Below are 72,089 nucleotides of genomic sequence, written 5' to 3'. Positions count from 1 at the left end.
CATTATGTTACTTGATAATAATATTGGTAGTTTCCTGACAATAACACCTTTTCAATCGTATACATAAAAATGGGCCACCCTGTATATAGCAGGGTTTCTTAAACTATAGGATGGGTTGTGAGTTACTATTGTTTTAATAGTAATTGGCCATGGTGGTTTCCAAAGTGGGTTGCAGTGGGTCACCACATGTTAACAACGCAATTGACATTACCCCAACAATTATCCTCAATTATACCCCGCCAATAATAGTCCACGATTCTCCAAGGACCAATCAGTCCACAGTTTTTCAAGGGGAAAACTCCATCAGCCATGATTCTCCTAGGGTACGGGTGTTGAACTACGGTCCTGGAGGGCCACAGTGACTGCAGGTTTTCATGCCAACCATCTTCTTCATTAGTGACCTGTTTCTGCTGCTAATTAACTTCTTTTGCTTTAATTATAATTAACTTGACTCAGGCCCCTTTGTTGTCTCGTTTTCCTTAATTAGCGGCCAAACAATAATGAGACACAAAACAAGCAGCCGCATGACCAGCTCACCTGTGTCCATCACACAATATCTGAAAATGAAGAAAGGTGAAGGTCTCAGTAAGGTTGATCAGCTCAGGTCACCAAAACATCTTGACGGTGTTCTTAGAAAAAACAGAAAATCAGCAGTTTTGGAAATGTCTGCTGTGGCAGAATGAGAGCAGCAACAAGCCATGGAATTAAATAACGGGTTTAATTAACAGCAAGAAATTGGTTGGAGTTTGAAGCCCCAATTTAGATGGTCATCTGTGGACTCGTTTCATGTCTCACTTCTGTTTGGCTGTCATTTAAGAAAAGAAAAAGAATCAATTCAAAGCACTGAATCCTTAAAAATAGGGCTATTAAAATGAAGGGAAAAAGAGTGTAATTAGCAGTGATTAGGAAAAGGGTTCGAATGAAAACCTGCTGCCACTGCGGCCCACCAGGATCGGACACCCCTGTCCTAGGGGGGACCCACCAACCCCACCCCCTGCCAATCTGCCAATTGTCCTGACATTCAACAAAGAATCATTCTTGAAGACACTAAAAAGGACAAGACTGGGTTGCGACAAAAAAAGTTTATAGAGGGTATGTTATGGAGCAGGGGTCGCCAAGTCCGGTCCAGGAGGACCACTGTGGTCTGCAGGTTGTCATTCTAACCCATTTCTTAATGAGTGTTCTGTTGTTGCTGCTAATTAACTTCTTTTGAACTAATTTGAATTGACTTGCTCTTGAAGACTCAGACCCCTTAATTATTTCTTTTTCCTTAATTAGCAGCCAAAGAATAATGAGATACAAAACGAGCCAAAACAACTGGTGTCCATCATACAATATCTGAAAAGAAAGAAAGAAAGGTGAAGGTCTCAGGAATGTTGGTCTGCTCAGGTCCCCAAAACATTTTAATAGGGCTCTTAGAAAGGGAACATCAGCAATTTCAGAAATGTCTGCTAATGCACCATGAGAGCAGCAGCAAGCCACGAAATTAAGGAATGGGTTTAATTAACGAGAAGAATTGGCACCTCATTAAGCAACTGGTTGGAGTGAAATTGGTTGGAGTTTGAGGCCCTGACTTCGTTGGTCTTCTGTTGGCTCACTCCACATTTCATTTCTGTTTGGAAAGAAATGAAGCAATTCAGAGGAATGATGAAGAAATTCAGGGGAACAAATCTTAAAAAACAAGTCAATTGAAATGAATTCACAAGAAGTTAATTAGCAGCACAAACAGGGCAATCATTAAAAAAAAGGGTTAGAATGAAAACCTACAGCCACAGTGGTCCTCCAGGACCGGACTTTGTGACCTCTGTTATGGAGTATTGTTTGCAATTTTTGTATGGTTTTTGAAGTGTGAGGGAAACTTACATAATATTAGTGAAAATTACAAAAGCGTATTTTGCTCAATTTCAATGATTGCATTTGCAGACTTGCAATATTTTTGTCAGTGTTTGAGATTCACATTTGTTTTTCATTGCATGCACGCAGTCTTTTTACATAGCTTTGGTTTACAGTCCCTAATTCACTAATTTAGTCATTTCCGTTTAACATTGTTGGAGTTTGTCTGGTTGGCAAGGAATTGCCCAGGGCAGAGGTGACACCAAATGGCAAAGATTAGAGGACTCGAGAAAGAGGTCAATCAGGAGCCTTTCAGATAGTTAATAGTCAAAACAGCAGATGGACATCTCCTCTGGATGAAGGCTTATGCAGTCATAACGTGATGTCTCTTCCCATCTTTCCTTTTCAGTAGGGAAATAACCTTTAAGTTTTTTCCTTTGCAGATGCACACTGATGCAGCGCTATGCTAATCTCCTCTAGATCCAGTTAAGACAAAATAATTACTAGAAGATAAATCTAAAAGAGAATTAATGTGAAGCAGCTCAGAGAGAAAGAATATGGTATTCTGAGAGAAGCCAGTAACACTACACAAAGAGTAGGGAAGCCTGAACTTTATTAAGTGAGACATGGCCAAGAGGGCAAAGAGGAAAAACACTGCAGCTCTTTCAGGCCTATGGGTGGTGGCACTGAGAGATGCCACTTAAGATAAATGGGACCCTGTCGGCAGACAGCAGGCAATGTGGAGAGCTGCCTTTCAGAACTTGTCTTTAGTACTAGTGTGTTGTATCGTGTTAGCCATTATGGATATAGTGAGAAGTCAAGCAAAATGATACCTTTTATTGGCTAACTAAAAATATTAAAATATGCAAAATTTTGAGGCCCCTTTTTCAGGCAACATGTAATCATAAGATAATCATAAGATGTTTACATCTTGCCTGAAGAAGGGGCCTGAGTTGCCTCGAAAGTTTGCATATTGTAATCTTTTTAGTTAGCCAATAAAAGGGGTCATTTTGCTTGACTTCTCAGAACTTGTCTTTGTAAAGACCACTCAGAGTTCAGGAGTGTAGTTCTCTCAGGGGCCACTAGATGCCACTGTATTCTAGTGGCTCCAGAGCTGTACAAGACATCTGAGAACCTAGAAAAGATCCTAGGGGTCGACCAGAAAGCAGCAATGGCAATAGTTTTAGAATGCTGTCTCCCTAACACTGACAGCAATGGCAATAATTTTAGGATGCCATCTCCCAAATACTGACAGCAACTTCTGGAATATGAGCTGGGAAATGGCACACCAGTGGTAGAAAGAAGAGTGAAAGTAAAAAAAGGGAATGTGTTGTTTATAATTTAAGTCTGAGTGGAAGCAGGGATGTTATCTTACCAGACATTCTAGTATACTAAGGCCCAGAGGAACATCAGATTCTATTTTTCTGTTCTTAGTTTTTTCTTTTCTTTCAATGCTTTGTATTTCCCTACAATCACACCTATCTAATGTACATCTCTTGGAAACTAAACACCGCTTTTTTGATAAATTCTTCATCTTTGATCTTTATATCCTTATTCCGGAAATGGAGATATGCCAAAGGGCACACTCCTGTCACAACATCTTGCACTCTGTTAAAATCTGGTGTCACCTTGGCACAGGGGTTAGCACTGATTCCTTGCTGCTCTACGGTCCCGGAGTGTAATGTCAGTAGATCAGGGGCCTGAATGCCAGTAGATCTGCTGTCTTAATGACAGAAGATCAACAGTTTGAATGTCAGAAATTCAGCTATATGAATAGAGCTTTACGGATTCTCCTTCTGATTTGTGTCTTCTAAGGATACTTCAATACCATTCCACATCTCAAAAAGATGTGCTGGCTAGGTTCACTGGAGATTACTAAGTGAATGTGGGTGTGAATGAGTGTCCCACAATGAGCTGGGGTCTCCTCCACAGTTAGTCCCTGCTTTGTGACGGATGCTGCTGGGATAAGCTTCTGTGCCCTATACCCCTAATCTGGTGCTCAGGAAATGTATGCAGAACACATTCACTTGGACAATGGATGAAAAGTTCCAGCTTTCAGTTAAGTTTAGCAAAAAGATCTGCAACTAATCAATAAATGATCAGTAAAGATGCAAGGAAGTGTTCTTTCAAGTTTGTTAAGAAATTAATATAATCATTAAAAACTGTTACCAATTATATGAATTGTAATGTAATGGCATTTTTAACTATTTGAATGTATATGAACTAGCAGTCTACGGAATCAATGGAGGCTCTGATCGGGGCTCTCGAGAGTCTGAGTGTCTGGGCTTGCAAGTGTCCTGATAAAAACCAACATCCAGGCCTTTAATGACCTCTTAGGCACAGCTATCAGCAGTGTGTCTGTTTGCGGAGAGAGTGTCGACCTCGTCGAGAGGTTTACTTACCTTGGCAGCAACATTCACGTCTCTGGTGACTCTTCCTATGACGTCAGTAGACGGATTGGGAGAGCATGGGGGGTCATGAGGTCGCTGGAACAGGGGTTTGTGGTGCTCCCAATATCTATACAAAAGGACGAAGGTCCAAGTCTTTAGAGTCCTGGTGCTTCCTGTCTTGTGAGACATGGACGCTATCAGACCTGAGATGAAGACTCCTTTGGTACTGTGTCTCTTTGGAGAAGCCTTGAGTACCGCTGGTTTGACTTTGTGTCGAATGAGGGGTTGCTCATGGAGTCCTGAATGAGGCACATTACCTGAATTGTGAGGAAGCTTCATTTCCAGCACTACGGCCATGTGGTGTGATTCCCAGAGGGCAATCTGGCTAGCAGGATACTCATTGTTGAGGACCTGGATGGCTGAACCAGGCCCAGGGGAAGCCCAAGTAAAATCTGGCAGTGGCAGTTAGAGGGTCATTTTCCGGAGGGTGGGACTGGACTGTGTGTCTGCCTGGGGGGTTCCCGAGCTATTTCATCGTGTGGTGGGTGTGGAAACGCACTGTACCAGTGCATGCTCCCCAACCTGACCTGACCTGAATCTGCTAAGCATTATGTAATGAATTATTAATGAGTGCTATTATAATGCATGTAAAGTCAAAAAACTGAAAATGTTCAAAATATACAAAAATATTATCATATACTGTATCATAATATAATAATACCAGTAACGGTGCAGTGCACGATAACATGCAGTGAATACACTTGACTTGAGCATTCCTAGTTCTCATCCTCTTTCTCTGTACGTTTAGCATTTGTTTGCTCAGAGGTTTTCCTTACAGGTGGTGCAGTGGTAGTGCTGCTGCTTTGCAGTAAGAAGACTGTGGAAGATTGTGGGTTTGCTTCCTGGTTCCTCCCTGTGTGGATAGTGCTGAGAAAAGCACTATATAAATGTAATGAATTATTATTATTACTATTTTGATGTGCTTGCTTCTTCCTGAGCAGCTCTTCTTTTCTTTACCATAGTAGCTCACTTCTTCTCTTCTTTTGTCTGCATCTTTTCGTGTTAAAACCGATTAAGTCAGTGTTTGTGTTGCAATTACTTAGTACGTTTTCTTTAATTTTTCACTTAATCTGGCACTTAACTCTTCAATCTGCCTCAAGAATAATTTAAGATATTAAGAGGCAGGGGAAGTGACGGCGAAAGTGGTAGGGAATGAGTTGATTCTACAATAAAATAAAATAAAAATAAAAAGAGGAATAACTTTGGAGGTCAATCATCACCCCAAAAGTGAATAGTAGACGTCACGTAGTACAGTAATCCCTCCTCCATAGCGGGGGTTGCATTCCAGAGCCACCCGCGAAATAAGAAAATCCGCGAAGTAGAAACCATATGTTTATATGGTTATTTTTATATATATATATATATATTTATATGCTTGGGTCACAGATTTGCACAGAAACACAGGAGGTTGTAGAGAGACAGGAACATTATTCAAACACTGCAAACAAACATTTGTCTCTTTTTCAAAAGTTTAAACTGTGCTCCATGACAAGACAGAGATGACAGTTCTGTCTCACAATTAAAAGAATGCAAACATATCTTCCTCTTCAAAGGAGTGCGTGTCAGGAGCACAGAATGTCAGATAGAGAGAGGAAAGCAAACAAATCAATAGGGCCGTTTGGCTTTTAAGTATGCGAAGCACCGTGGCACTAAGCTGTCGAAGGCGGCAGCCCACACCCCCTCCGTCAGGAGCAGACAAAGAGAGAGAGAGACAGAGTTTGTTTTTCAGTCAAAAATCAATACGTGCCCTTCGAGCTTTTAAGTATGCGAAGCACCGTGCAGCATGTCGTTTCAGGAAGCAGCTGCACAAAAGATAGCAATGTGAAGATAATCTTTCAGCATTTTTAGACGAGCGTCCGTATCGTCTAGGTGTGCGAACAGCCCCCCTGCTCAATCCCCATACGTCAGGATCAGAGAAAGTCAGCACAAGAGAGAGAGAAGAGTAAGCAATCTAGCTTCTCAGCCATCTGCTAATAGCGTCCCTTGTATGAAATCAACTGGGCAAACCAACTGAGGAAGCATGTACCAGAAATTAAAAGACCCATTGTCCGCAGAAATCCGCGAACCAGCAAAAAATCCGCGATATATATTTAAATATGCTTACATATAAAATCCGCGATGGAGTGAAGCCGCGAAAGGCGAAGCGCGATATAGCGAGGGATCACTGTATACAGTATGTGTAACAAATTTCAGGTCAATCGGTCAAGCGGTTTGCAAGCTACAGGCGATTTAAAATCCGGGACAGACAAACGGACAGTCACGGTAGCGTATTATATATGTACCAGTAACGGCATATTGCATGATAACGTGCAGTGAATACACCTGACTTGAGCATTCCTAGTTTTAATCCTCTTTCTCTGTACGTTGTGAAAACCAGCCCGACCACATACAGACAGACACCGTCTTAAGTCCACCACACACGATTTATTTACACTATTTACATGTAAAAGTCCCAAGTCCTGCACAGAACACAGTGCTTCCAGCACCAAACACCCCTCTTGCTGAGCCTTCCAATGCTCCTCTTCGGGCCGCCTTCTCTCCTCTCTCTCACGCCTTGTCTCCTTCCTCCCGACACCAGCTCCTGACTGTTGGAAGGCGGCCCCTTTTATGTTGCCCCGGATATGCTCCAGGGGCCCCTTGATGAACTTCCGCTGGCACTTCCTGGTGTGGCGGAAGTGCCGGCTGAGCAACCGGAAGCACTCCGGGTGACCCTGGAATACCTTCCGCCAGCACTTCCTGGTGTGGCAGAAGTGCTGGCTTCCAGGGCTTCAGCATCCAGAACCCACCACCTGGCGGTGGCCACAGGCCCCTATAGGGTTGAGCTTCCCAGCTCGGTTCCCGTGACCCCCCATAGCAACCAGGGTGGCTGTCCTCTCCTGACAGAGGCGCTATATAGGCGTCCCGCCTGTGACAACATTTATCATTCGTTTGCTCAGAGGTTGATGCACTTGCTTCTTCCTGAGCAGCTCTTTTTTTCTCCACCCTAGCCGCCCGCTTCTTCTCTTCTTTTGTTGGCATCTTTCACATTAAAATGGATTAAGTCAATGTTTGTGTTGCTATTACTTAGTACATTTTTATTCAAGAATGATTTAAGATATGAAGATGTAGAAGAAGTGATGGCAAAGGTGGTAGGGAAGGGAACGGATTTTCATTCTACAATAAAATAAAATAAAAATAAAAAGAGTAATAAAAATCATCAACCCGAAAGAGGATAGTAGACATCATGTAGTATATGTGTACCAAATTTCTGGTCAATCGGTCAAGTGGTTTGCGAGCTACAGGTGATTTAAAATCCTGGACAGACAAACGGACAACCAATGTAGCATATTACATATATACCAGTAACGGCATACTGCTAGATAACGTGCCGTGAATACACCTGACATGAAATTTCCTATTTTTCCTCCTCTTTCTCTGTACGTTTATCATTCGTTTGCTCAGAGGTTGATGCGCTTGCTGTTTCCTGAGCGGCTCTTCTTTTCTCCACCCTAGCCGCCCGCTTCTTCTCTTCTTTTGTTGGCATCTTTCACATTAAGACTGATTAAGTCAATGTTTGTGTTGCAATTACTTAGTACATTTTTATTCAAGAATGATTTAAGATATGAAGAGGCAGGGGAAGTGACGGCGAAGGTGGTAGGGATGAGAACGACGCCTGTACGTATGCGCCGCACGGCCACCCTGCTAGCCACTGCTGGGAGCTGATTCTACAATAAAATAAAATAAAAATAAAAAGAGGAGGTCAATTGTCACCCTGAAAGCTAATAGTAGATGTCACGTAGTATTTATGTACCAAATTTCAGGTTAATAGATTAAACGGTTTGTGAGCTACAGGGGATTTATAATCCTGGACAGACAAATGGACAGCCACGGTAGCGTATTATATAAAAAGATATATATATAGCGTGATATCCATCCATCCATTGTCCAACCCGCTGAATCCAAACACAGGGTCATGGGGGTCTGCTGGAGCCAATCCCAGCCAACACAGGGCACAAGGCAGGAACCAGTCCCGGGCAGGGTGCCAACCCACTGCAGGACACACACAAATACACCCACACTAGGGCCAATTTAGAATCACCAATCCACCTAACCTGCATGTCTTTGGACTGTGGGAGGAAACCCACGCAGACACGGGAGAACATGCAAACTCCACGCAGGGAGGACACGGGAAGTGAACCCAGGTCCCCAGGTCTCCCAACTACGAGGCAGCAGCGCTACCCACTGCGCCACCGTGCCGCCCATATAGCATGATATATGAATTATATATGCATATGTTATATGAATGTGATATATGATTATATGATATAATAAGAATATCATACTATCTATGAAGGCATTTAACAATCATAAAAATGATTAAACCTGACACTTTTCTGACTAATGTGAGATTTGCTGTTACTGTATGCTCTATAAAGCACTCATTGCTTTAATGTTCTGCTAGCTTTACTAACATTACTTTGTCTAACGTGCATTGCTGGAGACATTTTTAATTATGTAAAGCCCACACAATGAAAAACACCACAGACTAATCAATGAACAAAGCTTCTTTTCTACAGAAGGACAGCATGGCAGCACAGTGGTAGATTCACTGTCCTGTGCTTGGCCATTGTCCATGTACAAGTGACCCATTCTTACCTTCTCTTCTTGGCAGTGACAGTCCTATATTTTTGGGGCCCTGAAGCTGGAACTGTTATGGGGGCCCCTTCACAACCAGCAGTTAGGTCTAGGTAACCGACTGTTATCTTCTTCTATGGGATTTTTCTGCAACAGATCACCACAATTTTCTTTAAGCAGATCTACTACATCTCAGATTTGGACTAAAATTGCTGTACTGGATTATCTCCCATGTCAAAGTCCCTGGTGTGAATAAAAATGTCCCATGCCATAAAGTTTTCAGGTTATGAGGGGATGAAGATTAAAGTCGCTTCTGGGATGATAGGGCACTAACGCTTAATCTTCAATAGTTTTATAAGCAGATCAACCCCTACTTCTTGGAACTCCAGTTTTCATCCCAAACTTATGCAAATTAAGGCCGCCATGTCACATGCGATGAGTTTTCCAGCGATTTTCAGCCATAGCCTTCATTTAGAATCTTAGCGAGTCAGAGACAGTCGGTGGCACACTCGTGACATGCCCAGAGACTAACACCAACCCTTTAGTGTTTAGTCATAGTGGGGGGCTCTAAGTGCATGGCTGCTGACAATCAATGTCTGCTAATCCAGACGTACAATGCACAGAATGCTGCAATGAGCAAATAGGAAATACAGATGTCTGTGACTGTAAGGGTGCCTTGTGAAGGATTGACTGGCGGGAAACCTAAAATTATCCACTGTATGGCCCCCCATATCTCATTTTTAGAATAAACTCATCTCATTTTCTGAAACCACTTTTCCTGGTAAGGTTCAGAGTGGTAGTAAGCCAAGCAGGTCAGGCCCAACTGCCCTGTCTACATCTACAGATCCCAACTCTTGCTGAAGAATTCCCAGATATTCCCAAACCAGCCAAAAGATACGATCTCTTTAGCGTGTACTGTGTCTGCCAAAGTGTCACCGTCAAATAGGATGTGCCAAGAGCAGCTCTAGCAGGAGCCACCTGGTGGGACATCCTTACAAAATGCCTAAAACACCTTAATTGGCGTCTTTAATCAGCTCTACTTGGGTTCTCCAGAATTGCTGAGCTTCTTTGCCCTATCATGGAGTGTCCACCATGTGAAGAAACCTCTGTTATAGAAAATGAAGGAATGGTTTATACCAGGTGCAGTGCTCAACTTTCCTTCAGGACTGCACACAAATGAAATAAGAGTCAAAACCAGAAGGAGCTTTGTGCATTTCTAATCCTCATGTGTCTGCTTATTCTTTATTTCTACAGCACTTTGCACAGACTGCTTTATTTCTACTCACTTTAAATGAATGAAAACACCAATTTTCCAGAGCCAGGCATTTATGGAATTAGCTCACGGTCAAGCTCTGAAAGTTGCTCTGTGTCACAGATGGAGGGAGAAGAGCGATTTCAGACTGTACCCCCGGGGTATCAAAACCAACTCCTTACCCGCTGAGCCACACCACCTCTTTTGTTGGTAAAACAGTAAAACAAAAACAACAGAAAACCACTTCCAGTTGTTTAACTGCGTTAACTTCCTAAAGCCCTTTATTCTCACATTATATGCTTAGCTCTTGTTAGTTTAATGTAGCAGATAAATCTGAGGCTGTGGGAAATGGACACTGCAAGCAAGCAAACCACTGGGGTTGCAATATTGTCTTGGGTATTTCAGAAAGGGCATCACTTAAAACTCAACCTTTCTAAGCCAAACCTGGACTAGATAGATAGATAGATAGATAGATAGATAGATAGATAGATAGATAGATAGATAGATAGATAGATAGATAGATAGATAGATAGTGCGGTGGGTTTGCACCTTGCCCAGGATTGGTTCCTGCCTTGTGCCCCATGTTGGCTGGGATTGGCTCCAGCAGACCCCTGTGACCCTGTGTTCGGATTCAGCAGGTTGGAAAATGGATAGATAGATAGATAGATAGATAGATAGATAGATAGATAGATAGATATGAAAGGCACTATAGATAGATAGATAGATAGATAGATAGATAGATAGATAGATAGATAGATAGATAGATAGATAGATAGATAGATAGATAGATATGAAAGGCACGATAGATAGATAGATAGATAGATAGATAGATAGATAGATAGATAGATAGATAGATAGATAGATAGATATGAAAGGCACAATAGATAGATAGATAGATAGATAGATAGATAGATAGATAGATAGATAGATAGATAGATAGATAGATATATGAAAGGCACTATATAATAGATAGATAGATAGATAGATAGATAGATAGATAGATAGATAGATAGATAGATAGATAGATAGATAGATAGATAGATAGATAGACATGAAAGGCACTATATACTAGATAGATAGATAGATAGATAGATAGATAGATAGATAGATAGATAGATAGATAGATAGATAGATAGATAGATAGATAGAATGGCATTTTGAGCACTTTGAGTAGTGAGAAAAGCGGTATATAAATGTAAAAATTTATTATTTTTATTAATTATATGATATATAGATCTATCTGGCCTTGAGTGAGTATTTATTTTAGAAGCCACCTTCTCACAGGCTTCCTCAGATGATAAACCATAATTCTATTTCCTTTCTCTTTTTTTCCTTTACTCTTCTTCTTTCTTCCTTTTCTCCACCACACCTTCCCGGTGAGCATTGTCCTTCTCCTCCCCTGACTCCAACTGCTCTGTGTGAGATGGAGCAGCTGCTTTAATGTCGGAACCTGGCAGTACTTCCTATGCCAGAGCAAGTCATCCATGAACCTCTTCCAGTCCAAGTGGAACAGCCATAAAACAAAGGAGTCCTCTCCCAGTAGCACCCCCTTTGTGGCCCTCAGGAACCCAACAGGGCTGTCCTCCCCAACTATAGTTCCCATGAGCTCCTCCTGGAGTCCAAACCGGAGGCACTACAGAGGAGCAATGCCACCAAGTATACCAGGGAAATATTAGCTCATGAGTGGCAATCTCCCTATATTCATCCGGTGAGGTAGGGGAGCATGCACTGATACAGCGTGTTGCCAGACCCACCATAACACAAAACAGCTTGGGATCCCGGTTGGCTTACCATATGGAAGATCAAGAAAGAACCTTTATTTATTTAGATCTCCTTAACCGGCTCCATAAAGAAAATAACCATCAATAGATGGTAATAGATTTGTGAAATACCAATTGCTCACGATTTTAGAACTTGTTGCACATAAGGAAATATAGAAGGAACATTATTTAAAAGCTACCTTAGATAAAGGCATTATCAAAATCTACAATATTATAAAATGATAATGTCTGTGTGTGTCTCCCAGTCCCTGTGAGCTATCTGATTGGTCAGTTTGGCTTTGGTGATGCAATCAAAGGAGGAAGTGCAAGTGTGAGACACACAAGGATGAGTGAAGCTGCAGAAGCCACACTGAGAATCACCTTTGAAAGACAGAAAGTATAAAAGCAGATATGAGGCGAGCAAGGCACCTCGAAATGAAGAGTCTGAGAAGCAGGCTTTATGGGAATGCACTTGAGAAGGGGAGCACGGGGCAAGTGAGGTTCAGACATGTGAGGATACTGGGAAAAGGTACTGAAGGTACAGGTAGGGCATGAGATGTTAAATATTTTTACAATTATTCTGTGACCTCACTACTGTACAAGCAATGTGGGTAGTAAGTAAACAGAATAAAAGAGCACGTAGAATAGTGACCTCACAGCACTTGGAGCCAGGTATGACTTCAGTCTGCGTTAGCTTTTTATCTTAGTGAACTGTGCTTCTATCATGTGTGTAATGACATTCTTTACATCTTCTATAACTCTGATGGCCAGTGAGATTTTTTATTTGATGCTATGGTGTGCTGGGCTGGTAACATCACTTCAAGAGACACCCACCAAATTAACAAACTGATTAAAGCCAAAGTCACATCAGGTGACTTTTAGTCGTGGGATATGTCAGATTTGATGACCGCAGTTGGTGATCTCATTGCTGGACTGTGTCAATTTAAACAACTGAAAATTGCTGTCCATGTGACATTTATCAGCAGTAGTATTAGCATTGCACTTCTGTATGCAGCACAACAAACAATCACATATATGATTATTTTCTGTCTTGCATATTTCATGTTAAATGTTGAAAAATTAACTGAGCTGACCTGACATAACAAGGTGATTTTTATAATACAAAAAAAGTTTATTTCTACTCAAAATTTCACTAAATATTTAAATCATTTCCCTTCTAACCTTTCCAGTCTTCCATAAATTATAAACTTTATGAACATTCTGTCCAGAATTTTAAAAACTGTATAATTCTCGTCAATGGCTGACTGTGAAAGAGGATTTAGTCTAATGAATAATAATAATAATAATAATAAAAAAAAAATCTAGAAAGTGCTTAGATGCCAAGCATTTGGAAAACCTGAGAAAGATTAAAACCTTTTTCAACTCTGGGCAGACTGTTAATGTTCATACAGTTTATAACTTAAGGAATACAGACAAAGCAACAACAGCATAAACCGTTGCATATGGCACAATTTTGTTTGTATCCCATTTAAATCTGGATGGTTTGATTGATTTCATTTAATTAATTTTTTATTGTTTAAAAGGCGGGCCTTTTGATGAGCGACCATGCAAACTCCTGGAGCGGTCGCACGCATTTTCAGCTTATAGGAAACACTGCTTACAGCATTTGAGAGACAATTGTGGAGCACAGGCAGATGAAGAGACTTGCTCAGGGTCAGTAACGGAATATGAACCCACAACTTTGAAGCCTTAACCACTATGCCACATTGCCACCTACACTCATAAAAATAAAGGTACCCAAGTGGTTAACAGAATATGAACCCACAACTTTGAAGCCTTAACCACTATGCCACATTGCCACCTACACTCAGGCCTGGTCTTAGGTATTATGGGGCCCTAGGTGAAAGGGGGGGTCTAGGGGCCCCCTGGAAGCCATGTGAATTGCGTGAAAATTAGACCAAGGAGTCGATCCGGGGCCCCCCTGGACGCCAGGGCCCTAGGAGGTCGCCTACTTCGCCTATGCCTAAGGCCAGGCCTGATTGGGACAAATAATGCTGTAGTATATTTAAGTATATATGACAATTGCTCACTCGGACAATTTGTTTTGGGGGCCCCCAAGAAGCTAAGGGGGCCCTAAGCTATAGCTTGTGTAGCTTATACGTAAATCCTGCACTGCCTACACTCTTAAAAATAAAGGTACCCAAGTGGTTCTTCAGAGCGATGCCATATAGGAACCATTTTTTGGTTCCCAAAAGACCCATCCACATGAAGGTTCCAGAAATAACCCTTATTTTTTTAAATTTTTTGCAAAAGGCTCCATAAAGTCAATAACCATGAATAGATGTTAACACATTTATGAAATACCAAAGGGTCATGATTTTTAACCCTTTCTGCATACAATCACTTGGGCTAACTCCAGGTTTTCTTAATCTAGGTGTCCTGCTAGTTATCCTACCATACATTAAAGATTTCAGTTTTTTTCTGCATATTAGGAAGATTCTCAAAGTACAAATTTCATATGCAGAGTACCCTTCTCAGAATGGAATGGTGCTTTATCAAAGCAATGGGTTCTACAAGAAATCACACAAACCCATCAAGAGAAGTTAAGTCCACACTGTTGGAAAAGTGTTTTCAGTTTTTCTCCAATTTGACAGCAATCAACTTCAAAGTCTGGAGCACATGCCATCTTCCTCCTGTTAGCTGCTTGAACTTAATTAGAGTGTGCAGCTCACTCGTATAAACAGCGCAGACTATCAGAGTTATCAGGTAATAAGGCTGGCCTGTCAGCCCACTGGCTTTTTCTTACAAAAAATGAGAAGCTGTTTACCAGTTGGAGGCACTTGTTTTTCCTGCAGGCTTAAATTCTCACCCTCGTAAAGTTCTTTTGTGTTTCTAATTGGAGAGAGCGGGTCATATCACTCTTCGGGGTCTTACCAAAAAAAAAAAAATTCAAATGCCCCGGTATTAACCCACTATCTCCCGCTTCTTTAATTAAAATGAGGAAATCAACAGGTCGCTCATTCATGCCGTTTTAAGTGAGAGTAGGATGTGATGACATCAGCACAACAGCTGGAGGAAAAAAATATATATAATTAAATATCGGAGAAGCCATTAAGAGCGAAACGACTGCCGAACATTCTTGTTTTTTTTTTCAAAAGCAGCGCCCCAAATGTCACGATCGCTCGGGGTTTCATTTGTCGGAAGGAAGTCTCATTTCAATAAAACGTGAACTCCCCATCCACGCACGTCATTGAAAAAGGCCAGACTGCCGGACACTTTACAGCATTACGATTTTATATTTTTTCTCTTATTCTTTTAAAGTGAGCAATTTTTGCTCGACTTGAACAAAGTAAAACTAATAATAATAATAATACCGCCTCCGCTTTGACGGCGGTGAAGACGAGTCCTCATCTCACCTATGCAGCCGCTAACGCAGAAAACGACTTAGCGATTTAGTTGTCTCGATTGCAAAGATGAGAGACATTGTGTGTAAAAACAGTTTTGGAGCCTTCCGATCGAGCAAGAAATCCCTGCAAAAAAAAATTGTTAGAAAATGCGCATTCGAGAAACGTATGCTAGAAACGTTACTCCCGGGATCGTAGAACAGTAGCAGCGAAGAGCGTCTCGTCAGGCTTGTGAAGGTTCCTCATACGCGGTGACGTAAGGCGGAGGGGGATGGGGGTGAGGTGGGGGGGAGAGTGGAGGGGGGGAGTGGCTGCTATATAATAGTTAACGCTCAGAAGTTTAGCCTGTCTCCTCTGCTGTGGGGCAGCTTCTCAGAACTTCTCCGTCACGGCAACTGGGAATCCAACCTTTCACAGGACCAAAAATATCACCATACAGAAAAAAAAAAAAAAACAGCTGAACATCTTAGTCTGAAAACATTTTTTCACAATGGATGATCATCGCAGATATAACTGCCAAACTTACTGTCAGACCTGCTTAGAAACTGGGAATATCAGCAGCACCTTCAAGGTAACAAAATTAAAAAAAAAAAAAAAAAAAGGAAAATAAAAAGTACCTTGACTTCTTGTGTAATATAGCGCAGCAGGCTGTGTTGTTGCTCCGTTTCTGCATACGCCAAAGTGCAGCGAGTGCACTTGCATTCTGAGAGAATTTCACGCTCATTTTGCAAAGCATTTCAATTTGGGACGTATCTTTTTTTTTTTTTAACCTTTTGTAATTCTGCTTTTGTGCGATAAACATGCATTTTTTTTTTTTTACTTTTCTCAACGAAAATAATACTACCAGATGGTGTGAATTTTTTAAAATAGATTTGCATTATAGTTGTTTTGCAAAGAAAAATAAGGGTTTGTTCAGGAATCAAAAAAAGCTGGTGATTTTATAACTTCTAAACAGAAGAGGGCGACTGAATTGCATTACACACAATCTCCGATCTCCAAAGGAGCTATGTTTTTTTTTTTTTTTTTTTTTGGAAAAGTGACACGGGCCAAAGCAGCTGCTACACTGCAAAAAACGCGACCAAAACAAGCCAAAGCTGGCTCATCACGGATTGCTCTTAATAATAAAGTGTATTGCGTAGGCCGGCGAAATGACATGGTGACTTTTATTTGTCTGTTTCTCTACAGTACCGATATTGTGTTGTGATTAAACTGTTTGTTTGCTGTTGGTTTTTCTTTTTCTGACTTTCTTGTATTTGTTTTTATTATTATTATTATTATTATTCGAGCTGCTGCATTTCATTCAACATGAATCAAACTTTTGTGGCCACCGAACGTTTCAGGCAAAGGTTATTCTAGTTCAGGTTGCATTTGTCTGCTACTCACTAGAAGAAGAATCGTTCAACGTAAACTTGTGTGCGCTAAAAAAAATAAAGAAAACATGATCTGGCATTTTAGCAAATTAGTGTCGAATTAAAAAAGTGTTAATGTAACTCATAAAGTAATAGCGCGATATTTTTTTTGTGGGGGGACCAGCTAAACCAGTAATTTGATCCAATGCGATAAAAATGCAAATGCCAAGTAATTCTCACTTAAGGTAAACATCAGTGCAGGCTGCTTTAGGTAAAAGGTTGTTATTGCTTTGTTCCTGGGGGGGTTGGTCATTTAGAGGATTTTCCAAGCTGTTGTTGTTCAGCATTTCTTTTGGCTGCTTATTTTAAGGCTTTTCTTAATGGATCGCTTCGAGATAAACGCGTAGATGTTTTCAACCCCCCATATGGATGACATGGCTACGTTAACTAGTTACGGGGTGAGCTTTCTTTACCCAAAGGCTGTGGTGGAGTACTCTCGGTCTTTGGAGCTGTTTATAACAATAAATAGTGACATTTTGATGATATAAGACAACATGTCATTTCAGAAATGTAAGAGACCCTTCTGATTTTCTTTTATTCTTCTTATTTCTCGTTGGCATCTCCTCACTCTGTTAGTTTCGTCTCCAGTTCTACTAAGAGAGAGAGAGCGAGCGAGCGCGAGAGAGAGAGAGCGCCAGAGCGGGCGAGAGCGCGCACGGTTGTAAATAAGCTACAAGCGAGATTCAAACGACTTTATTTCTCTTTAGATCAGAAGGACGACCACATCAAGACAGCTGCTGTTTTTCACGATCGTCCTGACCTTCTACATTGTGGATGTGGCTGATTCCTTCGCTTCGGCTGAGACGTTATGCGGCGGCGAATTGGTGGACACGCTGCAGTTCGTGTGTGGTGACAGGGGATTTTATTTCAGTAAGTATTGTTTGAAACGTTCGTCCTATTGTACCAAAAAGAGTGAGAAAAAAAGTGAGCCCGGCACGGTAGCTTTTTTTCATTCAATGCAAGCGCCGATCGCGTTTAGTGTCTTAGTACGAAGTACGCTGGTCGATTTTGTTGTAGCTGAATGAGCAGTTAACTATTAGCTAGAAATTTCGGGGACTTAAGCATGGGATCGGGGGACAGATGGGATCCTGTGGTATGAAAAGTAGTGTGTTGTAAGTTTAGGGTGAACCGTGCTTTTTATTAGTATAAAAGACCGTCAGTATGTTTTGCTGGACAATCGGTTTGCGCGCTGGACGGCAGAATGGAGTAGCCGCGCAGGTTGCTTAAGGGTAGGTCACCGCTGGGCTGACACGGTGTGCTTTATTTTATTGCTTCTGCAGCTGTTACATTCTACGTTTAAATAAGTGGTATAAACTGAAAAAAAGAAGGGGAGGGCAAACAATATCGGGAGTGGGGGCCCGCAGTCAGTATCTCTGTATGCTGTCCTGTTTTCACATATTCAGTATAGTGCAGAGCTTGCTAAATCAGTTATTTGCTAAAGTAACTAAAAGTCGGGGGGGGGGGGGGGCTTTAAAGATATGTGTGTGTGTGTCTGCGCGTGTGTGTGTGTGCGGAGGGGGGTGGGTAGGGGTTGTTCAGCCCTGCATGCAGACGATATTTGGCATGCAGGTATGCAAATAAATCCTTGCGATCTGCAAACTTTGGCTAAAGATCCTCGACCCCTGCAATTGTGCTGAATGGGCACATTTTCTCACTCGGTCTCCCGTGAACATGAAAAGGACGCACAAAGCTAAGGCGCACTGCTAAACGCACCACAATGGAGCGCTTGTTTACTTCCACATTCCGTCGGTGAAAGTAATACCAAGTAACATTCCAGTCTCCACTTCAAAAACGTTCCCAGGCTTTCTTGGAACTACACAATGTGGAGAGAGAGAGACACAGAGAGGGAGAGACAGATAGTTTGATCATGTTATAAACTATTTGATCCGAGCACGAGCTGAACCTAAAAACGATGATGATGATCCCTTTTTGTTTACCCGATAGAAATAAACCGAAAACTGCCGAGCCATCTGGTTCGTATACGTCTCTTTTGGCAAATTAGTATGCTAAAGCGTTTGAGTGTTCGGGTAATAGCAGGTCAACAAGCAGCCGCGTTACAAATGATAGTCGGGCTGCGCTGTTTTAAAACGGAGCTTAACTCGAGATAAAAACAGAGCGAAAACAAGGGGTGTCGCGGGGGAGGCTCAGGTTTCACAGGAATTACCAAGCATGTTTCGAGGAAATGCAAAACGTGACGTTTAGGAGGGGGGGAAAAGTGGCAATCGCAAAAAGAGTAGAGGAGGGTTTATTTATTTATGGGTGTTTGCAAAAAAAAAAAAAAAAAGAAGTTGCGCTGGAATGTCAAGTGGGAACTGCATCTCTAAAATCGGGGTGAATTATTGTCCTTAATAGTCTCCTCTTATACTCCTTAATGTTACAACTATCATGCTTTAATCTTTAAAATGGCAAAAAAAATGCAAAATAATCTTTGAAGATCATTAATTTTGTTTCCTTTAAAGTGTATATATACACATACAATGCCATTATGCACCCTGTAGGGGGCGTAACACAGCCTCAAACCCCAGACCCAACCACGCAGACTTCGTCCCAAGTTCAAACGTCTTTATTTATTGATTTTATTTATTTATTTATTTTTTTAGTCAGTCATTGTCCAACCTGCTATAGCCTAACACAGGGTCACGGGGGTCTGCTGGAGCCAATCCCAGCCAACACAGGGCGCTAGGCAGGAACAAATCCTGGTCAGGGCGCCAGCCCACCACAGGGCACACACTCGCACACCAAACACACACTAGGGCAAATTTAGGATCACCAATGCAGCTAACCTGCATGTCCTTGGACTGTGGGAGGAAACCCAGTCAGGCACAGGGCGGACCCGGGAAGCGAACCCATGTCGCCTTACAGCAAGGCAGCAGCATTTCCCATTGGGATTAATAAAGTATCTATCTATCTATCTATCTATCTATCTATCTATCTATCTATCTATCTATCTATCTATCTATCTATCTATCTATCTATCTATCTATCTATCTATCTATACCACTGCGCCACCGTGCTGCCCTTATTTATTTTTTAATTTGTATTTTTTATTATAAACTGCATGCAATATCCTTTCATAATTTTTACACTTTGTCCTTCCTTCACACCCAGCTCCAACTCCTCTAGTCAGGAGAGATGGCTCCCTTTGTGCCAGACCTGAGAGAGCTGCTGGTGCCACAACTTTAGGGTTACTGGGGAAGCACCTTCCGGGTCTGGTGGAAGCTTCCCCCAAAATCTTCCTCTGATGGCACCCACAGGACTACCAAAGGCTGTCCAACGGGACTACAATTCCCAGGCCACCCAGAGTGTGCACTTTTGTTGGCTCAAAAAAGGAAGCCTGCCACCTAGTGCACTGGAGGAGTTTAAAGACCTGATAGGCTGTCTCCCTCTGCCATTATATTAAGTGGGCCTCTTGGCCACACAAGGGGGCAGCCATGTCATCCAGTAAAGCTAATAATAATAATAATAAAAGTTTTTATTTATATGGCGCCTTTCTCATGCTGAAGGCGCTAATCTAACTGTGCCTTCATTTGCAATATTGTAATTAAAAGACGATAGGAACATAATAAAGGGTTTGGGACCAGTCGGGCCTCTGTTTAATGCTAGGCAAATAAAGAACACTAATGAAAAAGTCCAAATGAAAATCAATGAGGCAGACAGGATTGAAAATGCTTTCCATACCGGAGCTCCATTCTCTTATGAAGTTGTTCCAGTAGTCATCATTAACTTCCAGCGATGTTGTTTGTTTAAACTGCCCACATGGCGGAAGAATTGGAACCCACCGGGCGGCTAAACCGGAAGTGACGTCAATGTACATTGTGTGGCTATTGAAAGGACTGTGTTAGGGACCGTGTTTCCCCAGTGGGTGCTGTTAATGTGCTTACCTCGGTAGCATCACGCGGGACTTTGTGGGCTGGGGAGGAAGTGATTTCAAATGTTTCTTGTACTGCAGATGAAAAGGGAGATTGCATTAACAGCACCCCCTTTTGACTCGGTGTGGTATTGCTTACCTCACAAGAGCCCTTTAGATGATCCCTTGACTCTTGACTATGTGTATGTATGCATGCAGACACACTGTATATATGTATGTCTCTAATTTTCTTTGCATGGAAAACACTATCATGAGTTGCATAGATTGAGCTTTGTTCAGTAGTCTTGAAAACACAATTTAGATAAGCCAGTACCAGTCAATACATCTAGAAATACAAAGGAAGGACACATGACATCTGGAGGGCAGCACAACCACCAAAGTGGCTGATAACCTTTATGCCCTCCATTACCTACCGTCCTGAGGCATAACTACACTCTGTACCCCCCACCAGGTCTTTCCACAGAACCGTCTCCATTAATACTTGTTGATATGCCGTGATGGAAAGTCACTTCTTCATGCCACCAATGTCCACACAGGAAAGAGAGGGTCATGGCTACTACAGCTATCTTTCCATGTTACACGGTGGCCTTCATATCTATCTATGGAGTGCTCACTTGGACATGAAGAAGCCATTATTTATCGTATCTTTTTTTTTTTCCAAACATATGATAAAGAATATACTCATTCCTTGACCAATTTCAAGTATGTATTGTTTTTTAAGTGAACTGTATGTGCATGTATGGAAAATACACACCTGGAATTCTAACCTTTAAGTGGAGAAAGACAATAAATATGCAGCGTTAATACCAGCAGCCGACACCGCACCAGTTCCTCCGGTGCAGCCTTTACAACGTCCCCACTAAAATTTTCATAGTGGGCTTTGGGACCCTTCTAACATTCTAGTAGGACGCTGTGCTTCTGGTGAAGTTGCTGTCGTTGGACAGGAAACAGACATGTCAGTTAGCTTCCGGCATTTTGGCCCTGCTTCCCTTTTAATTCACCCCTTGTAAAGTTTAGCTCTATGATTTACACTCCTCACTATATATATATATATATATATATATATATATATTATAATATAAAAATGTATTGTTGTTGGGGTGCTCCATCAACCTGTACATTTTATTTTTTTGTTTTTTAGTGAGCGCTTACTCTGTTCCAGCTACTGAGGCCTTAATTAGATAAATAAAGCTCAATGCCTAATACAAAGAAGACCTTTCAGAGTCCTAAGGTCATTTTGACCCAACATTTCCAAATAGAATAAGCTCAACAAAAATGACCTCAAGTCTTTTGGCAAGTTCACTGTCTGTCCTTTATCTAACAGGGTTAGACACCCTCTTGTAATGCTAAACCCAGGGCAGCTCCTTTAGGAGTGAGAAGTGAATCAGTGGGCCCCTTTTATCTGGCTTTGGGGTCAGTTTGATCTGCAGAGAAAGTCAACACTCTGGTAGGGTCCATTTTTGGGCAGCTCAGTCTCCTGTAGATTATTTTTTATGGACCTCACTGGGTATGGCTTCCCTTTGGATGCTTCCAGTCCTGACCTGAAAAGCACACATCTAAAGGCATCTCGAGTCCATCATCTTTTTCTTCAGGGATTTATCTGTACTTTGGGTAGGTACCTCCTGAAGAGGTGTGACAAACTGTGTTTCGATATTTAGAAATACATCTGCCATTGCTATTGTGATAAGATTAACCTTTCTTTAACTGTGGGCTCGGAGAACAAATTCTTCTTCTTTATCTCTTTCCATCTCTATGTGGGGTCGATGTGCCTGGTCAATCCCCTCTAAACAGTTCAGTCCTGCACCTTCTCCCCAGGCAGACCTTTTCCTTCAAGTCTTCTTTTACTTTGTCCATCCAACTTCCTGTCAGCCTCCTCCACTTTCACTTCCACTGTACTTCCATTTCCTTTGTCTCTCTTCATTACATGTCCATACCATTTCCACATCCTTTCTTAGATATCTTAGCTCTCCCACTTTTGTTTTAGCTCTGATTGTCTCGTTTCTCAAGGCCACATAACATTAGACAACTTATGCAGAGATTTTCAGTTGCGGCCTTCATTTCCATAATCTTAGCAGTTCGGCGGTGTGCCAATGTGACATGTCCAGCAACTCACTCCAACTAGTCCGTGACTTGCCCTAACAAAATCAAATAGATCAGCAACTCGGTCATCAAGTTTGATATGCCTTGTGACTAGAAGTCACATGATGTGACATCAGCTTTCAGCCAGAACCTTTTAATAATGGAATGAATTACCGTATTTACTAGCGTATTAGTCGGGTCTTGAAATCAGAAAAATCGATCATAAAATCAGAATTTTTTTTTCTTCTTTCCTCCTATAATCTTACACCAGTTTCTCAGACACATCGAAAAATGTGGCAGCAGCGCAGTTAACAATTTCTTTTGTCACTTCAAAATCTTTTAATTTAAAACCAGCTTCATATTTTCTTCTGATCGAACGCTCTGTCGTAGATAAGTGATACTCTTACAATAAAGGTGTATGAGGGTGTGAGATACAAAGAACACTAAACAGTGCAAACGTTGCTTCAGAATAGTTTGGGTATTACCATGTGGTCACGTAGGCACAATACATTGGTTTGGATGGACGTGTGCTCCATGGTTACTCTCTCAGGTGGGCATTAACATATCATAATCTCTTGGACCAATAGCACGAGTTTTCCACATTCAGCTTATACGACCGACATTCTAAAATACCGGAAATTATACAGTAAAATCAAGCCCCGACTTATCCGCAGGAGAACTTAAATGCAAGTATATACAGTAATATATTTATATGTAAATGTACGAAATAAGAAGTAAAGGCAGTTTGAAAGTTACACGATATCTGCAGCCGATAGAAGCTGACGCAATATAACACATGACGTGCTAGTTAAAGCCAAGGTCAAATGAACATGAACACTCCTCTGCGGGATTGCACCATTGTTGAAAAACACGCGGTAGAGGGATTCCTGCTGAAATTCACCTTAGAGATGTTGGCTCGGTACAAAACTGAAAAAGGCATGACTCGGCGGGAAGTTTACGAATGAGTAGTTTGATTTTTAAGCAAGAAGAACAAGTGAAACCGATGAAGCTCGATGTGGTCGACCATCAACATTGTGCACACATTCCACATCGACACTGTGAATGCCTTCATCAGAGGAGACCCATTGATTACGTTGTCCGCTGTTGCTGTACATCAGTTATGGGTCTGCTTATGCCATAGTGCACAATGACTTGGGGGGGGTACCGTAAAGTCAAACAGCTTACTGATCTGCATAAGCCAACATCCTTGGGTGAATTTCAGCAGGTTTCACTCCCTCTGCCCAAAGAAATCTCAGTACAATGAGTTGGTCAACAATGGTGCAATCCTGCAGTGGAGTGTCCGTGTTGATTTGACCTTGACTTCGGCTAGACTAATGGCTGAGCGTGGTGCACACTGCGAGTCTGAATTATCCAAAAGCCACAGTAATCGTGTTGTATTGGATCAGCTTCCATCTGTGGTGGACACTGTGTAAGTTTCACCTTTTTGATTTACCTGTGTGTGTGATAGTCAAGTATCATTCCTTTACAAAACATCTTAAGCATTTGATAGTTTTCTCTTGGTATGACAATCCTAGGATTAGATCATCTGTCTATTTATTATGAAACGAGGCTTAATCCAGGTCAGAGTTGTGAGGGTCAGATCCTATCTTCTCTGCACCAGCTGTAACGCAGGAAACAACAATTATATGAGGTGCCAAGTAATGGGTAAAGTGAATATATACAGTACACTGAGTTTGGCTTTCTTTGGTCATAGATTATAAGACTTTATATTTTGTGTATGCTTCTTTATGTGTTGGGATTCATTGGTTTATTCAAATATATTTAATTTTCCACTGATTGTTTCTACCTTTCCTCATACAGGTAGACCACCAAGTAGATCCAACATCAGAAGGGCACAAAAAGGAATTGTTGAAGAATGTTGTTTTCGTAGCTGTGATCTCGGACTTCTCGAAACGTACTGCGCCAAACCTGCAAAGTCAGAACGAGACCTTTCTTCAACATCACCTCAAGTGATACCTGTTTTAAATAAGGTTAGTGACTTTTCTTGATATTTTTACTTTTGTCTCAAGAAGGGTACAAGTTCTTAATTTCTGTAAATAAGTAATTTTTTTCTCTTTGACGGTTAGATTAGATAGGAGTTATTAGTAGTGGAAAATAGAGATGTTGCTGAAAAGACTTAAGTTTTCTGGCATGAACATCTAAACGTTTGAGAGAGACAGTGTGAGACAATTTTCTAGTCATTAAAAAGGGAAACAATCTGACGATTTTCTGTATTTCAACAATTCGTCTCTCTCTGTTGGTGCTTTCCATCATCCAACTTTAAGTCAATTTTCTGATGCATACAATATCAGTTAAAGTCCTGTCTAGTCATAAAATAACACAAATGCAGCACTCGACACAACTTTTCCATCAATTTTCAGTCATAGCTTTCGTTTACATAATCCTAGTGAGTTGGAGTCTGTTAGCGATGTGCTCTGTGAAATGAGTCGTCTACACTGACATATCCAAACGACTTAATCCAACTTGTCTGCCATTCGTCCCAACAAAATCAAACAGGTTTCAATCAATCATATTTTTTATTTTTGTGTGTATTCCAACAATTCATCTGTTGGTTCTTCCTTTCATCTGACATAATCTGTCCTTTGGATGAGCCCTAAAACTGATGTCCTGACTCTTTGTGGTCGTAAAAGATTTCTGGTCATCCTTCATAAAGAGTAGGGTGTATCCCAATATCCAGGCTAAATTGTCCACCATGGCCTGGTAATTCTTGTGCCCTCCTTAATTGGCTATCTCTCTGACAACTTCACCACCTGATAGCTCATGTGTGGTCAGGATACTGGAGCAAAATGGCTACCGTTGCATCATCCAGGTGGATGCTTAACATTGGTGGAGTTTGAAGTGGTTCCCCACTCTCTTTGTAAAGTGCCTTAAGCAGTATATAAATGTAATTGTTTCTAATTTTCCTGTTTTCCGACACATACTTTGAGTAGACATTTTGTTTATCTAATATTGTCACACAACAACAACATTTATTTCTATAGCACATTTTCATACAAATAATGTAGCTCAAAGTACTTTCTTTTTTCTCTTTCTTCATCATGTAAAGTAAGAATTTAAAATAAGAGAACACTAATTAACACAGAATAAAAGTAAGGTCTGATGGAGGACAGAAAAAAAAAAAAAAAAACTCCAGCCGGCTGGAGAAAAATAAAATCTGCAGGGGTTCGAGGCCACTTATGCAACATATTGAATTTTTCTATGTGTCTGGTGGGATTTTGAAATTATGAGGAGATAAAGAAAGGGAAAGATTGATGTGCTGCAAAATTTTGGAATGCGTGTTTGGCTGCATTCTGATTGAACACCAGAGACAGCAAATTTAATGTTAAAAGTGCACATGTCCCATCAACCCAATGCTCTGTGCTCCGTCACGACTGTTTCACTGTCAGCATTTTCCCTGCGTTGCATATTCCCTCTCCATGATTGCTTTTGATTGCTTCTAGTTGGATGTACAGAACTACGCTTAGTATTTTTACAATTAAGAATATCTTTAAAGATATCACTTAGGTAGCGTCAGGAATTCTTGAAGTGTTTCTCTTATTTATTTAATATTTGGAGTTATTACTGTTGTTGTTTGAGATTTAACTTGAGAACATTCAGATCCGTTTTATTTTTTGGAACTATTACTGTTGTTATTCTCATTTTTATTGATGATTTTCATCAAGTTTGCTGATTGCAGTGTGAGGCATCACTCCTATAAATGATGTTGGTGTGCACAGATCTTTGTCTAAATTCTGAGTTGGTTATAAACACACAAGAACTAAGAGTTTTACACCAAACTAGACACACAAAATACAAAAAAAAAATTGGCAACAATTATTTTAGTAATTGACTTAAGAACAACATTTTGGTTTTGGTATATTTAAGAGAAAAGCAAAATAATCAAGGAGGACATGAAAAGAGAACGAGACAGGATGATGTATAAAAGTGTTGGGGTCTTCTCCGAGAATTCCATTTTAATAGCAACAATGCTAAATGAACGCAGTCAAAAAAACAAAGGGACTTTGAAGTAGGCAGTTCCAGGTTGGTGCTAATGTGGCTCCAGTAGTTTCTGGTCTGAAATTGAAAGCCCACTTCCAGATAATTCTGTTTTATGCAATTGGGACTTCTGAGCAAACCAACAGTGAAGTTACAGATCTTCTAAAGGTTCCTCCTGAGGAAGGAAAAAGGAAGAGAGGATAGCCATTGTGTGTCACCCAAACCCATCCACCATTTTACCGCTTGCTCAGAGTCTCCAGAGGTTATTGAGAAAGACCAGAAATAATCATGTGAGACGAGAACCATAGAAACACAAAACAATCTCTGCACAGGGGCAAACCAAATTACTATTGCTAAAGATTTTTGAAGTTTAGATACCAAAACACTGAACCACTGCAATATTTATAGTGTAACTACCACTTATTTCACAAATATGGAAACTGAGATTGCATGACACATCTCCTGTGTTGCATAAACAAAAGAACATAATGAAATAAATTAAAAAAAAAAAAAAACTTTGAGGAAACAAACAAGTGGTTAGAAACTCCCAAAAATTAGTTTCACCTAAAAAAAAAAAAAAAGATACAAAGATGAAGATTCGGAGCACCGAATGGAGATCCTTGTATATTATTATACACCAAAAAAAAAAAGGAAAGAAAAAAGTAGGTCACAAAATTCCATCCTTCAGACGGAAAGATGGCAGTGACGCTGGTGATGAGGCAGAAGGGGCAGGTTAAGGCGTCCCAACCCCAGAAGTGATGTTGTGTGTCGTTGGCCGAGGATTCCTCGGATCTGCGGAGAGAAGGAGAGGATAGGCTTTAGGACGTAGTGCCAACCTGCAACTTGGCATGAAATTGCAAGTTGACAAGCCCTGAAGCGTATGTGACATGACGAAGACACAAAATCTACAAATAAAAATGTGTAATAACTACACCCGCATGCTACCGTAAGTGTGTGCATGACAAAAGTTTGAACTGAGAGTATGACAAACATTTTGGTCTTGACAAAGCTGTAAGAACAGACTAGTGTGTATCATATGTTACGATGACACCTTTTATTAATTTTTTTTTTTTTATATAAAGTCTCCTGCCCAAAATAAAATTTATTTTGACTTCTTGTTAGAGTTTTTTGGCATAAGGAATTCAATGATGTAACTTATTTTGCAATCCAAGGTTTTTTGAAAAAGTTTGCCATATTTTAAAACTGTTCTTGGTGTTATTTTGAGAGTCATTCATTCAGACTTCAGATATTGACCCCTGCCTGTTATTGACCATGTCCATTCCTCCTGGTCATCACTCATAGTTTTTACTGACTACCTTCTCAGTTAGGACATCCTATATCTAAATGGATAAAGACTACCCTTTTGTGAAAAGCCCCAGATCTGTCCATCTGTCTGTTAGATAGTGTCTTTTACATCTGTCTATCTAATAAAACTTTCTTTTTCACAAGAAAGTACTTAATGTGTAGGCTATACAACTTTAACATTATCTATCTATCAATGTACTATATAGTGTCTTTTACATCTGTCTCTCATCTATCGATGTACTATATAGTGTCTTTTACATCTGTCTCTCATCTATATAGTACATCGATAGATGAGAGACAGATGTAAAAGACACTATAGAGACAGATGTAAAAGACACTATATAGTACATTGATAGAGATAGATAGATGAGAGACCGATGTAAAAGACACTATATAGTACATTGATTGATAGATAGATCGATAGATGAGAGACAGATGTAAAAGACACTATATAGTACATTGATAGATGAGAGACAGATGTAAAAGACACTATAAAGTACGTCGATAGATGAGAGACAGATGTAAAAGACACTATATAGTACATTGATAGAGATAGATAGATGAGAGACAGATGTAAAAGACACTATAAAGTATGTCGATAGATGAGAGACAGATGTAAAAGACACTATTGTACATCGATAGAGGTGAGACAGATGTAAAAGACACTAAAGTACGTCGATAGATGAGAGACAGATGTAAAAGACACTATAGTACATAGTGTCTTTTACATCTGTCTCTCTTATCCAATAAAACTTTCTTTTTCACAAGAAAGTATTTAACATGTAGGCTATACAACTTTTAATATCAAGATTCTAAAATGTCTTTCTTTGTTTGGGAAGTGAAAATGTTAAATTGTCAAGTTTGTAGAGTTTTCTAATAGAGTTACTAAAGCTATGGTTACCTAGGTAAGTGTTCACTGGTCTGACCTGCCACTTTCTGTTGTGTTTGAATTTGTAGGATATTTTAAAGAAGCCTGTGGTGACCAAGTATTCCAGATTGGACTTGTGGCAGAAAAAGGCTGCTCAGAGGCTCCGAAGAGGCATCCCCCCCATCCTCCGAACCAAGAAGCTCTGGCGACGAGCGGAAGAAATCCGAGCCAAGGAGCACACCTTGTTCCACCGGCCCCTCATCACGTTGCCTAGCCAGCTTCCTCTTATAGGGCAGTCTTCAACAGAAAAAGTCAGCCACGTATGAGTTGCAATTGTTTGCACAAAGGGCGATAAAAGCCAAGGGGATTATAGCTTTGTTCATGGCGTCCATTCTGTGGCATTGTTCTTGATCCCTCCCCCCACCACACATATACACGGCCTTTTTTTTTTTTTTTTTTTTTTTAAGAAAACAAACTGGAAAAAAGGTCACAAATTGAACAGAAGATGGTTCAGACAGATCTAGAAGAGGGAGAGAGAGAGAGAGAGAGGGTGGGATGAGGAGAGCAAAAGACCCAAGGAGTGTGAGGAGGTGTCACTCTTTTTTTAAAAGGGGGGGGAGGGAGAGTAAACCCCAAGAAGAATGGCTGTTGACTAACCAGTCAATGAAAGATCTTATTCCATACAAATAAAAGTCTTTGTGTTTTTAAAATCCATAATTATTTGCACCTATACCTATAAAAAAGGGATACACTTTTTAAGGAGTTTATATTATTTGTTAATTTAGATTCCTGATCCAGCACCTTCTAATCACATGAGAGAAAAAGGCAGACATTCAACATTGTGAAGAAAGTCTGCAGTTGCACATTGCCACGGATTACGTCAATATGTTTGTTTTTTAACCTAAAGAAAAGAAGGCACTATTTTTATATGAACAATACATTGTAGCTACAAACATGTTATGGTGCTAGCTTTGTGAACAAGCTTCAAGAAGAGAACGACGAAGATGCACGTTGTTTTGAAAAATTTTAGAACTTGAAGTGAACTTTCCGTTTTAGGAAAAGTGTGATTTTTGTTTTGTTTTTTTTTTCTATTGGTTTTCTTTTAAAATAGCTTGGTTTTGGCTGTGCAAAATAGGGATGTCACAGCATGCAGATATGGAGGTGTTCTACCGTTTTAAGATGTTAATACACTAATTTTTTTTTTTTCATTTTTATTTTTGAACACTGTCATTAGAGAAATTAAAAAAAAAAAGAAAAAAATAATGGCATCTGCTTGACGGGTGCCACTCCCTCTGTAAAATGAGCACCTGTTTTGCTTGATGCTGCAATGCGCTTTCAAATTTAGGGTCTTTATTGACATCCATTTTGAAAACCATCCACTCCCTGGTACTGTGACATTCCTGGTGCAAGATAGGCTTCTATTTTAAATGCACAAATTTCACTTCAAAGGGAAAAACAGCAATAATGTCAACTAACATTTTATCATCTATCACTAGTATTCATATGCTTTGCTTTGAGGGAGGTGGGGTGGGGGAGAGAAATAATAATAAAAATGAAAACAAGAAAAATATATACTTGAATATTTGTAATTAGTTTCCAGGGACATCATGGTATTTTTGTCTTAGTCTGAGCTGTATCTTGCATATTGAGCCGCCAAGCTTCCTTTTTTATCATTAAATACAAATAATGGCACTGTACAAAGGCATTATTTATTTTGTTATAAAATATATATATAAATATATATATAAAAAAATCGGTCCAAATAATATACGTAGCACTGATGCGCAACTGACAGATGAACTATTTTGTCAATTTTTTTATAAATATTATTAGTAATGCTTTTGTAGATGCTTTTTACCAAAAATGAAAAAAAGTAAAATTCAGACAAAGCCTACTACAGTTTATTGTATTTTTATTTTTTTAAATGTTCTTTTTTGCTGCAGTATCCTGACATTTATAGGCTTGTGATGTCATTATGGTAGATCTAGGTTTTTTGGCACATACCCTATTATTTCAATGTCACATTTACAATACTAGCTTAAAAAAAATAATAATCCAAATGAAATTATAATGGCAAAATTAACGAGTTCATAAAGTGATGAAGAGGAGGGATGGGAAATTGAATTTAAAAGAAGAAAAAAAAGACTGCTTTCTCTGTACTAGATCTGCCGACAAATTCTTCAAGCCACTTCCAGTATTTATTGCTGCAGTTTGAAAATGGGTTATTTAAATATGTTGATATTAATGTATAGCGTAACTTAAAAAGAAAAAATGAATAAATGAATAAATCCAGCCAACTGACCCTGTGGAAAAAGGTGGGCTGAGTTTGAATGTGTATAACTGACATGACTTATTATTTTACAATGTGGTTGCTGCAGCCTTCTCAGCGAGTAAGCCTCGAATAATGCACATTTATTTTGTGTTTTTATTGTTATTTTTTTGTCATTGTGGCCAGACTTGGCTTCACATTTTGTCAGAATTCTTTGCAATTATTTATTCAGAGCTTACTTCTGTGCTACTCCTTTCTGGCAACATATGGAATTATAAAATTATGAAAAAAAAAATTAAGTGATTTTATTTTTGTCTTTTTGTTTTAATATGTAACATCAATAATGAAAAAAAAATTTAAAAAATTAAAAAAACAAAAAAAAAAAAAACAAAAACAAACAAAAACAGTTACCAGTATTTATCCAATGGTTTTCAAAAAAAATCTCATTTTCATTTCAAATGAAGGGATTTGTCTGTAATTGCGCTCACATGGATAGCATTTAATGTTAATGAATTCAGTTAAATGTATGTGTTTCTCCTTAATTTAACCTATGCACACTAGACTTTAAGCGGGCAAAATTCACAGTTGATGTACTTTCATTTTAATATCAATAAAACAATTTATTGTTTATTCATAATGTGTCTTTATTTGCTTAGATGGTATAAAGTGAAAGAGTGGGGTGTCCGTCACACCCTGGAAGCACTGCCTAATTTTTTTCTTATTTTCTAAATTTAAGCCTCTCTAAATATCGGCCAAAAAAATGTGTGTTGGGTTAATCAGAATGTGTGCGTGGGTGGGCACTGTGATGGACCGATGCCTCATCGAAACTTGGCTTCAGCCTTTCATTAAACGAATTGTCTACACTAATACATTTTCGTTTAAAAACAAAGTCATTGCTCTCTTGTTTTCACCTTTCGTCCATACCATCCCAGAGTTTATAACGCCCAAAAACGGGAGACTTTTGAAAACCCTCTCCAGACCTGTACATTTCTGAAAATGCCAGCTCGGCACTGCAATGTAAAGAACATTCTAGACAAAAATGGGCTATTCAGCCCAACAAAGCTCATCAGTCCAATCCATTTATTTCTTCCAAAAAAACATCAAGTCGAGTTTTGAAAGTCTTACTGTCTGTCATGTTGACGGGTGAAAAGATCTGCAACACAGACTCGTAATCGCGCTCCAATTTGTTCATGCTTATTAACTAGCCTTTACTTGATTGGTCCTACTCATTCCAGTCTCTCATTCTCTGATTGGTCACCCTTCATGGGGGAAAAAAAAAATCCAACTCCAACACAGCGGACACAGAAGAGTTGCTTTCTATGAGGCTGGTTGTGTTGCTTGACTGTATGCATATAAATTGCATTTTATACGGTTTGAATTCTGTATACGTGCGTAAAAGTCAAGTCATTTACTGGGTTGCTAGAGTTTCAAGATAAATCCTGTGGCTGGCATTGTTACCATCCCTTCAAGGAATTTTCCATCAATGAGCACATGCCTAGTATAGTTGTTGTTATAGGGGAATGTCAATGTCGTACACGTTTTTGGTGAGGATGTGGATGGTGTGAAAACGCTAGAGACGTGGAGACGTTGTGAGGGTTAACGTTTTGTAAGCCTTTTTAACATGAAAAATGATTGTTACAAATTTCAAGAGTTGTTTCTTTAATAATAATATATTATTGTTGTTGTATTATTGTTTCTTTAATGATAATGTATTATTGTTAATGGCATAGTTGACAAAGTTGGTATTGTGTACTAAACGGAAGGCAATTCCTACTCATTCTAGTTTTGCGCTCAGTGGGGGAGCCGCCCCGGTTGCTTAATTTTTGGAGTTTAAGTTATGAGACTGACCTACCCCAACCACAAATGCTAACCTTAAAGTTAGTGGGGGTGGAGCATAGTTGCCTTCAGGTCCCTAATGGTAATGTCACCTTTGGGTGTCTAATCTTAAAAACAAAAATCCGATTTGCGTCAAAATAATAGAAAAGAGTACTAGCTGTCTGTGCCGTCCGTTTAGTACACAAGTACCACAAAATGTTTATAGACTCTTGATAGCTGGTTTATAAGGAAACCCTAAGCCAAAGTGTCACTGAAACTGTTAAGTAGTTAAATAGACAGGATCTTCTTCTTCTTTCGGCTGCTCCTGTTAGGGGTTGCCACAGCAGATCATCTTCTTCCATATCTTTCTGTCCTCTCCATCTTGTTCTGTGACACCCATCACCTGCATGTCCTCTCTCACTCTCTCACCACATCCATAAACCTTCTCTTAGGCCTTCCTCTTCTTCTCTTCCCTGGCAGCTCTATCCTTAACATCCTTCTCCCAATATACCCAGCATCTCTCCTCTGCATTTGTCCAAACCAACGCAATCTCGCCTCTCTGACTTTGTCTCTCAACCGTCCTACCTGAGCTGACCCCATAATGTACTCATTTCTAGTCCTGTCCATCCTCGTCACACCCAATGCAAATCTTTTCATCTTTACCTCTGCCACCTCCAGCTCTGTCTCCTGCTTGGATAGGATCCTTTGTGTAATTTTACATTACGTTTTTACAAGCATTCTACGAATACACGAAAATAGCATATTTAATATTTGAAGACCTCAACCCCAAAGCCTGCTAACTTCTAATAGTTTGGAGCAAATTTTTGAGTTTTGTCTGAAATTCTTTATCTCCTCCATTCACCAATTTTCTGAGCCTGGCTATTTAATTCAGGGTCACTATGAGTAGGTGTCCCAGAAACATCAGGCATAAAACGGGATCCCTGGATGGGACACTAATCCGTTCCAAGGCATCCTTACATCCATCCCCAGCAGTCAGTGCCCATGTGGGATGAAGCATCATACTATTGATAAGCACTCAATCAGCATCCATCTTTGAATGATCGGACTGGGAATCATGACCTCTATGTCAATTAAACCTGCTGAAGTAAAGACATGCCCCCATAGCCCATGCGGCTCCAGTCATTCTAGCACAGTGTAGGTGGGTGAGGTAAATGCATTGCAGTTTGATTATTTAACAGTGCTACACTCTGTCCAGGTGAAATTAGCCAGACATCGCAAGGGGTTCTCTAACACAGACACCAATGCAGCAATGTCTTACCCAATCTACCCAATCCATGTTACTGTCCTCCTGGACTCACACCTAAAAATCCTGTGGCTCTTAGTGGAAAAGAAGCAACATGGATTGCTGAGCAAAAAAGGATATTCCTGAAGCACTGGATTCCAGGATTCCGGATTTTCATTGTGGTGTCGTATCATCTCTGTATCACTTGATACGAGAGATTTTCTCTTTAACTTTACTACACGCTCTCAGTGGTTGTTAACAGCAAACGCATATCCCACTTCTTACACCAATGCAATCACTTTTGAGCAGGCCTGCTGAAGTTTGTTTTGCTAATGGTTTTGGGCCTACAACCTTGTGTTCCCCAGCAGAAAAATGTGACCTAGCCAGTTGAGCTAAAGGAATGCTTGTAAAGGGAAATACTTTTTCACTGTTGTCTGGTGATATATTTGCGTCATTTATTGCAAAGGTGCACTCTGTTACATAATCTACTTAACTGACCTCACACCACGAATCATCTGAGTTCACAGATTTGCAGTATGGTAACTGCCTGTAGCCAGCTCTGAACCAGCAACATCTAGAATACAAAAGGCCCTCAGAAGCAGTTTCTTTACGGCATTGGCTAATGGAGGATGCCTGACCTTGCCAGGACAGATACTGCTTCTGAACACTGTGACCGGAGAGCTTCCTGCTGACGTCAGCTGAGTTCTTTCTTTCACTCACCCAGCTGTCACCTTACTTTGCTGCTCAGTCACACTACAGTTGTGGCCAAAAGTTTTAAGAATGATGCAAACCTTCATTTTCACAAAGTTTGCTGCCTCAGTTTTGATGATGGCAATTTGCATAGACTCCAGAATATTCTGAAGAGTGCAATTAATTGCAAAGTCCCTCTCTGCCATGAAAATGAACTTAATCCCAAAAAATCCATTTCAGCCCTGCCACCAAAAGACCTGCTGATGTCATTTCAGTGATCCTCTCGTTAACATAGGTGAGAGTGTCGACGAGGATGAGGCTGGAGATCACTCTGTAATGCTGATTGAGTTAGAATAGAGAGATCTAATTGTTGTGAAGAAGGCTTCAGGGCGCCCAAGAAAGTCCAGCAAGCGCCAGGACCATCTCCTAAAGTTGATTCAGCTGTGGGCACCACCAGTGCAGAGCTTGCTCAGGAATGGCAGTAGGCAGGTGTGAGTGAGGTGAACTCTTTTGGAGGATGGCCTGGTGTGTCAAGAAGGGCAGCAAAGAAGCCACCAATAAAAACATCAGGGACAGACTGATATTCTGCAAAAGGGACAGGGATTGGACTGATGAGGACTGCTGGGGTCAAGTCATTGTCTCTAATGAATCCCCTTTCTGATTGTTTGAGGCATCCAGAAAAAAGAAAGGTGAGCGGCGCTACCATCAGTCCTGTGTCATACCAACAGTAAAGCATCCTGAGACCATTCATATGTGGGGTTGCTTCTCAGCCAAGGCAGTGGACTCACTCACAATTTGGCCTAAGAACACAGCCATGAATAAAGAATGGGACCAAAACATCCTCCGAGAGCAACTTCTCCCAACCATCCAAGAACAGTTAGATAGATAGATAGATAGATAGATAGATAGATAGATAGATAGATAGATAGATAGATAGATAGATAGATAGATAGATAGATAGATAGATAGATAGATAGATAGATAGATAGATAGATAGATACTGACTAACTATGCCTTTGCCAGCATGATGGAGCACCGGACCAAAATGCAAAAGAGATAACTAAGTGGCTCGGGGAACAAAACATTAACATTTTGGGTCTATGGCCAGGAAACTCCCCAGACCTTAATGCCATTGAGAACTTGTGGTCAATCCTCAAGAGGTGGGTGGACAAACAAAAACCCACCAATTCTGGCAAAATCCAAGCATTGATTATGCAAGAATGGGCTGCCATCACTCAGGAGTTGGCCCAGAAGTTGATTGACAGCCTGCCAGGGCGAATTGCAGAGGTCATGAAAAAGAAAGAAGGGCCAACACTGCAAATATTGACTCCGCACATAAACTTCATGTAATTGTGCAATAAAAAATTTTGAAACTTATGAGATGCTTGTATTTCTACTTCAGTATACCATAGTAACATCTGACAAAAAGATCTAAAAACACTGAAGCAGCAAACTTTATGAAAACCAATACTTGTGTCATTCTCAAAACTTTTGGCCATGACTGTACAATTTCATTGTAGGACACTGCAGTATATATATATATATATATATATATATATATATAGTATATAATATGGAAATAAATGAAACATGTGAAGTGTGTTCAGCTTTGCAGTTTTTTTCCCCTTTTCCATCCATGTATCCAATGTCATTGCATGCAAAATTCAAGCCCTCCTGTTATAATGGGTGTATTTCCTTTAACTTTTTCTGGGGTTAAAGCAAAGGATCTGGAAAAAGTATACATCTAAATTGGATTTTTAGAAGTTATAATGTAATCCCACGAAGTGCTACCATTTTCCAACAATGGTGTCATTTGTTGCCACGATGATCACACTCTCTAGAAATGTGCAACAATTAATTGTTTTTTATTATTGTAGCTGCAAAACAATGTGTGGCTATGGCAGTAACTTACGCGTGTCCGGTCCTTGAACGTTTCATTTATCCATTCTGTTATTCTGTAAATCAAACAACGTTTATTTTCCATCAGCTATAAAATTAAACTTAAGACAGACACATTAAGAAAACTGGGTGCTTCCATGGCCTTATCAATTCACACACAAACTTACATTACTGTTTTAAATCTCACGAGCCATCAAAGATAAACCTTACAGCAGTAAAATTTTAATATGGGTCAAAAAATAAACCAAATTCTCAATTTTATCTCAGTTGAATCTCAGGTGACATTTTTGTCTGCAGTAACTTGTTTCTCCTAAGGAATTTTAGGAGAAACGTCTGAGACAAAGTTGATTCTTAAAAGAAACATAAGCAAGAATCAGTTTTAAGTCCCATAAGCCATCAAAGATCAACCTTTGAGCAGTAAAAATTTCCTATGGGTAGTTCCCAATAACCCCTGCAACCCAGTACCCCTTCTTAAAGAAACAATACCCCATTAAACCTGAATCATTATCTACCCCTTGTGGACCTCCAAGGCGGGCACCATCGCTCCAGCCCAACACAGACAGGTACAGGAGGCACAAGTGCAAGCACACACTTTTATTTTTCTTTTCTCCCTTGTGGGAAACGTTTACCCCATTCCCCACAAGTATAACACAGTTCCCAGCACAAGCACAATACACAATCCTTTCTTCCTGTTTTCCTTTTTCCTCCTCTGTTCCTTCAGTCAAGCTTCGTCTCCCTCCTTCCGACTCTGGCTCTCCAAGTAGTGTCAGCTGGCCCCTTTTATAAGGCATCCAGAAGTGCTCCAGGTGCTCGTTGCAGCGGACAAGCTGCACTCCAGGGTTCAGCAGTAACTGCAGCACCCCCTGGCAGCGCCCACGGATCCCAACAGGGCTGTATCCAACTCCAACTCCCATGGAGCCCTACAGGAGTCCGAGGCACCACTGCAACCCAGACGGGCTGCTACCTAGTGCTCCGAGGGAGGTAATGTTCTGGATACGCTTCATCACCCAGTCCTTCCAGTGTGAAGGTGTCACAGATGGGCAAAGGGCCTGGCCACAAACCACACCCTATTCTTAATACATAAACTAATCTTGAACTACAAAATAAATTGAACATACTGTAGCTTCAAATTAACAAAACATAAAAATGTTAATACAAAACTTGGCTCATACAATCTTTCTGCACTGCACCGTGTTTATGGACGATTACTTATTGAAGATTTTGTGAATGCACCACACTACTGGACACAGCTTGACTGTTTTGCACTTTTTGCACAATTTGTACTTGATGGAGACGGTGAAACTGACCATAAAACAGAAGACAGAGCTGGAGGTGGCAGATTTAAAGATGTGCATTGGGTGTGACGAGGATGGACAGGATTAAAAATGATGACAGTAGAGGGTCGGCTCATGTTGGATGGTTGGGAGAAAGGAGAGATTGCATTGGTTTGGACATGTGCAGAGGAGAAATGCTGGATATATTGGGAGAAGGATGTTAAGGATAGAGCTGCCAGGGAAGAGAAGAAGAGGAAGGCCTAAGAGAAGGTTGATGTGGTGAGAGACGGCATGCATAGTGATGGATGTAACAGAACAAGATGGAGAGGACAGGAAAGTATGGAACAAGATGATTCACTGTGGTGACCCCTAACGGGAGCTGCCAAAAGAAGAGCAGGAGGAGAAGAAGAAGAAGAAGCACTAGTGTCCTCACTTATATCATTCCATTCTTGGCTATGAACTTCTGATGCTTCTAACAATGGACGGTGCCCACCCATGACTGCGGGCACAGAACATCACAGAAAATTGTGTTTTTCTTTGGGTCCCACGGCCTACAATTATACAAGGTGGCATTGTCAAAATATTAGGAGCCTGGTTGTGACATAATAACATTTTCAATAACCCCCAACAATGGAAATTCAAAAAAGTGCTGAGTGTTTGAGTGTTCTGTTAATCTTTCCAGATAGCTTCAATGGGTAACAGGATCAGAACAGATGCCAAAGTATAAAGATTTGGGAACACAAACCCCGCTGTTCTGAGTCTGAGGCACATGTAAGTAATGAGCAGTTTTAACCCCCTGACACCACCCCGCCCCATCCCAAAAAAAAAAAAAAAAAATTATGGTCAATAAGCTTCCATATGTCAGTTATTCAAAGTCTCCAGAGTTTTAAGAAATGAAAGCTTACAAGCACAGGGATGAAAGTTAAAAGCTCCTCCAAACTGGCAGAGCATTACGTCATTGGAGAACATGACCTATAAAATTTTTAACTTGAAAAATGACATATTGTGAATATAAAGTGAGTGCAGAAGAAAATGTGCTATCTGTGAAAAGATGCCATGTCAGCTTCAACCAAAGATGGCATACTGGTGATTCCACACCAGTGAACTAGAAGTGGTAATGCAGCTGTCAAGTGCAATAGATGTTGCTGAACTAAGAAAATGAATATTCAAAGGCAGTGAACTGCAGAGAAAAATTGTGTGCTACAGTATTGCACACTGGTATTAATATTGTTTTATAAAATCAATAAAGTGACTGACTAACACAGTACACACTACTATTTTAGGGGCCTTTACATCATAATTTGGTGATATTTTGCAGAAATTAGTTTAATGGGAACGGAGGAGCTATGCTGGGCTGAAAGGTCAGCTCATGTTAAAGATTTCATTATATTCCAATTATTTAGGGTTGATACAGCAAAAGTGCTGAACCCAATTGTAGCTCAGGGTGCAGGGTGACGTTAAATTGGTCCTGTATAAGTGAGTATGAGTGTAGTGCAGGAGTGTTGTGGTCGTCCGACGTAATGACAGCCTTGCAACTGAAGAACTTTTGGGGTGCCTACCCGGCCGTCTCCATTTACTTTGAGTCTCAGCACAAAAACAAACACACAATGGAGTAAAAGGGAAACAAAAACAGTTGCCACGTAAAGTAAGTGGTGGCCGTTAATCAGGCTATTTAGTCTGGTTCAGCAGATTCGAGGAGCTCCTTCACTCTGGTCAACTCTTGCAGAAGTGACACCTTCTTCTGGGCAGTCACAGGGACCAGAAGGGGTGGAGTCAGGTGCTCTCACTGGGCGGTTTTCTCAGCACTGTGGAAGAAAAAAAGGACAAGAAAGTTAGCAGCAGCACCCCCTCTGGGCCCAGGGTGGTATCACATACCCGGGAATAACTCGGATGGCGATAATCTTGCGTGACAGTATTTGGTGTGACAGACTGGGATGGTTTCTACCTTTCATTAACTGCTGGCATGAAAGGCTTCAATCCCCACAGACCCTGAAACAGATGTTCAGGACGTTTAGGTCTTTATTTATTTAATACTAGCTGTCCCTCGCGGCTCTACCCGCATTAGTAGTGAAACAGGACAAACTTTACAAATCAATAAACAAACAGGTATCGCTAGCTAAGCGCAGGCAAAGCGTGCCCCAAAACGTGGTTAGGGGTAGACAGATTTGAACGGAGTTTGGCGCATGAGTGAGGAGGTGCCCGACCGGCTCCCCTCTCTTAACGTCCCGCTTCCCCATCCCCTCGGCCCGCTGCCTCTGTCTCGAATTAGCGTGAATATATCGCTTTTGTATGCGAACAATGATACTTAGCGCAATAAAAGAAGTCGTATTGGATATTGTATGTGGCCAGTAGGGGACATCTCAGGATCCCAAAACCTTGACAAAGCTGCAGAAATACTAGTCACAGGTTCAAATAACCTTTAGATGTGAAGATTGTACCTTGAATGCCCACAGACAACTCACAATACACCAAAACTGTAAATTGTAGACGCATCAGGTGAGTTTCATGTAACTGTAAGATGTCTCCACACATACCGCTTAGAATTAAGCCCAAAAAGTTCTATCTTGGTCTCATCAGACCAGAGAATCTTATTTCTCACCATCTCAGAGTCCTTCAGGTGTCTTTTAGCAAACTCCATGCGGGCTGTCATGTGTCTTGCACTGAGGTATGTGTGGAGACAACCAGGCACTGCTCATCACTTGTCCAATACAGTCCCCACAGTGAAGCATGGCGGTGGCAGCATCATGCTGTGGGGGTGTTTTTCAGCTGCAGGGACAGGACGACTGGTTACAATCGAGGGAAAGATGAATGCGGCCAAGTACAGGGATATCCTGGACAAAAACCTTCTGCAGAGTGCTAAGGACCTCAGACTGGGCCGAAGGTTTACCTTCCAACAAGACAATGACCCTAAGCACACAGCTAAAATAACGAAGGAGTGGCTTCACAACAACTCTGTGACTGTTCTTGAATGGCCCAGCCAGAGCCCTGACTTAAACCCAATTGAGCATCTCTGGAGAGACCTAAAAATGGCTGTCCACCAACGTTTACCATCCAACCTGACAGAACTGGAGAGGATCTGCAAGGAGGAATGGCAGAGGATCCCCAAATCCAGGTGTGAAAAACTTGTTGCATCTTTCCCAAGAAGACTCATGGCTGTATTAGCTCAAAAGGGTGCTTCTACTAAATACTGAGCAAAGGGTCTGAATACTTAGGACCATGTGATATTTCAGTTTTTCTTTTTTAATAAATCTGCAACAATTTCAAAAATTCTTTTTTTTGTCTGTCAGTATGAGGTGCTGTGTGTACATTAATGAGGGAAAAAATTAATTTAAATGATTTTAGCAAATGGCTGCAATATGACAAAGAGTGAAAAATTGAAGGGGGTCTGAATACTTTCCGTACCCACTGTATTTATTATTAATAATCATTTTGTATTTAAATTTTATTGAATTTTTTAAAAATCAAATAACACTCCATACACATAACTCGAGTTTTACAAAAAGAAAAAGGTTTGAAACAAATCAACCCCCACCCCTGAGAAAGAGAGTTAGGCCAGGAGTGTAACACTTTATGCTAGTAAAGACAAATGATTAGATAAAATAATAAGCGAATAGAGATAAATGGAGTAAAAGAGGGGAGAGAACCTGCTTCCTCAATTTAAATGCTTATTCTAAAATGTTATTCATTAGATCCTGTCAGGTTTTGAAAAAGTTTTGTACAAATCCTCTAAGTGAGAATTAGATTTTTTCCAGTTTCAAATAATATAAAACATCAGTTATCCACTGACTTAGAATAGGAGAGTTAGGATTTTTCCGAATGAGTAAGATAAGTCTATGTGCCAATAGTGTAGTAAAAGCAATCACAGTTTGTTTGTCCTTCTCCACTTTAAGCCCCTCTGTGAGCCCACCAAACACAGCTGTTAATGGGTTAGGAGGGATTGTGACACCAAGGCTGTCTGAAAGGCATTTAAAGATTTTGCTCCAAAATTATGTTAATTTGGTGCAGGCCCAAAACATGTGACCCATTGAGGCCAGAGATTGATTGCAGCGTTTGCAGGTTGGATGTTGGTCTGGAAACATTTTGGACAATTTTAAGAGAGCTGTGCTCGATATATAATTTTAAGTTGAATAATTCTATGCTTTGTGCATATGGAGCTCGAGTGAATTCTGTATCCTTTTCTGAAATATTGAGTGAGAGATCCTTTTCCCACTGTACTCTGGGATCTTTAAAAGGGAGGGACTGTAAAATGTTTTTATATATTACAGAGATGCTGTCCGAGTCCTCAAGACTGACAAGACTGAGCAATATTTTTTTCCGGTATAGAGGTAAATGGGAGGTGAGGGAAATTGGGCAGGTTGTGTTTAACTAAGTTTCAAATTTGAATGTAGTGAAATAAAGGTGTTGCTGGAAAGTTACATTTGGAGTGTAATTGTTCATAGGATGCAAAAATGTTGTCTATGTACAGATCTCTAAGTGATTTTAAAAACTGTGTACGTTTGAGATAATAAGAATATTATAATAAAATAATAATAATCATTTTGGAATGTTTAATTAACAATTAACACATGATGTCAAAGCTAATGTGCCTACAGTGGACACATCGCATCTGAAAAACAATTGAATTGAGAGGTTTGAGAGAATGCCCCACCTGCACACATTACACTCATGGTGTAAGATTAGGCGGTTCGATCGTCGGTCTCTCAGGGCACTGTCTGTTTATTACTTGCCTCCTCCATATGTATTTTAATCGGCTTGATTAGAGATGAATTTACATTTTTACTCATTTTTATTTTTAATGTAGTCAACTTCTGTCCAAACGTGTGCACGAGAGGCTGTGGGCCAGGTAATCAGGATCCAGACTTGTTCTGATTGACTGGTGATTGTGTGAGTTGTGATACATTTGTACCTATGTGCATATTTATCTTTTAATGTTTTTAATACTCCATACTAACGCTCGACTTATTATGCTGTAAATGAGATTCCCTAATTTCTGTCAGAAGAGACGTAGCGTGACCAACCACTGCATGCACAATTTCAGCCCTAATGCCCAATATTTCCTGTAGATGGGTCAGTCCCGTGTCAGATCATATACATACCTCATGTGAACCACTCCAGGGTTAGCTTGGTACAAAGGGTACCAGTCCAGTTGTTTTAATCCGTACCAGAATTCAACTAGCATGTTCAAGTCTACCAGACTTTTAGGGAAATTGCATCAGAGTTAGGATAAAAAAACTCACCAAACAAACTTGGTGTGAAGATGCCTTCTGTGACAGACTCCATAAACATGTGAGCTGCTTTTGAGCCCTCAGTCTCAACTAGTGCCTTTCTTATATGGGTTCCATTAAAAAAGCTTCTTATCCTTGAAGATACTTCAGTCTGTGATATTAAACTGCACAAGAACATGTGGAGAGGCTTAAAGACCATAACAGATTATAAGCACAGCAATCAGCAGGTCAGCTATGAACCTAGTCTCCCTGACACCTTGAACAGTTTCTTTACACGCTTTGATGCATCTAGCAGTAGGGAGACTGTACATCTCCCTTGGCTGGAGGAGCAGCATCAGCCTATAGTCCTGCAACTACACCAAGTGAGGTCCACCCTGAGGAGGATCAACACCAACAAAGCTGCAGGACCGGACAGGGTGTCGGGTAAGACACTGAAAATATGTGCTGATCAATTGGCAGGAGTCTTTCTATACATTTTCAACCAGTCTCTACAACTTGCAATGGTCCCTGTCTGCCTCAAATCCTCCACTATTATGCCAGTGCCTAAAAAATCAGTGGTCACCTGCCTTAATGATGACCGCCCTATGGCTTTGACCCCAGTAATAATGAAGTGCTTTGAGAGAATCCTCCTAAAGTACATCAAGGATGCCATCCCTGCTGGATTTGACAACCATTAGTTCGCCTACAGGAGGAACAGATCGACAGAGGATGCTGTCTCAATAGTACGTCACACAGCTCTGACTCATCTGCAGTGCCCTAACACTTATGTTAGGATGCTATTCGCCGATTTTAGTTCAGCGTTTTAACACCATAATCCCAGACAAGCTGGTAAAAAAGCTTCATAATCTGGGTCTGTCCACATCGTTGTGTCTCTGGATCAGGGACTTTCTCACCAACAGGTCTCAGGTGGTTAGAATTGGAGATCGTACATCATCCACACTGGTTCTGAACACAGGCATGCCACAGAGTTGTGTGCTCAGCCCAGCACTCTTCACGTTATTTACGCACGATTGCTCTGCCACCCATGCCACGAATATGGTTGTGAAGTTTGCGGATGATACGACCGTGGTGGGTCTCATATCAGACAATGATGAGACTCACTACAGAGAGGAGATACAACACCTAGCACTAGGGTGCTCAGCCAACAACCTCATCTTGAACACCAGCAAGACCAAAGAGGTAACTGTGGACTATAGGAGGTCCAGAAGAACAGAACATGCTCCTACTGTATATTCATACATGAGAAGGCTTTAATGTGTGTGGACAATATCAAGTTCTTGGGTATCCACATTACATCGGATCTGACCTGGTCTTTGAACACATCTCATCTGGTAAAGAAGGCCCAACAAAGACTCTTCTTCCTCAGGAAGATGAGACGTGCTGGATTCTCCTCTCAGCTGCTCACAAACTTCTACAGATCCGCTATAGAAAGCATTCTCTGTCACAGTATGACAGTGTGGTATGGCAGCTACACAGCACAGGACAGGAAGGACTTGGCACGGGTGGTGAGAACAGTACAGGGGATTGTAGGAAGTCCTCTCCTACACCTGGACTCTGTATATGCTGGAAGGGTGCAGAAGAGGGCCAAATGTATAGCTGCGGATCTCACCCATCCGGGAAATGGATTGTTTGTACCACTGCCTTCGGGAAAGCGGTACAGAAACATAAAAATATGCACCAGCAGACTGAAAGACAGCTTTTTCCCCTGAGCTGTGAAGTTCATCTGCCCCTGCTGATACACACACATACATCTACATTTACCCCTAACCTGCCCCCCGTAGACATGCACACACACTTTCCCTCGTAACCCTCCCCTGCAGACCCACGCACACAGATCACTGATGTTTTATTACTGCTGTCTTTTATACTTATTACTAGGGGGCTCTGCCCCCTGCTCGCTTCGCTCGCCAACCCCTGGTGTTGGGAATGACAAAGAGCGTGATGTATGAATGAGATATAGAATAGTGTGACGGTGTAGATGATGCAAATAGAAAGCAAACAATAAAGTGTGTGGCACAGTGTAAAGGTTTATTGGAAAATTTCTTTGTACACGCCGTTTAAGTGTAAAAGGTAATTCCAGGTCAGAACTTGTAAGGTCAATGAAGATGGTCATTATCGTGATCAGAGTCAACTTTGTCAGAGCTTAGAAAGAGTTGTGTCTCTCCAGGAAGTAATGGAATGACTTGGGTATTTATGTTTTCCACATTAATATTTTTTGGACATAATATATTGCGTTGTGTTAAAAGGGGCATTTGGTCTAATGAGATTGCTGTTCGAAATCTGTCTGTAACTAAGTCGGCGCAGATAAAGGCTTGAGGAATTGTAATAATATGTGGCTGAAGTCCATCTGTATTGGTGAGTGTACCATCTCTCAGTTGTAATAAGCAATTGTTATGATCTGGTTCTGGACATCGTATCTTTTTTACTAACTGTATCTTTTGAAAGCAATGCCAATTGTCTGCGTATTTTAAGGTGCACTGAACAATAGCTGAGTGCATGGCATCTGGAAGAATAGCTAATCACTGTTTAAAATCTCCTCCTAATAAAAGTACCTTTCCTCCAAATCGAATATTATTATTCATAAACGTTTGTGGAAGTTTATGAATGGCGTTGAGTAAGTGACTTCATGCCATTGAACATTCATCAATAAACAACATTTTTTCAAGACGGATGTCACGTGCAGTGCCACCGTTAATGTTCATAGTGGATACCGATTTGTAGGATCTAATGCAGTTGATAAAGATTTCACTTTTATGTACATCGTCAGTTAGAATCTTCTGTAGATATTCAGTATATGAATGTAAAGAAGGCAGTCTAATTTGACCCTTTTGACAACAACGTGTAAATGTATTACTTGTATTGCCAGTTGTTTCTTCAGGGAAGTGAACTGAATGACAATGATTGCAAATGACATTCATTAATCCGAATGAATTTTCCCGGTGTATGTTTTGCTTGTGCCGTTTGAGAGGCGCGTTGTTGCATATGTAGTATTTGGGACGTGTTGTTTTGGAGCTGTAATCGATTTGCCTGTGCTGTGTGAGACGCCCGTTGTAGCCTTCCTTGCCGTTAACGTATGTCTGAGACGGGAGGTGTTTCGTTTTGAATCCGTGCCTGTTGCGATGCAGCACTTTGATTGATAGTTTGCGTCATGTGGATCCAGCATGTAGATTTGTGCATATTTGCGTTGTTGATTTGTTTCAGGGTGCACTGTTCCAATGCGATGCAGTATTTGCACATATGGGAAAGCAGTATGGGCCATTGCCTTTTGGTGGCCTGATATTTACTAAAAGCAAATGAACTATTGTAGGATCTAACGCAGTTCATAAAGTTTTTACTTTTAGGTACATCGTTAGTTAGAAGCTTTAGTTGAGCTTTGCGTTTTTGGAGTCGAGACATTTTTTCTTTTAGAAATATGGATAAGTAATAAGGAGTATTGCACTCACTGTTAATATGGAGACTTTTCTGCGGTTGAACGGTTAATAGTGCCTTATTGTAATGAGATCCACCTATGCTGCATAGCCGTCTATTTTGTTGTTTCTTTCGTGTTCGTGTGTTTGTTCCTGTTATTATTTCCTTTTCGTTTTGTACCCGTGACCGTGTATTCATGACTTGTTTCTTTCTAAGGAGGGTCGCAGTCACTGTTAATATGTTTCCTTTTCTGCAGTTGAATGGTTAATAGTGCTTTATTGTAAGGAGATCCACCAATGCTGACACCTATGCTGTCTAGTGTGAAGGTGCTGACGTTCACTTTAGAATATGTGGCTTTGGGTGTGACTTCTTATGGATGTGGGGGGGGGGGGATTGTTGAGGATTGTTGTTGCGCGAGCGTCTTCTTTCTTTTTGTGTTCCTGTGTCTTGTTGAATCCCCCTCTTTGTGTGTGTCCCGTCCCTCGCTTGTAGGGTCTGTGGGTGGTTTTGTGTTCTTTTTTTTGTGTTCCATGGGCTTGTTGAATCCCCCTCTTGGTGTGTGTCCCGTCCGGTGCCTGTAGGGGGGGGGGGGGGGGGGGGGGGGTGCCTTGCTGTTGTGCGCGAGCCTCTTTTTTTTTTTTTTTTCGGGTCTAGTTTCGTGTGCAATGTGTTTCGTGCTTTTCCTGCGTTTGACTTTGCGCCTCATTTCTCCTTTTTGTATGTGCTCACTCCTTTTTTCTGTGGTCTTGTCCGCCACTCGCGGCCCCTCATCCGCCTTTGTCGCCCTCTTTTCTCCGCCTTTCTCCGACTCTCGCGGACTCTTTTTGCGCCTGCGCTTCTCGCGGCCCCTCATCCGCCTCTTCTCGCCCTCTTTTGTCCGCCTTTCTCGGCTCCTCAGCCGACTCTCGCGGACTCTTTTTGCGCCTGCGCAGTACGTCTTTTTGCAGCTACGGCCCATGGCCGGATGTGCCTGCATCCATCATCCGGTTTAGCATTCTCGGTTAGTAATATGGATGTTTTTTTATTATTTATAGTGTATTGTGTACTTTAAGTATTCTGCCTTGAAGCCAAGTCCTACCAACAAAAAATTTCGTTATGTGTATGCATAATGACAATAAAGAATTCTACATCTACAAGATCTGCAGGGGCCAGATTTGAAGATGGCTTAATCAAATATGAAATGAGTGTTTCCAGTAGTATACCACCGTGAGTGGTTCTTTGTGACCTGCAATCGCTGCAAAGTGTCATCTAGGGGATCCAATCCCTTCTGCACACTTGGCCAGGCTAAGCCACCTCATGGAGCAAGGTTTCAATATTTTGAGTGTATCTGCATCAACGAACCGTTGAGAGTCTCTGCAAAGTTGCTTTGTTAAGGAAGTGGTTATGGATGTCCCCGCAGATCTGTTTTTAGAATAGATTTACATGCCCCTGATGAACAAAGTGAAGCAACATAACAGTGTCATAAATAAAAAGGATTTCCACAATGAAAAAGAGTTAGGGACCAGCCCCGTATAATGTCCAACGGACAAAGTAAAGAAATAATTGAAAACGATTGATAGATGTACTCAAAAACAGCAATTGACAAAATGAAATAGAGACATGGCGTTTTTATAGGGGAACAAAATGGCTGGCAGAAATGATGTAGCAGGAGATAACGTCGTAACTGGAAGACGGATATGACGTCATCTTCGGGAGACCAGACGTGACGTCATCAGTGGGAGTCGGATGAGGAAGTGACATTTGGCTTCCATCTTGTGAATCCGGAAGTGTGTGTGGCAAGTGTACTGGATTATTTTTTTTCTTTTGGTCTGATGAGAAAGAGGCATTAGTATCATAAATCAACCCTTCATCTCACGATGTTTCACTCACCTGAGGGCTTGTTGACTGCCTCATAAGTGCACATGTGTGATAACAGTTACAGAGTATGTGAGATATATGAGACTGTATGTTAGATAATGATAGAGTGGTCATCAAGCTCTGCGAAGAACATTGCTTGTGTCTGTAAATTATGCTATTTTTGACACCCATTGCATACACAACCTACCTGGAAGGGGGTCTCTCTTTAAACTGCCCTTCCCAAGATTTATTCCATTCTTCTCCATGCAAGGTTTTTTCTTGTCTTCTTAGACAAGATCAAATGCATTTGATATCATTGATCACAATAATCTTAGAAATCGCCTTAGTCAGTGGGTTGGCCTCTCTGGCAGTGTCTTAAATTGGTTTGAGTCCTACCTGGCAGGTAGAAAATTCTTTGTTAGTTGTGGCAATTATACTTCAAAGACACATGATATTCTATATGGTGTTCTCTCCTGGGTCCACTGCTCTTTTTGATCTCCATTCTTCCGTTAGGTCAGATTATCTGGGGGCATAACGTGAGCTACCACAGCTATACTGATGACACACAACTGTATTTATCAATAGCGCCTGATGACCCCGACTCTCTTGATTCACTGACACAATGTCTTATTTGTGTTTCTGAATGGATGAGTAGTAATTTTCTCAAATGAAATAAGGAGAAAACAGAAATCTTAGTGATTGGCAAAAATGGATATAATGAGGGTAATAGAAAAAAACTTGATCCATTACGATTAAAAGTCAAGACGATTGTAAAGGATTTAGGGATAACTATTGACTCTGAATTGAATTTTATATCACATATTAATCAGATTATTAGGACAGCATTTTTTCACTTAAGAAATATAGCAAAAGTTAGACCTCTTATAACATTACAAGATGCTGAGAAATGAGTTCACACTTTTGTTTTCAGTCGGCTAGATTACTGTAACGCACTCCTCTCAGGACCACCCAAAACAGACATCAATTGATTGCAACTAGTGCAGAATGCAGCAGCTGGAATCTTAACTAGAAAAAGAAAATCCGAGCACATCTCTCCAGTTTTGATGTCACTACACTGGTTACCTGTGTCATTTAGAACTGACTTTAAAATACTGCTTATGGTTTATAAAGCCTTCAATAATCTGCTCCATCCTATATTTTAGAATGTCTTTCACCTTACACTCCAAATCGTAACCTTAGATGTTCAAATGAGTGTCTGCTTATAATTCCAAGAGCTAAACTTAAATGTAGTGGTGAGGCGGCCTTCTGCTGTTATGCACCTAAAATCTGGAATAGCTGACCGATAGAAATTCGCCAGGCTAATACAGTGGAGCACTTTAAAAAACTGCTAAAAACCCATTATTTTAACATGGCTTCCTCATAGCTACATTTTAGTTTAATCCTGATATTCTGCATATGCATTTAACTATCATTATCATTCCTGGTGGGTCTGTAATCTGTACTAACCCCTACTTTCTCTTCTGTTCTTTTCCCGGTTTTCTGTGGTGCTGATCTGCGCCATCACCACCTGATCAAAGCACCGTGATGTCCCTACACTGATGGATTACACAGCCAGAAGTCCACATGACCGTCATCATCAAGTTCTTCCATGACAATCCTGAATACAATGAGGACTGATTGAGGTCACTTATGTTAGGTAATATGCCTAGAGGGGGCTGGGTGGTCTTGTGGCCTGATACCCCTGCAGGTTTTATTTTTTTCTCCAGCCGTCTGCCGTTTTTTTGTTTGTTTGTTTTTTTTTTGTCCTCCCTGGCCATCGAACCTTACTTTATTCTTTGTTACTTACTATTACCTAATTTTATTTTTATAGTTTGTCTCTTTTCTCTTTCTTCTTCCTGTACAGCACTTTGAGCTACATCATTTGTATGAAAATGTGCTATAGAAATAAATATTGTTGTTGTTGTAGAGAGTTAATGTTTGGTTGTGGCTGTCAAAACACAGGGCCTGTTAAAGCCCATTGAGGCACTCCTGGTGTGATTTGGGGCTATGTAGTTGTTGTTGAATCTAAACAGCAGAGAGTTCCTAGAGCCAGTTATTACGTTAGCTCCATCAGGTCCAAGTATCCTTATGTTTGATGGTGGAATGCCCTGCCATCTTCTTCAAAGCAGAACCATATTTTTGCAAATTTTGTTCTTGCTTCTGTTTAGGGTGCATTCACAATGAGAAAAACAAACTTTCACTTTCCCTTGGGTGCTGTCAATGAAAATGACTAATTGTGGTCCTATGGTCTGTTGACTTTTTTGGATTTCATTAAGGAATTTTGCTCAGGTCTTGCAACTTGACGGACTAAGGGTCTAGCCCTCTATGGCTCTTTTATCAAAGGGTGAAAAATGACAAATTTCTCTTACAATTGTGACTATTGCAACTTTAAACATGTTAATCAAACCACCTATTTTAATATTTCAAATATCTTAATTATCATGTACATCCAGCTCTTGTAGTAAATCATGACATTTCTTATATAAACCCTGAATTAGGGGGGATATGCTAATGCAGACTTTTTCCACATTAGTTTCTGTATAGAAGGCATTCTCTGTTTTATTTAGTTAATTGAAATATTTATCAGTTAACTATTTTCTTGACTTGATCCTTTGTTAAATGTAATATATGATAAACTTGTTCAGATTTAATTAAGTGGCTTTCTTGAGTTTGATAAGGGTGTTGCAGTTTTGGCCTTGCCGTCTGGGATTAAGTTAACAAAGAAAACAATAAACCTAAAATAAACTAATTAATGTAATTTGAAAAGCATTTCATAAAAGTCTTAATAAAGTAGCCTACATTGCAGAAAGATGCCAATGTAAATCTAAAGTAAACCCTAATGAGCTTATCTTGGTACAGCTCTGGGTAAACAGAGTAAGGCCCTCAAACTTAGTCTTTAGGACCCCTGTGGTGTTCTGGGGGTCTTTCCAAATTTTGTCTTAATTCACACTTAATCTCTTCTGTTAACTAAATCTTTTAGTCATTTATTTTGACTGTTTCTTTTCAATGTCTGCAAAATCTGAAATTAAAATTAATAATGCAGCATTACCAGTCTATAAAAATCGAGAATGATGTGACAGCCTTTCCGAGCCTGCAATCAATGAAAAGCGCTATATATAATAATAAAATGGAATTGAATACTTTATTTGTAATTATTGTAGCATGCTCGCCTGTTAAGTAGAAGTGTGCTTGATAAACACTAGATGAATAAAAAAATCATTTAGGTCTTCGTTTGCATTGCTTTGTTAGTTTGGTACTTAGCAACAAATTGCCAAGTTGCCAAACATTTGTTCCAAATTACATAAGGGGCTCAGCGGTGCAAGTCTTAGTGGTGTTGCCTCACAGCTCCTAAGGCCTACTGTAGGCTTGATTCCTGGCCTAGTCACTATGACCATGGGCATCCAAGGGGAAGGGGGTAGGGGGCACATGCCAAAAGCCCACAAAAGCCAAGGGAAATGTTTTTTTTCCAGTGTTGCTGTCTTTGCGTTAATAGATTTGGACTGGAATTACTGAAGTAAAACTATTAATTATGCTGCGTTTTCAACATTAATATTGTCATTGTGGGCTTTGACTACTTAACCATACACCAATCCTTTGTAATTTGTTCACTAACCACATTGAAACCGTCATATTTTGAATCAGCACCCAAAATATTGTGAAAAGCACACGTGCGCCAGCAAAACTTTTAAATTGCCTGCTAGTCCATAAAAGATGAAGAACATGCTGTGGGCTGCCATATCTCTATGCTGCGTTTTGTGCTCTTGTTGCTTAAAAGTGTTGTGCTTTTGATTTTTCACTACTCTTTTTGCCCCGTTTCCAGTGATAGTGGATGAGAAGAGTGTAACTATCTGTCCAGTTTTTTGTTGGTAAGATGAGGCCTAGTGACAGGACAGGAGAGGCAGGCAGTCGCCTGGGGCCCTGAACTAGGAGGGGACCCCCCAGGACAGGGGTCCTCAATCACACTCCTGGAGGGCCGGAGTGGCTGCAGGTTTTTGTTCTAACCCGGTTGCTTAATTATATAATCAAATCTCCAATAATTTAATTTCATGGCTTGTTAGTTGCTTTAACTCTGTTATGTTAGGTAATTCTCATTTCCTAGATTTTCTTCCCCTTTCTAAGGAAATTGTTCAAATGATTTGAAGGCTAAAATGGTTGAGCACTTCTCAGTCCTTCACTTTTTTCTCTTCACTTTCCTTCCAAGTATTTAATTAAACCCAATAGTGCATGATAAACGCACACAGAGGTATAAATGGTAACAAGCTAAATGGAGAAATGCTGGTTTCTTTTGTCATTTGCATGTTATTGCTAATTAGGAGCAATTAAAAAACAAGAATACAGCTACTTAAGACTAAAATAAGCAGTAAGGGCTCAAAATCTTAACAACCGAGACCACTAAAATTAAGCAGAAGATGTTACTTGAGCAATAAGTGTTTCTTATTAAGCAATTGAGTTGGAGCAAAAACCTGCAGCCCTCCAGGATCCCTGCCCTAGGAAATCCGTTTATATGGCTACTTATTGCAATGACAAATCTGCGGGACAAATCTGAAATTAAAATTAATAATGCAGCATTACCAGTCTATAAAAATGGAGAATGATGTGACAGCCTTTCCGAGCCTGAAGCACAGTATCAAAACATTATAACAGTGCTTCTTAAAGTATGGCTCACAAGAAATCTCTAAATGTTGAGAATTACAATTGAAGTGAATGAGAAAGACTCATGGATGGTTTGCGGAAAATGATAGGTCGCTGTGCGTGTGGCTGAAACAAACCCGCCATGGATGACTTATAGAGGCAGTTCTCCAAGGAAGAATATCCCTCCCACCCCAGGCGAACGATCGAGGGTGTTTGTGATGAACGTTCTTTTCTTATTTTTTTTTATCTTTTATTGAATTTATTAAAAGTATGTAGCATTCCAAACAGTCAAGTCAAACTTAACAAAACTAAATTCAATTTAACCCTCCCCATGAGAAAGAAAGGAAGGCCAAGAGCCAGAGTAAAACTTTTGCGAGTACAGGGTGCGCACAAAGTCTGTATACCCCTATCTTTGGGAGAGGATTTTGAAAGCTAAAGGTTACCTCTTAGGAATCCAAAACATCTGTATGGGTCCCTCTATGATCTCTGCATAGCCGAATGTGCCGCCAGGTTCTCCTGCTCATGTTCTGCAACATTTGCGGGGTGACTTTCTGGAAACGCTGCGCGAACCACATGTTTCAGTTCATCGTTCGATGAATAACGGCGCTTCCGCACATCTTCTTTGATAAACCCCCAGAGTGCATTATCTGGAGTTGTGAGATCAGGGCTTCTCGGAGGCCACGGAAGAGGAGCGGGATTGTTGTTTGATCCTCGTCCGATCCAACAATTCCCAAAAACATCGTTGAGGCAATCACGCATGGTGATTGCGAAATGGGCATGTGCCCCGTCTTGTTGAAACCAAACACTGTCAAGGACACCCTGGTTTCTCAGTTGCGGGATGAGCGCAGCCACTCAGCATTTCCAGATAACTGATTTGGTTAACAGAACCATCAAAAAAAATAAGGGCCAAACAAATGTTGTGCTGTCATTCCGGCCCAGATCATCACGTGTGATGGGCTATGCTCAATTTCTTCAAAGAAATGTGCATTTTTTTTTTCCCCAGATAAACACGTTTCAATTGCGGGAGCAGCGATAAATTGCACACTCATCAGAGAACATAACCTTATCCTTCTAGGCATTTGTTGGAAATTGGTGCAGCATCAGATCACAAGCTTCCTGACTTGTGTCACCCATCGCTTCGTCTTAAAACAACTGCCACTTTGTTGCGATTTCTTGAGTGGCAGCAGGTGGCAGCACCAGACAGGATGTCGGAAACACACCTCAAAATACCGGGAAGACTTGGGCTGATGTCCACAGGAACCAAATTGTCATGGCTATTCCTGTAAATGCTCCTAAAGATAGGGGTATACGGACTTTGTGCGCACCCTGTAGTATAGAGGGAAAGTACAGTAATCCCTCCTCCATCGCGGGGGTTGGTTCCAGAGCCACCCGCGAAATAAGAAAATCCGCGAAGTAGAAACCATATGTTTATATGGTTATTTTTATATTGTCATGCTTGGGTCACAGATTTGCGCAGAAACACAGGAGGTTGTAGAGAGACAGGAACGTTATTCAAACACTGCAAACAAACATTTGTCTCTTTTTCAAAAGTTTAAACTGTGCTCCATGACAAGACAGAGATGACAGTTCTGTCTCACAATTAAAAGAATGCAAACATATCTTCCTCTTCAAAGGAGTGCGCGTCAGGAGCACAGACTTTCAGAGAGAGAGAGAGATAAAAGCAAACAAATCAATAGGGCTGTTTGGCTTTTAAGTATGCGAAGCACCGCCGGTACAAAGCAGTTGAAGGCGGCAGCTCACACCCCCTCCGTCAGGAGCAGGGAGAGAGAGAGAGAGAGAGAGAGAGAGAGGAAAACAAACAGTGAAAAATCAATACGTGCCCTTTGAGCTTTTAAGTATGCGAAGCACCGTGCAGCATGTCGCTTCACGAAGCAGCTGCACACAGAAGGTAGCAACTCTTTCAGCATTTTTAGACGAGCGTCCGTATCGTCTAGGTGTGCGAACAGCCCCCCTGCTCACACCCCCTACGTCAGGATCAGAGAAAGTCAGCGCAAGAGAGAGAGAGAGAGAGAGAAACAAAAGAAAGTTGGGTAGCTTCTCAGCCATCTGCCAATAGCGTCCCTTGTATGAAATCAACTGGGCAAACCAACTGAGGAAGCATGTACCACAAATTAAAAGACCCATTGTCCTCAGAAATCCGCGAACCAGCAAAAAATCCGCGATATATATTTAAATATGCTTACATATAAAATCCGCGATAGAGTGAAGCCCGAAAGGCGAAGCGCGATATAGCGAGGGATCACTGTAGTCTTTTTTCCCAATATAAATGCTTATTCTAAAGTGTTATTGATTAGGTCCTGCCAGGTTTTAAAAAAGTTTTGCACCGATCCTCTAAGTGGGAATTATATTTTTTTCCAATTTCAAATCTACTCTCTATATATAAAATCCTAAGCCTAAAAGTGCAACGATTTTGTGCAACGATTTTATGTCACGTGTTTATGTTATGTTTTTTGTTACGCTTTAAATCTGGCTTATTTTAAAACCTACATATATATGTTTGGTATCATTCTTTTCAGAATTTATCGAACTTTAATGTGATGTTGTTAGATTTTCAGATTCTTATTCCATTTTTAAATTATAAACTAAACAAATTTCAAGAACTCATGTCCCGCAAGATGAGAATTTGTGCCAAGAGATTTAACCACACCTGGGGCTGGAAATAAAAGTCAAAGAGTAGGACAGCTGTTGTACAGGCTTTTAAATGTTCAAAGCACCGGCAGCAGCATCAAACCAGCAACTGATCGAGCAAAGATGAGGTAAAAAACTGTATTTGTTTCCCATTGTATCACTGTTTAAGAGGGGTTTTGGAGGAGCGACTGCATCTCCTTGGGGTGCATTCAGCCCCCCTCTTCACAACACAAGTGGCAGAGACGTGAACTGGTTGGTGCATAGTGCAGGCCATAACGGTTGGCGAGCGAAGCGAGCAGGGGGTAAGCCCCCTAGTAGTATATAACATCAGTTACCCACTGACTTAAAAGAGGTGAGCTAGGATTCTTCCAGTTGAGCAAGACAAGCCTACGTGCTAGTAGTGAAGTAAAGGCCATTACAGTTTGTTTGTCCTTCTCCACTTTAAGCCCCTCTGTGAGTCCACCAAACACAGCTGTTAGTGGATTAGGAGGGATTGGGACACCAAGGCTGTCTGATAGGCAAGATTTTGGTCCAGAATGATGTTAATTTGGTGCAGGCCCAAAGCATGTGGCCCAGTGAGGCTGGAGCTCGATTGCAATGTTCGCGGGTTGGATCTTGCCCTGAAAATATTTTGGACAATTTTGAACGAGATAGATGTGCTTGATAACAAATTTTAAATTGAATAATTAAATGCTTTGCACATATGGAGCTCAAGTGAATTCTGTGCATGGCTGCCTTCCACTTTGTTTGAAATGTTGAGTAAGAGATCCTTTTCCCACTATACTGTGGGATCTTTAAAAGGAAGGGACTTTAAAATGATTTTATATATTATAGAAAAACTGTCTGAGTCTTCAAGACTGATCAATATTTCTTATGGAATAGATTATGCCTTTCTTAGTAAAGTTAAATGTAATCAGTACCATTCCCATATGTCATGAAGCAAATTTACATTGTACATGTCTGGTGGAAAAAAGGGAAAAAATACGAAGAAAAACAAGAAGCACAGTCTAGTGGTAAGTAGTAGAGAACCTGTAACGTTGATTCAATTAAGTATGCCAGTGCAGGAGTGTCTCACATATTCTGAATAAATGGACAGAGTGTTTTATAGCAGCAGAGGAAAACAGCTTAAAAAAATCTAATTTGTCAGCTTATCTAACAGGTAGTTGTAATGATTATAGTTTCAGGATTCCATGATATTGTATGATCTATTCTGGGTCCACTATTATTTTCAATCTACATGCTCCAATTAGGCCAGATTATTTCAAAACACATTGTGAATCGCTACAGCTATCCCGGTGACTTGCAGCTTTACCTATCTAAAGCACCTGATGACCTTGACGCTCTGGTCTCTCTGATCTAATGTCTGTTTTGTATTTCTGAATGGATGAGTAGTATTTTCCACAAGCTAAAAAAGGAAAAACTGAAATCATAGTCAGTCAGTCAGTCATTTTCTAACCCACTCAGTCCTGAATAAGGTCACGGGGGCCAGCTGGAGCTTATCCCAGTTAGCATAGGGTGCAAGGCAGGTAGAAACCCAGGCAAGGGTGCCAATCCATCGCAGGTTGAACACACACTCCAACCACACACCAGGGACAATTTAGGATCGGCAATCCACCTAACTTGCATGTCTTGGGACTGTGGGAGGAAAACACAAGAAACATGTACAACATACACGGGGCTAACATGCAAACTCAGCACCCAGAATGCACACCCTGGTCTCCTAACTGCAAGGCAGCAGCAATACCAGTGTGCCACCATGTCACCCAACTGAAATCTTACTTATAAACAGAATAGAAATAGTGAAGGTACTAGAAATAAACTTGACCGCTTAGAACTAAAAGTCAAGGCTGAAGTAAAGAATTTACCGTATATACTCGCGAATAAGTTGAGTCTTGAAACCCGAAAAATCGATCATAAAATCAGACCCTGACTTATATGCCTATTCAAAAATATGACTTATTTATTTATTTTACATCTTCTTGCTTCCTCCAATCTCACACCAGTTTCTCAGACACATTGAATTTTGGTGTGGCAGCGCAGTTACCAATTTCTTTCCCCACTTCAATGACTTTTACTTTAAAACCAGCTTCATATTTTCTTCTGATCGAACGCTCCATCGTAGATTAGGGATGCTCTTATGATAAAGGTGTATGTGGGCATGAGATACAAAAAAACACAAAACAGTGTAAACGTTGCTTCAGAATAGTTCGGGTATTAATGTGTGGTCACGTAGGCACAATACATAGAAAAAAAAGGCAGTGTGCTCCATGGTTACTTTCTCAGGTGGGCGTTAGCATATCATAATCTCTTGGACCAATAGCGAGAGTTTTCCGCATTCAACTTTTATGACCGACATTATAACATACCTAAATTATACGGTAAAATCAAGCCCCAACTTTTTTTCTGCGGTAGAACTTAAATACGAGTATATATGGTAGGTATAATCTTGGACTCTGACCTAAACTTTAAATCACGTACTAACTAGATTACGAGGACTGCATTTTTCTATTTAAAGAATATTGCAAATGTTAGACCTCTAATAGCAATGGAAGATGCTAAATAATTAAGTCAGGCTTTGGTTTTAGTCTACTAGATCACTGTTAATGTACTCCTAACAGGACGACCTAAGAAGAACATGAATCGGTTACAGTTAATTCAGAATGAAGGTGCAAGAATCTTGACCAGAAAAAGAAAATCTAAGCACATCACACCAGTCTTAGCATCGTTACATTGGTTACCTGTGTCATTTAGAAATGACTTTAAAATACTACTCATGGTGTATAAAGCCTTAAATAATTTTGCCCCTTCCTATATTTTGGAGTGCCTGTCCCCCTACATTCCAAGTCAAAACGAGTTGTGACTCTTCAATTCCACCCGGGGTTGGGGGGTAAACGTTAACATTATACAAAGTTATTGTCTGTTATACCTGCATTTTTGTCACTCTTTAATTGAATATTGTTTTTTATAAGTATGCTGCTGCTGCTGGAGTATGTGAATTCCCCCTTGGGATTAGTAAAGTATCTATCTATCTATCTATCTATCTATCTATCTATCTATCTATCTATCTATCTATCTATCTATCTATCTATCTATCTATCTATCTATCTATCTATCTATCTATCTATCTATCTATCTATCTATAACCTTAGATCATCTAATAGGAGCCTTAAAGCATTAAAGAAGTGGTGAGGTAGCCTTTTACTGTTATGCACCTAAAATGTGAAATACTTTTCCAATGGAGATGCGCCAGGCTAATACCATGCAACGTTTTAAAGAACATCTACAGTCTCACTTTTTTAAATTGCAATTTTCAAAGCTACATTTTAGTTGTAATCCTAATAGACTACACATGCCTAGAATTATCATATTGTTCAGGGATTTGCAATCATTACTTATCTCTAGTTTTCTCTGATTTTCTCTGAGGTGGAGTTTTGGCCCACCATCACCGGACCGAGACACTGTGTAGCCACTTGAAGCTGAGTGCTCCAACAATCCACAAGACCCATTGTGCCAAATCCTCTGGGACAAACCCTGGAAACAATGAGGAATGACTTAAGAACATTTATGTTAGGTAGAATGATGCCCAGTGAGGTCTGGGTGGTATTTTAGACTTGGAACCTTAGCAGATTTAGTATTTTTTTTTTTGTTTGTGTGTGTTTTCTGTCCTCCCATCTACCTGAGCATATCACCGGACTCTTTGTTAGAGACTTAGAATAAGGTATCTTATATATAAACATCTACGCGTGGAAGTGTGTGTGTGTCTGTCCGGCCCGGAAATGAGAGGTGGAGTCGGGGTAAGGGCTCTGCCTCCAAGGAAACAGAAAACACGCTTAGCCGCTAATAACACAAGCGATGCCAGCATGTCCGCAAAATGAAACCTCAGAAGAAAGACAAAGTCGCTTAGCTGGTAACATCGGCAAAACTGTATCCCTTTATCTTTTCCTCCCGTCACTCATGCACAAGCGAGGCGAGCACATTGGCAAAACGAATCCTCCTAGGAGAGAGATGCTCAGAGTAGTTCCTTTCAATTACCGGACATCTCTACATTTCAATTTTTTTTCTGACAATTTTAATAGTTTCTAGGGGCCTCATGCATAACGGCGTGCCTAGAGTTCACACTAAAACATGGCGTAAGGACAAAAGTGGAAATGTGCGTACGCACAAAAAAATCCAGATGCATAAATCTGTGCGTGAAAAGAAACACACATGCACGCGCCTGCTGTCCCGCCCCAACTCCTCCCAGAATTATTCCTTTTTGAATATGCAAATCAATATAAATAGCCCTTAAGCTCAGCATTCTGTGAAAAGGCAACGGCAAAAGTACGAGGGAAATACAGCAGAAGAATTTCAGCGAATACCAAGTGAAGGCGAGGAAAAACATACTATTTGTTGGTTTAAACAGTGGTATAAATAACAAAAGGAAGTTGATCGAGTGACATAGTGTCGGAGAAACTCAAAAGTTCAAGTTCACAAAGTCGCACGGTGCCCGAAATAAAAAAGAAGTTGTCAGATATCAAAGTCCCCATGAAAAGGCGAGTCGTAGACCACCATCTGAGTGTGATATGAAAGCTTATTAGGGTACAGAGAAAAGAAAAAAAAAATAGAGACACAGTGAGGAAAAAGCTTAAAATGTCAACTTTAATCTCAAAATTTCCACTTTAATCACGTAGTTTATTTTGTCATTAAAGTAGAACATCATAAACTTCATCTTTAAATTGTTTCATTTACTAAAGTAGCACGTTAAATGCTTTGCTTTGTATGTGTTCTTCTATGTGCTTTATGTGTGTGAATCACTATCTGCTTTTTAAATGGGCTTTCTCTTCCTCCAACAGGACACAGAATCCATTACATTCCTGATATTACAGCTCTCTGAATAATTAAAATACTGAGATGTATACTTGATATCATTTACATGATGATAGCAGTTAAAGCATGTTATTAAACTTGGGAACACGGTGGCACAGTGATAGCGATGAGCTGCTGCCCTTTCCAGAGGTTGTTCCTGCCCCCCTGCAACATGCTTGCTCTGCCATGCGCGACCTTCGATAAAATAATGTATTGCAGCATTCCAATTCCTGTCCTTCCTTTTCTTTCTCCAAGTAACCAATCACCACACAATCAGCTCTTTAATAGATGCCAAGCCTTCTGTAAGCTCAGAACGCTGATTCTTCAAAACTTTTAAGGAACATTGAAATATCTTCGTAGTACATGTTTAATTATTCTATCCATCTATCCATCCAGGGTCATGACAGCCCCAGCAAGAATACAGCGTATGGCAGGAACAATCCGTGAACGGGCATAAGCTCCTTGCTAGCGCTGCGACACCGTGTCCTCACATGTTTAATTATTAACAATATAGATTATTTAAATGATGTTAACATTTTATCTGTATAATATAATAAACATATTTTGCTGCATTTCATCTTAAAAATGATATCGTCATTATATGTAAATACATGCTTTATAAAGTTGCTCAGGTTGAGCAATATTATAACTGTATTGCACGTTTACAGTGAGGTGATTGTACTAATAAGTACAAACAGTTATACAAGGAGCACTTGATGGACTAATTGAGTACGTTTATAGTTCTTGGGATGAAACTGTTTCTGAACCACGAGGTCCATACAGGAAAGGCCCTGAAGCGATTGCCATATGAGAGCAGTTTAAATAGCGCATGGCTGAGCCAGCATGTGCAAGATGCTCTATACCGATAATTCTCTTTCCAATCAGCTGCTGTTAGAGCTGTGATTCCACACTCAGATATATTGGGATAAATAGTCCACATGGTGCAGTGAGAGGAACAACGCTAAAGTAGCTATGATATTTGGAATAGTTTGGCCATTCCGTGGACCACTATATTGTTACAGGTTAATTACAATCAGATGCCTTAAACTAATAAACGATAAACGGTTAATTTCAGTGTATTTGATAAAGCCACATTAGGGATATGGATCTAAAAAAGAAAGGGTAACCATATAGGAACAAAAGCACTGCTTTGTCGCTGGGTGCTGCCAGTTTGCAAAACTGAGCGGAGAACTTGCGTACGCCAGGGTTTGAGCTGGCGTGAAAATGTGTGTGGCTTTACGCCAAGTTTTATATTTTGCGATTTGAGCATGGAAACGGGAGTACACAACATTTTTGTGCATACGCATCATTTATACATGAGGCCCTAGGACCCCGGGCTTTTTACAGCACGGGCTGACACAGCTAGTTATATATAAGGACTGTATTTTTCTACTTATTTTATATGTATGTTATGTAGGCTCATATTTATTTTTTATTACTTATCTATTATTATTATGACCTACTTTAATTTGTTTTCCTTTACTTGTAACTATTTCATTGACATCTTTTAAAGTATTTTGAACTACATCCTATGTATGAAAATGTGGTACAGAAATAAACGTTGTAATTGCACAGACTTTTTAATTCATTTACCTCCTGTTAGTGACTCCTTGCTTCTGTTTATTTGTTTAGGTTATTTTAACCTAATGGGATTTCACTGAATGTCAATTTTACAAAGGTTTTACTTATTTATTTGCACCGCACCTATATACTTTAATAAAAAAAATATCACAATCTGAACACTGAACTACTGTCTGTGTTTCTTTACTTGCCAATGGTTCATCCTCGGGTTACAAACTACTGATGCTCCTAAAGCAAAGGGTGCCATGGACTGCTCGCATGGGGCAACAGAGACAGCTCATAAATACAAATGTCCAAGTTTTGGAGTAATTTTAAAACCAACAGCAATTGTTTAGAAAGGTTACGACTAAGAATTAAAGTTAAGGTTATGAACTTTTGCCTTTTGCTTAGGATGACCAGACGTTCTCTTTTTCCCAGACATGTCATCTTTTAAATCTGTATAATATGTTGGTTGAGTGATACAGCCTTGAATGCACTGGGATGAATCTTCAGTGATGTATCCTGGGGTCTTCAGGTGTTTTGGGTTCTTCCCAACATCAGACAGCTTCACCCAGGCAACCCAACCTGTAGTGATCAGTCCAGCTTGTATGCCAGCAGCCGTTGACCACGTAGCCTCCCTCTTCAGCCAGAACCACTTAGTGGCCCACTCCACAGCATTGCAGCATCTATAATGGCCTTGATGACTCTCCTATTTGTCACACACACCCCACTTCCATTCCAAGTTTAGCCATGACTTGGCAGAGACAGTGACCTGTGAACATCCTACCTCTGTTGGCTCACAGTTAGTCTTCCAACACCCCTGCCTCCTGCATTGTTCTACAAGCTCCTGGTACTTCACACATTTTCTCTCCTGTGCTTCATCCATGCACTCCTCTCAGGGTACAGTGAGTTCTGTTATGGTCACTTGTTTAGTGGTGTTAGAGAAAATCGCCATGTCTAGGTGAAGCGATATTATGGTGTTGTGCTCTGGAAACCTTAGCTACTTGCACAGTTCTACCCTCATATGCCAATCGGCAGCTGTGGTGAGGAGGTCCGCTGCACATCAGGGTTGTGTGGTGTACTTCTTACCCGCCTTCATGAAACAAGATTTTTTGACAGACGGAGTGTGCTAGTGCCCGGGCCCACGTGGCCAGATTTCTCCAATAACCCTAACCTAAATCAAAAGATAAGCTTTGCAGCCTGCACAGGTCCAAAACTTGGAGTAAGGCTTTAAAATAATGAAGGTTTCTAAATATCTACAAAAATGGAGAAAAGGAAAACTGTGAAAAACTGATTCTAGCAAAACAAATCAAGTTCTTTTTGTTTAAAGATTTATATTAAAAAATATGACAAGACAAAGCAATGCAGCAACAAACAGTAGCAAAATAAGTTACACCCAAGCAACAAATTCAGTGAAAACCAAACAGAAAAATTACGTTAAAGTGAATGCACGGGTAAAATAACTGAGAAACCACAAAATCAAAAAAGCAGGAATTGAAAATACAATAACAATGCCAAAGTAGTTGAGCCGTTCAAAGCTTCACCTTTGGCCAGGTGTCTAATCAGGTGGCCCTGCCTCTTTAAGCTTCACATGCAGAAAAGCAGGACAGATTGCAAAAGCACATGCATGATTAAAAGGGCAGACTCAGTTATGGGACTCACTCTGGACCTCCTGGAAGTCCAGGAGCGAAGGAGAGAATTAAAACAAACCTGAGTGTCATTATGAACAATGCTGCACATCCTCTCTGTGACACAGTAACACTGCGGGCTTTCAGCTAATGAATTATTCAGCAGAAGCGCGTCAAGAAACACGACTGGGGCTCATTTATATCAACAGCAATATGTCTGCCTATTGCCCCACTGTGACTTTTCTTTCTTTTTAAATTTTTCTTCCTTTGTAATTTTTTTGGTGTGTGTTCAGACCATAACATGTGTGTATATTTACAGTATATTTATTTATCTATTTGCACTTTTATTTCTTTAAAGAGCGTCTGTAAAAAGCCAAATTTCCCTCGGGGGACAAATAGAAGTCCACCTATGTATCTACAGTATCTATGCAGTGTATTTGGACCACTTAACTTTCTGCATACTTTATTTGCCATTGCCATTTCTCCCAATTAATCTACACTTGTTCTCTTTATATATAAAATCGAAAATCTGACTATCTGTCTGTCTGTCTGTCTGTCTTTTCACGAGAGAACTACTTAATGGATTTAGAGTGGGTTTTTTTCTATAATTTGCTTGAACATTCCAGTTGATTTTGCAACTTCTCTCGTCGCGCAAAGAATCATAGGTCAGTTGTGGTACTGATTTATTTGCGCAAATTCAACAGACATGCAGTGGGTCGAGGGGAGGGAGGCGGGGCCCTCGTCGCTCATGCACCAGCCTTGGGGCGTAACTTACATCCACTAACAAATGAGAGAACTACTTAACGGATTTAGATCAGGTTTTTTTCTATAATTTGCTTGAACATTCCGGTTGATTTTGAGACTTCTCTCGTCATGCAAAGAATCATAGTTTGCTTCCGAGACAGAGGCTGTGGGCCGAGGGGAGGGGGAAGCTTGATGTCAGGAGTGGGGAGCCAGGGAGCCAGGCGGGGCCCTCCTCACTGTCCTGTTTCACTTCTATGAAGGCGGAGCCGCGGGGGATGGCTAGTAACCAATTAAAACAAAACAACAAGCATGTTTCAGAAAGGTTTGGAAATTTATTACAAATCAAAAACTGAAATCTCCCATTCCTATGAGTATTCGGACCCTTTACAGGGGGCATTCCAAATTGTGCTCAGGTGTATCCTGTTTGCTTTAATTCTATCCCAAGATACATCAAGAACTTGATTGGAGTCCACCTGAACCAAACTGAATTGATTGGACATCGTTTAGAAACCCCCGTGACCCTGTGTTAGGATATAGTGGGTTGGATAATGGATGGATGGATGGATCGTTTAGAAAGGCACCCACCTGTGTATATAAACTCCGATAAATTGCAGTGAGGCATAGATCAGGGAAAGGGGGTAAAACCATTTCTAAAGGTTTAAATGGTTCCAGGAACACAGTGGCCTCAATAATTGTGAAATGGAAGAAGTTTGAAACCACCAGGTTTCTTCTGTCTGTTCAAACTGTGTAACCAGGCAAGAACAGCCTTGTTCAGGGACGTAACCAAGAACTAAATTGTCACTGTAACAGAACTTCAGACATCCTCTGCTAAAATGGAAGAACCAGTTGGAAGGACAACCATCAATTAGAAAGTATCTATCTATCTATCTATCTATCTATCTATCTATCTATCTATCTATCTATCTATCTATCTATCTATCTATCTATCTATCTATCTATCTATCTATCTATCTATCTATCTAGACGTTTCAGGTTTCTCATTTGGAGTTTGCCAAATTGCATTTAAAGGACTGTAAAGCATTATGAAATACATTCTCTGGTCTGATGAGAAAAAATAATTCTGGGGATAACTCCAAGCACTATATTTGGTGAAGACTAGGCATTGCTCATCACCTGCCTAATACCATCCTCATACTGAAGCATGGTGGTGGCACCATCATGCTATAGGGGTTGCTTCTCAGCGGCAGGGACAGGGGGACAGGCAGCCAAATACAGAGACTTCTTTCAAGAACATCTGCTCCAGAGTTCATGCAACCTCAGACTGGGATGATTGTTCACTTTTCAGCACAACAATGACCTGTACCATACAGCCAGAACAACACTGGAGGAGATTCAGGACAAAAGTCTGACTGCCTTTGAGTGGACCAGTCACACCCAAGACGTCAACCCCATAGAACATCAGTGGAAAGACCTGAAGATGGTGGTGTACAGAAGCTTCACATCCAATCCATCAGAGCTTGAGAGGATCTCCCAGGAAGAATGGAATCAACTGCCCAAATCCAAGTGTGTCAAGCTTACAAAGACTTACCCAAGAAAACTCGAAGCTGGAATTGCTGCCAGTGGGCATCGTGCAAATTATTGAATTAAGCGTCTGTTTACTCATAAATGAGATACTGCAGGCTTTGAATTTTTAATAAATTTGCAAACCTTTTTCACTTTTGTATTATGGGTTAGAATGTAGATTGATGGACAAAGTTAATCTGTAGAAAATTAAACATACCACACAGTCAATTGTGCTGAAATTGACGAGGCATGAATATTTTCTGAATCCACTGCAGTTTCCATAAAATAAATAATAATGAATAAACACCATGTCAATAAAAATCATAATATTACATAAACACAATGAAAAAACAGAATGAAGAGCATAAAGTGTCCTACTACACTTGCTGAACAAACAGGCCCTAGCCTAACATTACTCGATTATGTTTACCTCTTTTATAAGTTGCTTTGGATGAAAGCCTCTGCCAAGAAAATAAATGTAAATAATAGGAAAAACATATTTAAATAATAACAAAAAAAATAGAATAAACTTAACTCAGGGAAACGACCCCAGCTGTACCTTAACAATAACTTAGAATATTGGCACAAAGTATCGGCTCAGAGTTCACAAATTTACAACTATAATGCTATTAAAGTTGCAAAACTTTATACCAATAACTTACAGAAACACACTTTATTAAAAACAGAGCAAAACAGAGCAATTTCAGTTTCATTAACATAAACAGTTTTGACAATATAAAGTCTATTAACATTATAATTGAGATATGGCCAGTTTTCAACACAGAAGAGGAAAACAAAAAACTCCAGTCAGCTGCATAAATGGAGAATTTAAACCTCAGGGGTCCACAGTTGGTTTTAACAGAAAACTGAGGACCTACCCACACCTCTTGAGTAATATACTGTAGCATCATATAAAATTAGATTATTAAATACAACTTTTTTTTTTGGTGTAATTTAAATGTGCTTATATGTGCATGGTTAAATCTTTGAGTAAATAAGGCAAACATAGAAGAGAGATGTCTGTACATCTATTTAAAGAATAAATCACAGTGATGTATTTATTATTGATTATTTGATTATATTTACTGTTCACTGCATCTTTACTTTCTCCCTGGCCATTAAATCTCAGCTCTACTCTCATTCTGATCCTAGACCAAGAAGAGGACTCCTCGATTCTGGGGTCAAGGGATGCCCTACAAGATCATCCACAGTGGCCTTTTGTGGTCCCACTTCATGGTCACCATTGTGGGTTGAACCCTCACATGCCATTTTTCGGGAACCTTCATACATCCTGAACAAAATCATCTATAGAAATGAAGCCATTTTTACAGAGGAATTACTGAATACATCATAAAAAGGGAAGAAAAAAAAAATAAAAAAGGGAAATGTGAAACTGTGAAATGACAGACATATGACTGTAAAACATCTGGCCCACACTGCTACATAAACATTGTTAACAGCTCCCGTTTTACCTGTATAATTTAATTGTTTGAAACAATTACTGCCTTTTAAAATAATTTCCCATTTAATATTGCCTTGCGGATATTTAAAATGGGATTTTGGTATGAAAGGTGTTTCCTTGGCGAAACGGGCAATTATGATATGCTTCCTTTTTTGTTTGAGAAAATAGTGGGATTTGTAACTCTCCTTCCTAAGATACTGGTGTCGCTTTACAAAGCTGACAATGCCAATCTTCTCCAAGAAGATTGTTGCTAACTTAATAGTGACAAGAATCTGTGCACATGCAAACAGGTGTGAGGTACAGGAGAAACGGTACATCCAGAGGGCATCAAGAATTCTATGTTAGGCTAATGGAAGCAAAATCAAAATATTAATATCCTCGTCTCTTGTCTCAAAACATATGGTAACAAGCCAAAGGGTTACAAGAGATGAAGGAATGGCATTAATAATAATAATAATAATAATAATAATAATAATAATAATCCATCCATCCATTTTCCAACCCGCTGAATCCGAACACAGGGTCACGGGGGTCTGCTGGAGCCAATCCCAGCCAACACAGGGCAGGAACCAATCCCGGGCAGGGTGCCAACCCACCGCAGGACACACACAAACACACCAAGCACACACTAGGGCCAATTTAGAATCGCCAATCCACCTAACCTGCATGTCTTTGGACTGTGGGAGGAAACCAGAGCGCCCGGCGGAAACCCACACAGACACGGGGAGAACATGCAAACTCCACCCAGGGGGGACCTGGGAAGCGAACCCAGGTCCCCAGGTCTCCCAACTGCGAGGCAGCAGCGCTACCCACTGCGCCACCGTGCCACCCATAATAATAATAATAATAATAACATATTTTATGTATATTGTACCCTTCCCATGTTCAAAGTGCTTCACAGAAATTCAGAAAGAACAACAGGGCATACATGCCATTGGAAATAAACAACATCCACACAAATCACTAAATACAGGTAAATACAGAATATACAAAATATTGGAATAGAATAAGAGACAATAAACCAGAATAAAATACAAAAATACAAATACTGAAAGAAAGCCCCGGAACAAATAACATGATTTGTAATACAAACACAAATCATCCTCAGCATCCGGACACAGAGGTTAAACTGAAAGACGGGTCAGAAAGTCAGAATCAGTTAAATGCTGTCACACACGTGCGAGTAGGAGGCAGCTAAAGGGCCTGAGTAATGGTAGGGGTTGGCGGGGTGTGCTAACTGTCTTTCTCAGTTACTTGCAGACCATTCCTGGGAAATTCCACCAGGTTCGGGTACCGTTGATGACATCGCTTCCAATTCCGGCCCCCAAAGATGACGTCACCTCCGGGTTCCGGCCCCAGAGATGACATCACTTCCTTAATGGGCCTTTAAGGCCGACATCTTGAATGTCTGTGATCAGTTCTGTTTTGGACTCAGTTATGTGAACATCTCTTTTCAATTAATGCAATTTTAGCAGCCAGGATACAATATACGGGTGGCTGCCCCCAAACCTTTATCATGTCTCTGAATAAACAAGTTTTATGTTTCTTATTAAAAGAAAAAAAATACTAGGGTGTTGTACCGTGTTAGCCATTATGGATGTAGTGAGAAGTAAAGCAATGATTACATCTTGCCTGAGTTGCCTTGATAGCTTGCATATTGTAATCTTTCTAGTTAGTCATTTTGCTTGACTTCTTAATAAAAGAATGAATTGAGTCAAGTGATTTAATTAATTTAGGAAGGTTGTTCCAAAGTCGAGTTGCTAAAGTGATGAAGGTCCTGTCGGCCATAGAGGGCAGGTTAGTTTGGAGCACAAAAAAGACTGTCAGAATCAGAGGACCTTAGTGGACGAATAGGAGCTGAGCGATGGAGAAGCTCACTGATGTAGTCCAGTGTGAGGCCATTTAAAGCTTTGTAGGTTATTAATAGAATTTCATATTCTATCTTATAAGACACGGGGAGCCACTAATGATGGAGCAGGATGGCTATGATGCGCTCACAGTTGTTGGTCTGTGTTAGGACTCCAGCAGCAGAGTTTTAAACCAACTGGATCTCTGATAACCGATTTGAAGGGACTAGGGAGATCCCATAGTCGATGCAGAATGTGATAAAAACAGGGGCCAAGTGTTTCAGAATTGGAACAGGGAAGGAATGAGTGAACGTGGGATATGTTACAGAGATGGACTCAAGAACGTTTCTTAATGTGATTTATGGGTGTTGAATAAGAAATGGAGGAATCAAAAATGACACCAAGATTCTTAGCAGAAGTTGATTGCTGGTGAGTGGCACTAAAAAGGACCATTGGCATCTTCAGCGGCCAATTCTGTCACACCACTCATGTGTTTTGCGGCTCCAGGTACTCCTAGATGCTTCATTGTCTTAGCATGCAAGTGTGTGCTTTGTTTGTCTAAGTTGCTGAGACACAGGACCAAATTGGTCAGGTTAATGTTTGATGAATTCTACCATTGTTAACATGGCCACCCTGTATACACACCAAAAAAGCTCAACATGTTAGGAGCATAGATCCACTAACAAACTTCAGCACAGTATGGAAACAATATTTTGCTACAGGGAAGTGTCAATCAATTGACAGAAATGTTCGTGAATGGTCACATGAATGTCACAGATAACGAAGGATCAGGTCACCCATCCATATTTTTAATTTTTATACATACCATATGTTACTTTGACTCACCCTACATATTATACTTTGTCTCACCCCATATTGTCAAATGCATGCATCTGAGAAGACTTCATAAACAGAAAAACAGGGAGCACACTGCAAGATGCAGACCATCAGTTAGCCACACAATCAGGATGGCCAGATGACAGTTTGTGAAAAAGAGCTTCAAAGAGCCTGCAGAATTCTGGGAAAAGGTCTTATGGACAGACGAGACAAAGATGAACCTCATCATAGTGATGACAAAAGCAAAGTGTGGAGATAAACAGGAACTGCCCAAGATCCAAAGAAGACCACCTCATATGTTAAAAATAGTGATGGGGTATAATGGCTTGGGCACGTATGGCTGCCACAGGTCCTGGCACACTTCTCTTCATTAACGATGTGACTGCTCACAGCAGTGGCACAAGGAATTCTGATGTGTGTAGAAACATCTGATTCTGCTCAAGCTCCAGTTAATACCTCCAAACTAATTGGATGGCACTTCATTGTACAAAAATATAATGATCGAAACATACTGCTGAGACCACAAAGGAGTTTTTTAAAAACTAAAAAATAGAAAATTATTGTATGGCCAAGCCGATCATTTAAATCCAATTGAGCATGCCTTCCATATGCTGAAGAAAAAACATAAGGGGGCAATCCCCTGAAACAAGCAAGAGCTGAAGATGGCTGTATTGGAGTCACCACAGAAGACCCTCAGCACTTGCTGATGTCTATGAATCGCAGGTTTCAAGCAGTCATTGTATGTGAGGGGTGTGTGAGTTATGATGGCTTTAATAGACCTGCCATTGCTGTGCCCTGAAATGGGGGGGACTATGTAGAAAAAGTGTTGTTATTCCTACATGGTGTGACCAAAATGTGTGAAAATATCCTCCAATGAAAGTCTGCAATGTGCTGTTTAATCACAATGTCTGAATTGTTTGATTTGAAATTTTAAACTGTGGAACAATTTAATCAAGGGAAAATGTGTCTTTGTCCCGAGCTTCAAGCAAGCCACAGATGTTAAATCAAAATCAAGTGAAATAACTGAACTGAAAACAGTCAAATACCAGTCATTTTTATGACTAACCTACTGTAGGTCAAAATGAAAGACAAAATCAAAGTCAAAAAATGAGAATTTGTATCCTGAATATCAGGAAAAACTAGATAAGGAACACAAGAGTTTTTTCTTTAAATTATCCACAAATTTCAACAATCAGAAAGCGTACAACACCTCCTTCGTACCTTGAAAATGATGAGGTCACGCGCTGCACATTTCCTGTTGACCTTGCATAGCAAAAGTCTGATATACACACCAATCAAAATGCACAAAATAGCTCTGCCCACGCAAGCAAAATTGCTCCATAGACGAATGTATTTCATTTATAAAAATTTTTTAAAAAACACACATCACTAAATAAAAAAATGTTTCTGCTGAATTTATTGTCCACACAAAACCCCCAAAATGTTAAACTGACAAATTATGTTTTGTGAAAACCAGGATATGGATAAGGGACAGAATGAAATGAAAGCAACAAGCCAAAATGAAAGACAAAATTCAAAGTCAAAAATATGTTATCAAAAAGGTCAGAACCAAAAGAATCAAACAATCAAAGTTTCTAGCAAAAAGAGTTTTCAGTCCTCAACTTGAATAAGGAAGAGAGCTTTCAGCCGACCTTATTGCGATGAATACTCACGGGACGTGACCTCTGAGAACACACACCTGACAAGATGTAATGCTGGTAATGGTTGTCCAAATGGCCATGAGCTTTAAATTCCAAAATTCCAATCACAACAACCCAAAAAATGATATAAATTATAAAGTAAACTGTTAAATGACAAATTAACATCGGAATTTAATTCTATGACACCAAAATGAGTGCCAATTCAGTCAAAATGGTTGGAAGAAACAAAATAAATATTAATA

The 72,089-nt window shown here is 40.3% G+C and overlaps 1 protein-coding gene across 1 annotated transcript; it reads left to right on the top strand.

Moving 5' to 3' along the window:
- Positions 1 to 15,614: 15,614 nt before the first annotated feature.
- igf2b (insulin-like growth factor 2b) lies at positions 15,615 to 31,705 on the top strand. Its single transcript, XM_028793520.2, has 4 exons — positions 15,615 to 15,845; positions 17,391 to 17,553; positions 24,452 to 24,621; positions 28,889 to 31,705. The coding sequence occupies exons 1-4, from the start codon at positions 15,765 to 15,767 to the stop codon at positions 29,123 to 29,125; spliced, it is 651 nt and encodes a 216-aa protein (XP_028649353.1). The 5' UTR covers positions 15,615 to 15,764; the 3' UTR covers positions 29,126 to 31,705.
- Positions 31,706 to 72,089: the final 40,384 nt, after the last annotated feature.

Source organism: Erpetoichthys calabaricus, chromosome 2, assembly GCF_900747795.2.
Source record: "Erpetoichthys calabaricus chromosome 2, fErpCal1.3, whole genome shotgun sequence".
NCBI classification, from domain to species: domain Eukaryota; kingdom Metazoa; phylum Chordata; class Cladistia; order Polypteriformes; family Polypteridae; genus Erpetoichthys; species Erpetoichthys calabaricus.
The sequence above is the reverse complement of the archived record's forward strand: the minus strand, read 5'-3'. Positions and strand labels throughout refer to the sequence as shown.

Bases quoted from the DNA above. Each gene is read 5' to 3' on its own strand.
- igf2b (XM_028793520.2), top strand. From the start codon at position 15,765: ATGGATGATCATCGCAGATATAACTGCCAAACTTACTGTCAGACCTGC. The intron at 15,846-17,390 runs GTAACAAAATTA...ATTTCTCTTTAG, and splicing joins ATATCAGCAGCACCTTCAAG to ATCAGAAGGACGACCACATC. The intron at 24,622-28,888 runs GTTAGTGACTTT...TTGAATTTGTAG, and splicing joins TGATACCTGTTTTAAATAAG to GATATTTTAAAGAAGCCTGT.